Source organism: Sorex fumeus, unplaced genomic scaffold, assembly GCF_029834395.1.
Source record: "Sorex fumeus unplaced genomic scaffold, SorFum_2.1 ptg000028l, whole genome shotgun sequence".
NCBI lineage: Eukaryota > Metazoa > Chordata > Mammalia > Eulipotyphla > Soricidae > Sorex > Sorex fumeus.
In genome coordinates this window covers 5810756-5882844 of record NW_026606085.1, presented here as the reverse complement: position 1 = coordinate 5882844, position 72089 = coordinate 5810756, and the positions used below count along the sequence as shown (strand labels likewise).

Here is a 72089-nt window from a genome sequence, read left to right as displayed (position 1 = left end):
TAGAGGTTTTAGGGTTCTCTAAGTATAGTATCATATCATCTGCGAATAGTGAGAGCTTGATTTCTTCCTTCCCTACTTGGATGCCCTTAATATCTTTTTCTTGTCTAATCGCTATTGCAAGTACTTCCAGTACTATATTGAACAGTAGTGGAGAGAGTGGGCATCCTTGTCTGGTCCCTGATCTTAAGGGGAAGGCTCTTAGTTTTTCCCTTTTGAGGATGATGCTTGCTGTAGGCTTGTGGTAGATGGCTTTAACTATATTGAGGAAAGTTCCCTCTATCCCCAATTTGGCGAGGGTTTTATCATAAATGGGTGCTGGATCTTGTCAAATGCTTTCCCTGCATTTATTGATATGATCATATTATTTTTATCTTTTCTTTTGTTGATATGATGGATTATGTTGATTGATTTCCGAATGTTAAACCATCCTTGCATCCCTGGGATGAATCCCACTTGGTCATGGTGTATGATCTTTTTGATGAGTTGTTGAATTCTATTTGCTAGTATTTTGTTGAGAATCTTCGCATCCATGTTCATCAGGGATATAGGCCTGTAGTTTTCTTATTTTGTGATGTCTTTGTTTCCTTTTGGTATTAGGGAGATATGGGCTTCATAGAAACTATTTGGGAGGATTTCTGTTTTTTCAATTTTTTGGAAAATTGAGAAAAACTGGTAATAGGTCTTTAAATGTTTGGGAAAATTCGTTAGTGAATCCATCTGGACCTGGGCTTTTGTTTTTGGGAAGACTTGATTACAGTTTCAATTTCCTTGATGTTAATAGGTATATTCAGGTACTCTATATCTTCTTGATTCAGCTTCAGGAGATTATAGGAATCCAGGAATTTATCCATTTCTTCTAGGTTCTCTTGTTTCTTGTTTCATACAGACTTTCAAGTTAGCCTCTGATGATCTTTTGAATTTCTTTGGTTTCTGTTGTGATATTCCCATTCTCATTTCTTTTTCGGTTTATTAGGGTTCTCTCTCTCTGTTTCTTTGTGAGTGGGCTGGAGCGATAGCACAGCGGGTAGGGCGTTTGCCTTACACGCGGCCAACATGGCCGACCCGAGTTCGATTCCTCCGCCCCTCTCGGAGAGCCCGGCAAGCTACCGAGAGTATTCGATATGCCAGACACAGTAATAACAAAAGTCTCCAATGGAGACATTACTGGGCCTGCTCGAGCTAGTGGTTTATCTATCTTATTTATTTTCTCGAAGAACCAACTCTTAGTTTCATTGATCTTTTGGATTGTTTCTTTGGTTTCCATTTCGTTGATTTCTGCTCTAAGTTTTATGATCTCTTTCCTTCTGCCTACTTTGGGCTCCTTCTGTTGATCCTTTTCTTGGATCTTGAGCTGTTAAGTCATGTTGTTTATGTGCATCCTTTCTTCCATCTTGAGGTATGCTTGCAGAGCTATAAATTTTCCCCTTAATACAGCTTTCGCTGCATCCCATAAGTTCTGGTAGCTCGTGTCTTCATTCTCATTTGTTTCCAGGTATCTTTTGATTTCTTCCTTGACTTCCTTCCTGATCCATTCGTTGCTCAGCATTGAGTTGTTTAGTTTCCAGGTGTTTGATTTGGTTCTTCGTGTCTGTGTGTGATTTATTTCTATTCTCAGTGCATCGTGGCCTGAAAAGATTGTTGGTAATATTTCTATCTTCCTGATTCTAACTGAGCTATCTTTTGTGGCCTAGCACGTGGTCTATTTTGGAAAATGTTCCGTGCACGCTGGAGAAGAATGTGTATTCTTTCTTTTGGGGGTGTAAAGCCCTGTACAGGTCTATAAGTCCTTTTTCTTCTATTTCTTCTTTCAAAACCAATGTTTCCTTGCTGAATTTTGTTCTTGTTGATCTATCCAGAGGTGATAGGGCGATGTTGAAGTCTCCAGCTACTATTGTGCTGCTAGCAATGTCCTCCGTAAAATCTGTTAGCAGTTGTTTCAAGTATTTAGCTGTTCCCTTGTTAGGTGCGTGTATTTAGCTGTTCCCTCATTAGGTGCATATACATTTAAGAGTGTGATTTCTTCCTGTTGTACGTATCCCTTGATGAAGAGAAAGTGCCCTTCGCTGTCCCTTCTAATCTTTTTCAACGTGAAATTAATGTTGTCGGATACTAGTATGGCCACACCAGCTTTTTTGAGGGAGTTGTTTGCTTGCAGGATTGTTTTCTATCCTTTTACTTTGAGTCTGTTTTTTCTCTGATTGTTCAGATGAGTTTCTTGTAGACAGCAGAACGTTGGTTTCTGTTTCTGGATCCATTTTGCCACTCTGCGTCTCTTGATTGGTGCATTTAGGCCGTTGACATTAAGGGAAATTATTGTCATGAGATTTTGTGCCATGTTTCTGTAGGGGCTGGTCGTGTTTCTAAGTGTTTTCCTTCTTATCCTACAGAAGCCCCTTTAACCCTTCTTTTAGTTTTGGTTTTGAGTCTATGAAGTTCCTGAGCTGTTGTTTATCTACAAAATGGTGTATAGTTCCATCGAGTTTGAGTGAGAGTTTATCTGGATAAAGTATTCTTGGTGAGGCATTCATTTCATTGAGTTTTTTCACTATATCCCACCATTGCCTTCACACTTGGAGGGTTTTCTCTGATAGGTCTGCTGTAAATCTAAGGGGTGCTCCTTTGAACGTGATTTCCTTCTTTGACCTTGCTGCTTGTAGTAGTGTGTCTCTGTCCATAGCATCCATCGTTCTGACTATGATATGCCTTGGAGTGTTTTTATTAGGGTCTCTTTTTGCTGGCACCCTTCTGGCTCCTTGGATCTGTATGTCTGCATTCTTTAACTCTGGGAACTTTTCAGCAATGATTTCTTTGACAGTGGCTTTTTCATTGGGATTGCCTCCCTGCCCTTCTGGTACTCCAATGATTCTAATGTTGTTCCTCTTGGCGTCATCCCCTAGATCTCTGATTCTCCTAAGAGCCATTTTGAGATCTTTTTCCATTGCTTGTTTTTCCCTATGGGGTTTCTGTTGTTCATCTTCAAGCTCACTGATCCTCTCTTCAGCTGCACTTATCCTATTGCTAAGGGCACTTACTGAGTTTTTAATTACATCTACCGAGTCCTTTATCTGTGACACTTCTTTCTGTAGCTTTTTTGTTTCTGCTCTCATTTCTTCCTGTATTTTCTCGGCTAACCTTTCTATTGTTTCTTTCATTTCTTCTTTTAGTTTTCTGGCTATCTCTTCCATTGATTCTTTGAGTAGGTCGTTGAACATTCTCTGCATTTCGTCCCGGAGTTCTTTATCAGAGAGAGCATATTTGTATGCGACCCAGGTTGAGAGTTCGGGAATCTTTTCTTCGTCTTCACCTTGTACTGGAGATTTGCGTTGTTTCTTCATGTTGTTTTTTCTGTCTAGTGGTAAACCCCTGGAGTTCACCAGCACTGTTCACTCTTATTGTGGGAAAGGATTCTGGATAAGGCCGGTCGCTGGTGGACACCCTTCTCTCTTTCTAGGGTCTGAGGATCTTTTCTGGCATTTTTTCTCTGGCTTATGATGGGCATCTAGTGAAGGTTTGTTGGAGGTGTTCTATACAGCTTCTATTGTGTATCGGTCTTTTGTTAGAAGGCCACGCCCACTTGCAATGGAGACCACGCCCCTACAGTAATGATCACTCCCCCAGCCAGTCAAGATGCTAGTCCACAGACCTGTTGGGGGTGGGGGGGAGGGAGCGGCGATTACATGGACCTGCGCTCCCTGCGGAAGTGACTCAGGCTGCTCAATTTTCTATTGAGTCAGCATGAGATAGTTACAAAATTTTCATGTTTGAGTTTCAGTCATACAATGATCAAACACCCATCCCTCCACCAGTGCACATCTTCTACCACCAATATCCCCAGTATCCCCCACCCCCCGCCCCATTCCAATCCTGTCCCTGCCACTATGGCAGACAGTTTCTCCCATACTCTCTCTCTACTTCTGGGCATTATGGTTTGCAATACAGATACTGAGAGGCTATCACGTTTGGTCCTTTATCTACTTCTAGCACACATCTCCCATCCCGAGCAATCCCTCCAACCATCATGGACTTAGTGATCCCTTCTCTATCCCAACTCCCTTCTTCCCCAGCTCATGAGGTAGGCTTCCAACCATGGAGCAATATTCTTGGCCCTTGTGTCTACTGTCCTGGGGTGTCAGTCTCATACTGTGTTTGGCATATCGAATACTCTCGGTAGCTTGCCGGGCTCTCCGAGAGGGGCGGAGGAATCGAACTCAGGTCAGCCATGTTGGCCGCTTGTAAGGCGATCGCCCTACCCGCTGTGCTATCGCTATATTCCACAAATGAGTGTAGTCATTCTATGTCTGTTCCTCTCTTTCTGACTCATTTCACTTAGCATGGTACTCTTCATGACCATCCATTTATAAGCAAATTTCATGACTTCATCTTTCCTAACAGCTGCATAGTACTCCGTTGTGTAGATGTACAAAAGTTTCTTTAACCAGTCTTTTGTTCTCAGGCACTCAGGTTGTTTCCAGATTCTGGCCATTGTGAATAGTGATGCAATGAACATACAGGTGCAGATGTCATTTCTGCTATGCCTTTTTTGTACCCTTGAGATACATTCCCAGAAGTGGTATTGCAGGGTCATATGGAAGCTCAATTTCTTTTTTTTTTTTCCCCTTTATTTTATTTTATTTTTTTTAAAGTTGTAGATTTACAATTTTTTGTGCTTTGGTTTCAATTATACAATGATCAGATACCCATCCCTCCACCAGTGCCCATTTTCCACCACCATGGATAATATCCCTCCCACCCCCATCCCCCCATCCCCCCGTCTCTGTGGCAGGGCAATCCCCTGTGTTCTCTCTCTCCTTTTGGGTGTTGTGGTCTGCAAAAGAGGCATTGAGTGGCAAACATGTTCAGTCCATAGTCTACTTTCGACATGCATCTCCCCTCCTGGGAGGATCCTCCAAACATCCTTTATTTGGTGCTCCCTTCTCTATCTGAATAGCCCTTTCCTCTAGGATACCCGGCTGGCCTCTAAGTTATGGAGTAATCCTTCTGGTGCTGATCTCAGCTATTCTTGGGTATTAATCTCATACTTTGTTACTTTATATCCCCCAGATGAATGCAATCTTTCTATGTCTATCCCTCTCTTTCTGACTCATTTCGCTTAGCATGATACTTTCCATATTGTACCACTTGTATGTAAATTTCATGACTTCATCTTTTCTAAGAGCTACATAGTACTCCATTGTGTAGATGTACCAAAGTTTCTTTAACCAGTCATCTGTTCTTGGGCATTCAGGTTTCTTCCAGTTTCTGGCTATTGTAAAGAGGGCTGCAATGAACAAACAAGTGCAGATGTCACTTCGACTATACATTTTTGCCTCTCTGGGATATATTCCCAAGAGTGGTATTGCTGGGTCAAATGGAAGCTCAATTTCTAATTTTTTGAGAATCGTCCATACTGTTTTCCAGAAGGGCTGAACCAGTGGACATTCCCACCAACAGTGAAGGAGTGTCCCTTTCTCGCCACATCCACGCCAGCATCGGTTGCTTTTGTTCTTTTGAATTTGGGCCAGTCTCTGAGGTGTGAGATGGTATCTCATTGTGGTTTTGATCTGCATCTCCCTGATGATTAATGATGTAGAGCATTTTCTCATGTGCTTTTTTGCCATTCGGATTTCTTCTTTGAGAAAGTTTCTGTTCATTTCATTGCCCCATTTTTGGATGGGGTTGGATGTTTTCTTCTTGTGGAGTTTAACCAGTATTTTGTATATCCTGGATATCAACCCCTTGTCAGATGTGTATTCGGTGAATATCCTTTCCCATTCTGTAGACTGTCTTTGTATTTTGGTCACTGTTTCTTTGGAGGTGCAGAAGGGAAGCTCAATTTCTAGTCTTTGAAGGAATGTCCATATTTTTCTCCAGATAGGCTGGGTCAGTCAGCATTTCCACCAACAATAAGAGTCCCTTTTCCCCCACATCTGCACCATCACTGATTGGTCTTCTTCTTTTTGATGTGTGCCAGTCTCTGTGGTGTGAGATGATATCTCATTGTTGCTTTGATTTGTATCTCCCTGATGATTAGCGGTGTAGAGCATTTTTCCATTTGCCTTTTGGCCATTGTGTGTTTTTTTTTTGAGGAAGCTTCTGTTCATTTCTTCTCCCCAGTTTTTGATAGGGTTGGAGGTTTTTTCTTGTATAATTCTACTAGTGTCTTGTATATCCTGAATTTTAACCCCTTATCAGATGGGTATTAGGTAAATATTTTTTCCCAGGTAAATATTTTTTCCCATTCTGTGGGCTCTCTCTGTATTTTGGTCACTTTCTTTTGAGATGCAGAAGCTTCTTAGTTTAATATAGTCCCATTTGTTTATGTTTGTTTCCACTTGCTTGATCAATGGTGTTTCATCTTTAACGATGCTTTTAGAGTCAATGTTATGGAGGGTCCCGCCTACATTTTCCTTCATGTACTTTATGGATTCAGGTCTGATATTGAGGTCTTTAATCCACTTTGATCTGACTTTTGTTCCTGGTGTTAGAGATCAGAGTTCATTTTTTGCAGGTAGCTGTCCGGTTGTCCCAGCACCACTTGTTGAAGAGGTCTTCCTTATTCCACTTCACATTTCTTGATCCTTTATTAAAGATTAAGTGATCATATATTTGAGATTCTGTGAATATTCAACTCTGTTTCATTGGTCTCCAGTCTAGTACTGTGCTGTTTTGATTACTACTGCTTTGCAGTAAGGTTTGTGGTTGGGGAAGGTAATGCCATCCATCTTCTCTTCCCCCAAAATTGCTTTAGCTATTCATGGGGGTTTATTGTTCTGTATGAATTTCAGGAGTGTTTTGTCTATTTCTTTTTAAAATGTCATGGGTATCCTTATAGGGACTGTATTAAATCGGCATAGTGCTTTGGGGAGTGTTGGATTTTGATAATGTTAATCCTTCCTATCCATGAGCTGGGGATGTCTCCATTTCCTAGTGTACTTTTTTATTTCTTGAAGTAGTGTTTTGTAATTTTCTTTGTATAGGTAATTCAACTCTTTAGTTAAGCTGATTCTGAGGTACTTGATTTTCTGAGGCACTATTGTGAACAGGATTTTTTTTCGTATCACTTTCTTCTCTTTCATTATTTGTATATAGGAAAGTCATGGATTCTGGGTGTTGATTTTGTAGCCTGCCAATTTACTATACAAACGTATTGTTTCTAGGAGCTTTTTCTAGTCTTTAGGATGTTCTAAGTATAGTATCATTACACCAGCAAATTTTGATAGCTTGACCTCTTCCTTTCCTATATGTATGCCCCTGATATCTTTTTCTTGCCTAACTGCTATGGCAAGAACTTCCAGTACTATATTGAATAAGAGTTGCAAGAGTGGGCAACCTTGTCTTCTTGTCCCCGATCTTAGAGGGAAGTGTAAAAAACATTGAGGGGCGGCCGAGGGGAGCCCGAAGGATCTCCCCCTCTCCACCCACATTCAGGGTGGGCCCGGGCCGCTCCCGAAGCCAGGGCAGATGGCAGAGGAAGTGAGGGCCAAGCCGGTTGATATTAGCAGCAGTTTATTCCAAGGAAGTTTATCCCATAGAAGTAATTTATGTTATGGAGGGCCTAGGTTCTCTCAAGCACGTGTTCCCTCTTGCCTCTAGCCTCTCCGTGGTCCATCTTGCCTCTGCTCTCTCCTCTCTCTAGCTCTCTTGTCTCTCCAACTCCCCTGCATTCTGGCTGACACTGTACCCAGTCAGGTAGCAAAATCAACATGAGAAAGCCCTCCCTGAAGGTCCACCTAATAGGTATACTAAAGCCCTTTCTGACTGTTCCAGGCAAAGTACCTCCTTAAGGTGTTTTTCTCTTCCTCAGTCCAATAAACTATCAACTATCAACTATTCCTGAGGCTATGCAGGAAGAACAGAACAGTGTTATCCTACAGGAAAGGCTTTAAGTTTCTCCCATTGAGAATGATGCTTGCCATGAGCTTGTGGTAGTTGGCGTTCACTATATTTTGGAAAGCTCCTTCAATGCCCATTTTGCTGAGAGTTTTCATCATAAATGGGTGCTGGATCTTGTCAAGTACTTTCTTTGCATCTACTGATATGACCATATGGTTTTTTTTTGTTTGTTTTTGTTTTTTTTTTTATTAGTGAAAAACCATGAGGTACAGTTATAGGCTTACAAATTTTGTGCTTGGGTTTCAGTTATACAATGATCAAGTCCCCATCCCTCCACCAGTGCCCGTCATCCATCCCCATGGGTCCCAGCATCCCCCCCACCCTCATCCCCCTGACCACCATATGGTTTTTATCTTTTCTTTTAGTGTTGTGATGGATTATGTTGATTGACTTGCAAATGTTAAACCATCCTTGCATCCCTGGATGAATCCTAGTTGGTCATGGTGTGTGATCTTTTTGATGAGTCATTGGATTTTGTTTGCCAGGATTTTGTTGTGAATCTTTGTGTCTGTGTTCATCAGGGATATCAGCCTGTAATTCTCTAAGTATCTCTGTCAGCTTTTGGTATCAGTGTGATATTTGCTTCATAGAAACTGTTTGAAAGTGTTTTTGATTCTTCAATTTCCTGGAAAAACTTCAAAAGGATTGGGAGTAGATTTGTAAGAATTCACTAGTGAATCCATCTGGGCCAGGACTTTTACTTTGGGGGAGACCTTTTGTTACTGTTTCAATGTCCTCAATGGTGATAGGTCTGTTCAGGTACTCCAGGTCCTCTTGATTCAATCTTGGGAGGCTATAAGAATCCAGGAATTTATCCATTTCCTCAAGGTTTTCTTGTTTCATGGCATAAAGCTTCTCAAAGTAATCTCTGAGAATCCTTTGAATTTCTGCAGTTTCTGTTGTGATGGCACCCTTTTCATTTCTGATTCTGTTTATTAGGGTTTACTCTCTCCCTTTCTTTGTGAGTCTTGCTAGAGGTTTATTGATTTGTTTATTTTCTAGAACAAGCTCTTGGTTTCATTGATCTTTTGAATTGTTTTTTTGGGATTCCATCTCATTAATTTCTGCTCTAAGTTTTATTATTTCCTTCCTTTTGCCTGGGTTGGCCTCCTTTTGTTGGTCATTCTCCAAGCTCTTAAGCTGTGAGGTTAGGTTACTTATGTGGGCTCTCTTTTCCTTCCTGAGAAATGCTTATAGAGCTATAAACTTTCCTCTTAACAGAGTTTTTGCCTTGTTTCATAAGTTCTGGTAACTCGTGTCTTCATTCTCATTTGTTTCCAGGAATCTTTTGATTTCCTCTATGATTTCCTTTCTAAGCCATTCATTGTTCAGTAGTGAGCTGTTTAATTTCTAGGTGTTTGATTTGATTTTCTGTTTATGTTTGTGATTCACTTCTATTTTCAGCACATTATGGTCTGAGAAGATCGTTGGTACAATCTCTGTTGTCTTAATTTTATGGACGTATGTTTTGTGACCCTGCATGTGATCTGTCTTGGAGAATGTCCCATGCACACTTGAGAAGAATGTGTACTCAGCTTTTTGACGATGAAGTGCCTTGTATATATCTACTAAGCCTCTTTCTTCCATTTCTTCCCTCAGACAAAGTAAGTCCTTGCTAAGCTTGAGTCTGGTTGATCTATCGAGAGGTGATAAAGCGATGTTGAAATCTCCCACTAGAATTGTGTTGCTATTGATGTCTTTTTTCAAGTCTATGAGTAGTCATTTTAAGTATTTTGCTGGTCCCTCATTAGGTGCGTATACATTTATTTAGAAGTGTGAGTTCTTCCTGATGTTCAGATCCCTTGATCAATCAAGAAATGACCTTCACTATCTCTTCTGACCTTCTTCAGTCTGAAATCAATGTGGTCTGATACCAGAATGGCCACCCCAGTTTTTTGAGAGAGTTGTTTGTCTGTAGAATTGTTTTCCAGCCTTGACTTTGAGTCTGTGTTGTTCAGATGTGTTTCTTGCAGGCACCAGAATGTTGGGCTCGATTTTCAGATCCATGCTGCCACTCTGTTTCTTTTAATTGTTGCATTTACCCCATTGATGTTGAGATTATTGTTATGAGGCTTTGTCCCATCTTTCTGTCAAAGTTTTGTGTATTTGAGGGGCTTGTCTTGTCTTAAAGTAGCCCTTTTAGCCCTTTTAGTTGCTCTTGTAACCATGGTTTTTGAGTCTATGAAGTTCTTGAGTTGTAGTTTGTGAAACTGTATGTTGTTCCTTCTGATATGAATGTGACTCTAGCTGGATAGAGTATCTTTGGTGAAGCAATTATTTCACTGAGTTTTTTCACTATGTCCCACCAGTGTCTTTGGGCCCTGAGGATTTCATCAGGTAAGTCGGCTATAAATCTTAAAGAATCTCCTTTATAAGAAACTTTGGTACATTTACACAATGGAGTACTATGTAGTTGTTAGAAAAGACGAAGTCATGAAATTTACATACAAGTGGTACTACATGGAAAGTATCATGTTAAGCAAAATGACTCAGAATGAAAGGGATAGACATAGAAAGATTGCATTCATCTGGGGAACATAAAGTAACAAAATAGGAGACTAACACCCAAGAATGGTCGAGATTAGTACCAGTCACTTTTACTCCATGGCTTGGAGGCCAACCACACATACTAGGGGAAAAGGGAGCTCAGATAAAGAAAGGAACACCAAATAAAGGTGTTGGGAGGATCCTCCCAGGATGGGAGAAGCATGAGGAAAGTAGACTATAGACTAAACATGATTGTCACCCATTGCCTCTTTTGCAAACCACAACACCCAATAAGAGAGAGAGAACAAAAGGGAATGCCCTGCCACAGAGGCAGGGTGGGATGGGGGGATGGGGGTGGGAGGGATACTGGGATCCGTGGTGGTGGGAAATGGGCACTGGTGAAGGGATGGGTATTTGATCATTGTATAATGGAAACCCAAGCACAAAAATGTGTAAGTCTGCAACTGTACCTCATGATGTCTCACTATTAAAAATTTTTTAATAAAAAAAAAGAATCTCCTTTATAGGCGATTTCTTTCTTTGATCTTGCTGCTTTCAGAATTTTGTCTCTGTCTATGGTTTTCATCATCCTGATAAGGATGTGGTTTGTATTTTCATTTGGATTTCTTTTAGCTGGGACCGTTCAGGCTTCCTGAATCTGGTTGCATGTGCTTTTCAGCTCTGGGAATATCTTAGCAATGATGTCTTTGCCAGTTTCTTCTTCTTCTTCTTCTTCAGTGTTTTATTCCTGTCCCTCTGAGACTCCAGTGATTCTTATGTTATTATTTTTAACTTCATCCTAATTTTCTCTTGACATCTGTTGGTTCATTTTGAGGCTCTTTCCTATTTTCTGCTGTTGTCTGGAGATTCTCCGCACCTCATCTTAGAGCTCACTGATTCTGTTCTCAGCAGCTGCTACTCTGCTGCCAAGGCCTTCCACTGAGTTTTTCAATTCACCTACCAGGTTTTTCAGATCTGTCATTTCTGTTTGTAATTTTGTTTGCATTTTCCATATTTCTGCTCTCAAATCCTCTTGTATTTTATTGGCAGTGTGTTCCATTGTTTCTTTTAGTTACCTATGCATCCTCAGTAGCTCCCTTATAAATTCCTTGTGGGTGAGGTTGTCTAGCACACAATTACTGATCGAGTCTTCTGGGCTAGTTTCTTCACTAAGTTTGGTGGGCTTCTGCATTGCTTTAAAATTGTGACCTGTGTGGTTTACACTTTCATGCTCACTGTTACTGTTGTGTTTTTGGTGTAATATTAATTGAGGTGGAGCTAATGAATTATTGGCCTAATGTGTTTTTGGTGATCAGGCTGCCTTAGTGAAAGTTCCACATAAGAGGCTAATTTATGGTTCTTATTGGATGTAAAGGTGGAGAATAACTCCACATTAGCAGTCGCTGCTCTGGATGCCACCCCCACTGGGCCTGTACCTGGATTGGGGGAGATTAAGGAAGTCCTTAAAAGTTGGATCCTGGGCAGCAGCCCACCTGGGTTCCAGTCCCTCAGATATCTCACCCTTCATTCTTAATGTTAGTATCACCAGGGATTGCATTCATAAAAGTGTTTTCCATATTTATATCAAGTAAAGGTCAATTTCATAACACTTGGGCTCACAATTAGCCTGTTCCACCTTGAAGTGGTACATGGAAATTTTCTACATTTGCTTTTATTAGGGTATACCCTCTTCCATAGGGTTAAGATGCTGTGGTAGTCCTTGGATAATATACCTGTGCCTTGCGACTTAATGAGATGCTTTCTTGACTCATACCTCAAAGAACTTTAGAGGTCAACCTCCAGAGCCCTTTTCTTCCTTCAATAAAGAAAGAGGAAGAAGAAGGAAGGATTTATTTAAAAGGGTCTGCATTTCACAAAAGCAGAAAAAAATGTTTTGTAACACAGATGGCTTAACTTGCAAGAAAAGCTTAGTAAACCCTCAGACGGGACTTAATGTCTCCATGGTGGGATACAATTTTCACAAACTTTCTTTCACTGAAATATGTTTTGATCATTCCATTAGCCATTTAGTGTAAGAAGCAATATAAAATAAATTATTGTGGGGCTGCTACAGGGGCAGGTTTGAGGGGTGTTTGTGAAAATGGAGACAATGGTGGAAAAAAAGGTGACAGTGGGAGTGGGATTGGGGTTGGAATATTAAATGTATCAAATCATCATGAACACCTGTAAACCATTGTATTTAAATAAAGTGGGGAAAAAACTTTTCCAAAGCTGAAATAGAGGAACAGATATTTGAACATCCATGGGATTACAGAGAGTTCTAGGAACTTTGTCCTTTTAAAAATCACCTTAAGAAACTTTAGGGTACAAATAACCAACCAAATCTACCTCTGCTTTTAAGTAATTATAGATGTTTCACTTTAGAAGTCTGTGGGGTGAGGTGTTGGAGCACCTGCATGCTTTGCTCATGCAGGAAGTGCTAGACACTATCCATGCCACTGTGGGGGAAAAAAAAAACATCATCTAGGGCAGTTGATCTGAAGCTAGTACAGTCACTCAGAAAAGTCATTAAGGACTATATATTTCATCTCTTTACCCCTTCATCCTCATCTTGTAGGCCTCCCTATCATATTTGTCCACATAACAATTCATAAGAGGATGTTTGCTTATCTCCAGATTCTCTTGTCTGTGTTCCAGAAAGGAAGAGGACAAAGAAATAAATGAGAATGAGTGCCTATATCAGGAGAACAAAAACCTTGCTGGAAATCCTCAACCTTCTGTGGGCCACCCTGAATTGTAAGGGAGACTGGATAGTAGAGACATATTGCCCCCCCCACCACTCCAGCAAAAATCAGGATTCTGTTAGGAAGAAGAGGAAAGATATTGGAATGTCACCTAGGTCTGTCTCCTTTCAGAGCCTGTATTCCTTTCAGTGTTATAAGTCCACTTCCCCGTAGAAATGCCTTTCACAATATGACCTGGTGAATAAATCATTTGTTATCTGCATCTTTCAAAGAAACATGAGTCTTGATTCACCCACTCAGTCACTGGCAGAAATCTCACCAGAGTCCTGACTCCTCATTCGACTATATTAAATGCACCAGTGTGACCAAGCCTGCCTGGTATCATCCAAAAGGAGCATACCCACAAAGATAGGTTTCTGGGACCACGGTGACAATGATAGTGGGAAGTGGTCACTGTACACAAGAACTAGGCACTCAAGGAGGCAAAATGACATTCATGATACCCTTTCAGTAACAGTATTGCAAATCACAGTGCCTAAAGGGAAAAGAGAAAAGTACCCGCCATAGAGGCAGACTTAGGGAAAGGGGCGGTACAGGAGGGTAATGGGGCATTGGTAGAGAGAAGTGGACATGGGTGAAGGGATGAATAATCCAATATTGTACAACAGAAATTCAATCATGAACAAATTTGTTGTTGATTCAATAACATGGTGATTCAATTGTACTGCACTGCACAGAGAAAGGTTCTTGGGTTCCATTGGGATCTCTCAGGTGGATCCAGGAATTATTTCAGGCATTTTTAGAGCACTCAACTTGAAGGGAGTGAAGTGGATGTATGGTTGGCCCATAGGCAGTATTGTACTGGGCTATAGGCCAAGCTAGTGGTCAGTCATCTCAGACTTTATTTCCACCTGGCTAAAGACGTTGCCACTGTGCATGTCGCTGTGCTGCCCACCACCTGGGACAGGCTATCAGGTTCCAGAGCAGCTCTTCACCCCTTCAAGCACCTCTAAGTGCTGGCCCTTCAGCAACAAGTGCTGCTTCTGCTCCTGGACAGGCTTCAGCTGTTTCCCAGCATGTGCAACTGTCCGAGCTGCCTGTAAGACTGCCTTGTGGTGAGGACAGCAGTGTGGTGTGAACTAGGGGAAGGTCCACTGCTTCTGCTCTACTCACACCATCTTACCGACTCTTCTGTATTTTTAATGCAAGCTCCGAGAAATTCTGAAGCATCTACCTGAGCTCTTAGCAACTTTGTCACTCTCCAATCTTGCCCCACCCTCCCTTTCTCTGCTGAAAGCAATAAAGAGAAAGAGCTGCAGAGAGGTTCCTACACATGAAACACTTTACCTACTTAAACATCAAAGCAGTCTTAGGATGTAGCCAGTCTAACCACCTTCAATTTATAAAAACTAATGACTTGATGCCACAGAGCTAGTCGATGGCAGAGTTGGAACTTAGAACTAGACTGGTAAGACCAGAGTCCAAGATTTTAATCACAATTTTCTATGACTTGGTAAAGTGTTGGAGATGGCTTAGTGGCAAAAGTGCCTTCCTTGCAAACATGATACCTCAAGTTCACCCTCAGTACTGCCCACATATGCTGAGCAAATCACAGATAGGACTCCTGGCACCACAACAGACTATGGTATACAGCTACCCTCAATTGGAACTATAGCTAAAGACGGCGTTGAGGCAATGCCATCACTGTTAGGCACATGTCTGGGCACCACAGCAACAACCAATAACCACTACGATCAGAAAGTACAAGAACAACACAAACTAAAGAATGGTGTGGAAAGCACCATATCAAATGTGAAGCAACACCAAGCCATCAAAACAACAGCAAAACTAAGGGAAAATAAGTAAAGGTGGAGAAAAGAAAGCCCATTACATAGACAGTACAGGATGGTGGCCATCGGTGACATCCAACACCTACATTCCCTTTGTCACTTCCAAGGGGATGAGAACATCATTTGGGGTCTAAGAAGCCATTTTCTACCTTTCCATGGGGCTGGAAGAGCTTTGAGCTTCTGAAAGCAAGATAGGAAGAGAGTCCAGGATTTAACCAGCAGCTCAAAAGCTCCCTACCAGTGGGCACCAAATATGCTCAGAAAATATTCCTTTGGACCCTTGAGCAACTGGACTACAGAAAATTCTGAGGAACAAGTACTTCTGCAGAGCTGGCTTTGTGTAAGAGGAGTGTCTTGGAAAGGAACATGAGAAAAGGGGAAGACCAAAGGGGAAGACTATAAGGAGAAGACACTGGACTTGGCTAGTAAGAAGTACTGGCACCAAAAGAGCCTGCTAGCCAGAACCAGCCCCAGATCTTCTTTCTAAGGATACAGGGTTATCTCAGGCTGCTTTAATATTGATGACGGGGCATGGGGGGGGGGGGTTGCTAAGCGCAGTCATTGTAAGCATGAAGCAAGCAGAGAAAATGACTTAATGTTCTGCTTATGTGTCCAAGGGCTGATAACTCAATAATCATACCCCTTTCACAGAGTCTCACCTCCTGCCCCTCAGTACCATCCCCTTTAGACTGATTGCCACATTGCAACCAATTTGTATCTGAGTTCTGGAAGAGAGGGCCTCATGAGAATTTCAAATAAGCCCAGTCACAAGGCTCTCATCCTTAATGGGGTGGCTCCCCACCCCAAGGATTTTCCATGGAAGATCTTCCCAAGAATCCTTATACTATGACTTGACCATGTGACAGTGTCTTCCTTTCTCTCTGGAAGCAGGTGACATCAGAATACAGTACCTCTGTCCTTTGTTCATAAAAAGATATAGCAAAAATTTACACACTTTACCCAGAAAAGATAATATACTTCCAGGAATGAGAAGGTATAACTTCTGCTTCTGTTAAAACCTCTTTTCTTGGAGGTTGTGCTTGCTGACTTTATAGGATTCCACTGGAGAACAGGAGAAGCTTGACCTTGGTGAGAATTAAGAAATCTCTAAAGTTGCCTTAACTGAGGTTGAAGGATTGTGAATGTAAGAACCAAGATCCCTTCATTTCTAAGAAAAGTTGTGTAAGGAATCTGAGAGATTCCCCCCTCCAGGACAGCTGTGCACGTCCCTCAGAGCCTGGCTGTGTCTCTCCCTGTGAGGACTTACCCAGAACAATTTAAGGACACAACTGCTCTGATCTGACACCAAGGTGACACAGGGATGGGGCCATTCTCATGCCACAGAGTGGCAACAGTGTGCTCTAATCTTCCCAGAGCCAAGTGAAGGAGAAATATTACCTCAATTCAAAGCATCTGACCTGTGGGGTGAGTCCTTCAGCAGCCTGATGGTGCCTTCAGGCTTTGTACTTCCGAAGTCTTGGCAGTCATGTTCATACTCCTCACATCCACACCCCAAAGCTGCCACCCAGTTATAAAAGCTGCTACAGTTTTACATTCCAGACAAAAATATTGAATGCCCTGAACAAATACGATGACCTCTTAGCTGTATTGCAAACCATAATGTACAAAAGGGGAGAGAGAAAGAAGAAAAGTGCCTGCCATAGAGGCAGGCTGGGTGTGTGTGTGTGGGGGGGGGAATGGTGGGAGGGAAACGAGATATTGGTGGAAAATATACACTGCTAGAGGGATGGGTGTTGGATCATTGCATGACTGAAACCGAATCATGAACAGTTTTATAATGGTCTATCACGTATATTCGATTAAAACATTTTTAATTTTATTAAAAAATAAAATGCATCTGACCCTTTTCTACAAAGACAGAAAAATATAAAAACAAAAAAATACAAAAATATCATTTTTCTGCCTCCTTCTGTGTTTTTTCAGTTTTGTATATAAGTCAATCCCACCTCCCAAACTCTTCAGCATCTCTGGGGACAGTACAGAGCTCTCATAGTGGTATTCACATGGAATGAACTTTGTTAGTAATCCCCACTTTGAAGTTTAATCTGAGTAATCATCTTTTTTCTTCTGTATAATGAGAAACTTAGAACTACACTCTCAAATTGCTCTAGCCCTTAAAATTCTTTAGTATTGTATGATAAATGAGGAAGCAGCAGGTAATAGACACTTAGATATTTTAAACTACACAGTTTCCAGGGAGAAACAGAGGCATTATGAGGAAATACCCTGCCAGAGTTATTAGCAAGAGAAGATGTCAAATTTAGAGGATGGAATACCAAGCTTCATGGAGGTAAAAGAGGAGGATGCTGACAGAAATTCACAAAAAAAGGGGATAATTACAAAAAGGAAGGAAGTTTGGAGTAGAATCAGCAAGTGTTGAGAATAACAAACTAAAATAACTAAAATAGAAACATGCAACATTTTTAAATGTATTTTTAAATATTTCCAACATACCAAAAAGATGCATAATTATAGACTGTAATAAAAACAAATTTTTGACATCAGTAACCAGATTGCATGATGTCACTCGTGAACACCCAGTGCCCAATCTGAACTATTATTTATATAGTAATACCTCTTCCACCTGTATCAGGAGGTAGTAATCATTATCCTGACTTTGTTGTCTCACATTCCCATTAGTTTCTGGTTCTTTTACTAGATTATGTTTCCTTTAATAAAAGGAAATATTTCATCTTTTTGAAAAACTCAGATCTAAAACTTTTATATTTAAAATATTATATTTAAATTAATTTATATTTAAATAAATATATTTTATGTAAATTTAATGAAATTGTACATTTTATAATGTATTATAATATATTTATATTTATTATAATGTTGGGCCGGAGCGATAGCATAGCAAATAGGGCATTTCCCTTGCGTGTGATTCGATTCCTCCTCCCCTCTCAGACCCGCAAGCTACCGAGAGTATTCCGCCCACACAGCAAAGCCTGTCAAGCTACCTGTGACATATTCGATATACCCAAAACAGTAACAAATCTCAAAATGGAGACGTTACCGGTGCCCGCTCAAGAAAATCGATGAACAACGGGGGGACAGTGCTATTATAATGTTATAATAGTTTATTATATATTATAATATAATCAGCCGAAGACCTCCAGAACCAGCCACAACCATGCTGAGACCACTCTCCACACGCATGAAGGTACAGGCAGAGGAACAAAGGCATGCGGTCCCGGGGCTGAGATCTCCAAGCCTGCTCAGATCGGGGCTGAGCATCCTCCACCCAGATCCTCCATCTTGCAGTAGGCAGGGATCACACCCACCAACTGGCCCCCTGGCGCCGTGTAATCCCATCAACGGCCAAGACCCAGAGACTATAAAACCCAGCTCATTCTTACTTTGGACAAACTGGCAGGCTACTGAATGTAACCTGCTCACATGGCAGAGTCTGGCCATTGGGTACGCCAAACTCCCCGTGGCGTACCCAATATGCCAAATACCAGTAACAATGATGGGTCTCATTCTCCTAACCCTGAAAGAGCCTTGAATATGGCACTTTTTAAAAAAATCTCAGGACTAGGATGGAGGAGACGTTACTGGGGCCTGCTCGAGGCAATCGATGAACAACAGGATGGTAGTGATTGTGATATTATAATACATACTTGTCAAATGTTCTTTTTATAAATATATGAATTAAATTTATATTTTTAAATTTTTTTATTTGAACAGATAGTTCAAAGGATAAAAGTACATGCCTGCAACATACTGCAACATACTAGGTTTGCAGTTTGATCCCTAACAACTGATGAGCCCCCAAGTAGAGCTAGGTGTACCTCTAACATTCACTGGGTATTTCCCTGGTACTTCCAAGCACTACAGGGCCTAATAACTGAGATGCCAGGTTGCTTTCAAGCCTGTTGAACACTGCTTGAAAACCCCCTTTCAATTTAAAAAAAAGTTTCATGTTTGAAGACTGAGAAGTATGATTGTTTCCATATTTGTCTGAGGCAAAGCAAAGTGTCCTTGCTGAAGAAATCTCAAGCAAGGAAAATAATAAAATGAATATATATACCTTGGTTCATATCACGGGAAGTTTCTTCACAGTAATTTGGGTCTCTTCCAGGGAACAAAGTCACGGGCAGAAGGTCCCACAGGTAAACTAAATATTGGTTCCCTTCTTGGTTCAAGGAGATGACTGCACTCCTAGAACATAGAGGAAAAAAGGAAAGAGGTGCTTTTTGTCCATATCTTGCAGAGTCATTAGTTGAGACCAGTGGAGATACTATTCTCAGAAAAGCCAGACTTAGGAAATGAAACTTCCATAAACAGCAGGAATCACTTATCACCTCAGCAATAAGCCAAGAAGCAGACTGAGATTTGGGGCCAGGACTCCAAAATCAAGGGTGCCTTCTGACTGGTCAGTGAGAAAAGTACATTCAGGTTCTGGTTCTCTCTTTCCCTAGCAAATGCCAGTGAAGCTGTCAGCCTATAATCCTCAGAAAACTGAAAAAGTGGGATAACAGAATCATTCTTCCAAATGATCATGGGTTCATTGAAGCCACGGGTCTTGTACAATTTCATTATTGAACCCCCAACTTCCCCACACCACAGACATCTTTAGAAACCTGACTCCAGAAGAAACTTAAGCCCTAGGCAAACTAAGATGCATGTCTGTTGACTCTAAATATAATTTGAGGAGGGGAATGAAATTTTAAAATCTGACCTTTGAAATTCTTTGAAATTATTTGGCTATGGGTAACTAATTTAATTTGTAATTTGTTTTTCTTTTTTCTAAAAAAAATTTCATGCATAATGGAAGAATTCTTTAAAAATAAAAAAAATCGAATTTATGTGTTACTTTCAAATGTGTGAAATACCCTACAAATGCTAACGTTAAAAATTCATGAAGTTTGAATATTACATTTTTATGCATTTAAACATTTACACTCTATTTTGTGGTTTCCTCTTTATATTTTAGAGGCAATCATTTCCAGGCTAAAAACATTGTTGAGGCTCTTGAAGAGTTCAGACTCTGGGCCCTGTGCCCATAATGTTTGGAGGATAAGATACTCAGTTGGGAAGATTTTATAACTAATGCCTAATCTGTGAGCACCAGCTGTCCTAATTCCTAAACCCTTCATCACTGTGAATAGCATGGGCAGGGCCATAAAGACAACATCCCCTGACACTGTCATGAATGTTTGTTTCCTTTGCACAAGGGACTTTATGTTGCTCACTGCTGTATCACCAATCTAGAATAAGATAGGGTACATGGTCAGTGCTCAATGTAAGCATTTGCTAAATGCCTGGTCACCTCTGGAGAAGGGATAGGACAAATGGGCATGGACGGCCTCAATAGTAAATATTATCTATGTTATATAAATGATACAAAATGAGAGTATTTTCAGCATATCTTCGCAATTTATCACTTCATGCCCATCCAGAGTTTCGAACTCCATTGACGATCAAGAATCAGGGATGCTGTCTTGTTTGCCAAAGCGTCAAAAATCAGATGGGCTCGACACATGACGAGATTTAGAGATGACTGCTGGAGTAGAGCCATTACCGACTGGATTCCACGGGATGTCAAAAGACCACGTGGCCGCCCACCTACCAGATGGTCAGACTTCTTCGTCAAAATTATGAACAATCGATTTAAGGCTCTTCGTGTTCCTAGAACGAACTGACGCCATTGGGTTACACTAGCACGTGACAGGGACAAATGGAGACATTACTGGCGCCCACTCGAGCAAATCAACGATTAACGGGAAGTCAAGTGATAAAATGATGCCCATCTGAAAAGGGGGGAGGGAAGGAATTGGTACAAGAAAAAGAACAATAAGTAAGGTTTTGCAAGCAGCCAGCTGAAGTTCAATCCCCAGCACCATATATGGTCTCCTGAGTGATCCCTGAACACAGAGCCAGGAGTAAAACTTGAATACAGTTAGATGTGACCCAAATCCACTTCTCCCTTAAAAAAGGGAAAATCACTTGTCATCCCATTGATCATCGATTTGTCGAGTGGGCACCAGTGACATTTCCCTTCGTCCCTGCTGCATGCTAGTGTAGCTCAATGGCGTCTCCTCGCTACAGGAACACGAAGAGCTTCAGACCATTTGTTCAGGGTTTTGACAAAGTCTGACTATCTCGTAGGTGGGCAGCCATGCGTTCTTTTGACGTCCTGTGGAAAAGGGAAAACAAAAGATATTAATGAGCACATAGATAAGCTGAAAACCTTGGACATTGAAAATAGGAAAGTAAAGTTAAAAAGTTACTATGAAAACCAGTATAGTGGCTCCTTAAAAGATTGAAAATAGAAATACCATATGATTCAATAGTTCAACTTTTGGGTAAAGGTAAAGGTAAAGGTCCTCCCGTTGTTCATCAATTTGCTCAAGCAGACCCAGTAACGTCTCCATTGGAGACTTTGTTGTTACTGTGTCTGGCATATCGAATACGTCACGGGGAGCTTGCCAGGATCTGCCGTGCGGGCGAGATACTCTCGGTAGCTTGCCGGGCTCTCCGAGAGGGGTGGAGGAATCGAACTCGGGTCGGCCATGTTGGCCGCATGCAAGGCAAATGCCCTGCCATTGTGCTATCGCTCCACTTTTGGGTAAGTACCTAAAAGATTTGAAGGCAAGTCTTTGAGGATAGTTGTACAACTATGTTCATAGAAACATTATTCTAAAAAGCTAAAGGTTCAACACAGGGTTTTTTGCCCACAGGAAAATGGATAAGCAAAACTTGGTAACATTTAGTGATTCTTTATTTTTAATCAAGGACTGCATGTACAACAATGGTAGCAATGAACTATGCTATCTATACCTTGGTGATAGTGGAATGTACCATCTAGGTTTGTATGATTATATTCTGTGATGTTCACACAATCACAAAAATTGCCTAAAAATGTGTATCACAGAATGTATGCCCAACATTTAGCAACATACCACTATAATAGAGTATTAGCCTTAGGAAATTTCAGCATTCCCCTAAATGAAATGCTCCAGAACAAAAGCACCGATTTTTGATTCATTATCCTAAATAAAATAAGTGAAATACAGATGGATAAATATTGTGCTGTTCCACCTATTCCTAGAGTTAGTACCTAGAGGCACATTTCTGGCCATAGTACTTGTGCATTTTTTTATTCGTGCAAAAAACAAACAGGATATTACCATTTTGTGATGCTTATACATACTTGACTGGGATGTCAAAGTCCCAAAATCTCCTGTGGTTCCAGAAATTACAGTCAATATAGCTGCCAGACTCAATCAGCAAAGTTGTACTCAGCACATGTGGAACATTAAGATTTGAGCTCATAACTTGCAAGGTAGATGTTCTTAGCTACTGCACTATTCCTTCAATACTGCGAGTTTCCAAAGAAAGGTACAGTGGGGCCACGCAGGACTAGAGCACTCAGTGGCTGAGAACTGTTCTCCTAGTCAGTCTACAACAACAGACGGATGAAAGACCAGGGGAATGGAGAAACAGGAACTGGGCCCCAGGCTGACTGGTAGTTTATTTCTCTCTTCTCCCCAGCATAATCTGATCTTTCCCTTACTGCACAATCATAGTCGTAGTTTTGGTCATAGTCCCACTCATCATAGTTCCATCATCCTAGTCTCCTCGTGAACCTCAATGTCCTCTACCCCTCTTAACTCTTACAGCATAATTATATAGAAATCATGAAGGGTGTGTGGACACACAGGTGGGGTTGAATATTGTCATAACAACAAACAGAGGTAAAGCCACTCCTTCAGGGGAAGTTCTAGGAGATTAACTCAAGGACAAAATCTCATCTGAGGGTTCAGCTCTCATTACTAAGAGATCCACTCAAGGGCAGGATTCCATCCAGTGTGTGTTGTTTTCTCCTTTACTCAGCTAGTAATCCATTTAAACAATCATAGTAAATTTACTTCTTATAATGTTTCTAGTCATTTTGTACAAACACAGTAAGAGATATATTAAGTTTAAAGGTTGGTTCTTTCTGGGAACATCTCGCTATATATTCCAGACCAGAGTCCGCAGGCCAGGTTGGTTTTTCCTAACCCCAGTAGGGTCCTTACTCAGTTACTTCTTTTTTTGGTCATGACAGAGTTTGCTCCATGACCGTGTTCTTAACTTATCTACTTCTTATGGCACTTAGCTTGTCCCCTTCGATGCCAGGGTAGTTTACAACTTGTCCTGGGTCCATCCAGTCCTTTGTTGGGACTCTCCTTTTGGGGGTGTTAGGAAGTAAGGGCAATTGAGGCTTAAGTCAGGTAAATATGATGGATGCCCAGGAGTAAATATTAAGTAAAGTAAAGTAAAGGCCCTCCCGCTGATCATCTATTTGCTCGAGCGGGCCCAGTAACGTCTCCATTGGAGACTTTGTTGTTACTGTGTCTGGCATATCGAATACTCTGGGTAGCTTGCCGGGCTTATTTGGAGTTAATTAACTCCCATGTTACAAAAGCATAGCATCAACTGTCTTCTTGTGTATATACAAAATGCACATTGCTAAATAAGCCATGCATATGACATAGAGGAAAAAGAAAAGGAATATTGGATTATTAGTGCTTGATGGAACTGGGTATGCCTCAGGGGCACTGTTGTGGGAATAACTCAATAAACCTAAGGTCCCTGAGAGAAGAGCAAGGACAAACCAGTGTTATCCAACAAGTACAAAGATGGCGAATTATATATTATATAGATTTCACCACAATAAAAAAATGTGGTATATCATCCCCTAACTAAACCCCCCAAATCAGGATACTCCTGGTAAAAATTGGGGTATTTTAGATAACAGGTTCGGCAAATATGCACCCAGGAAAAGAAACAGGCAAAAACAGAACAGAAAAATTTCATGGCTTTATTCACTTTAAGGTGTCTGCTTATTATCTATGTGAAATGTCCCAAAATCTTGTCTTAATGTTAAATTTTTGTGTGTCAATGGAATATTACTTGCTCATAAGAAAATACAAAATCATGCAATTTGCTGCTAAGTAGATGGAAGTGGAGAATATTATGCTGAGTGAAATTAGTCGAAGAGAGATATCAACACAGAATGATCTCTCTCATATGCAATATATAAAAAAAAGCATAGAGAGGGGAATAGCAAATGCCCAGAGGCAATATAGATGATGAACAGGAGAACTGGTGTTCAGAAGGTGGGGGGGGTGGGGCCATGTGGGGTTGAGGGGTGAATAGAAAGAGAATGCTACAATGCGACAATGGTGGAGGGAAGTGGTCAACCACCTGGAGCAGGTGGGGTTGATAAAAGGAAGTGAAGTGTTATGCATGAAACCTGATCAGTACTGTAAACCACAGTGCCAAAAATTTATTTTTAAGTATGCCTGTCATAAAGACAGGCTGGTGGGTAGACGGGAAACAGGGAACACAAGAATGCAAGTGGACATTGGTGAAGAGATTGGTGTTGGAACGTTATGTTGAAACCCAATCAAGAATAATTTTGTAATTTACTGTGACTAAATAAAACTTTTTTTAAAAAATGTGTTTGTCTACTACCTGTGCTTAATGTATCTGCCAACTTAGACAATGGCTAAACTGTTGGGAACCAAGGTTGGGGATCAATATTGTTGTGAATAAATAAAGTTGGTCTGTGATTTCATTCATGACTTACTCAGGTGACCCTTAAGTTTGGACAGTCCTTGTGTGTTTATTTGCCTCATTTTCTGTAACAAGTCCCTCTGGACTGGGGTGGTGGTGGAGTGGATTATTATAAAACCAGTTTGGTGGCTGTTATAAAAAATAAACCTCCCCAAAATTCTGAAAGTAAATCGGTTGAAATACACTTATAAATTTGTGGAAGACTTAAAAAACACATCACTCCCTTTAATAATTTGAAAGATCCACAGAATTAACTAGGTAATTATTTTAATTTTTGTGATAAAAGAAACTATAAAAAGATTGAAAGACAAACAATAGGTTGGGAAAACATTTTCATATATGTTTAACAGTATTGATTATACTTGTTTGGGAGGAAGGAAGTATAAATAAAAGGAATCAAGCAAAATAAAGAGGAAGAGGCTTCAGAGTGCTGACATTTTTCTAACCACAAAAGTATCTGAGCTAAGAACACAATACTGTCACTGTCATCACTGTCATCCCGTTGTTCATCAGTTTACTCAAGCGGGCACCAGTAATGTCTATTCCTCCCAGACTTGAGATTTTAGCAGCCTCTTTGCACTAGTCTTTTCCCAACTATTGGAGGCTCTTTCAGGGGCAGGGGAATGAGACCTGTTGTCGTTACTAGTTTTGGCATATCGAATACACCACGGGGAGCTTGCCAGGCTCTGCTCGTGCAGGCAGGATACTCTTAGTAGTTTGCCGGACTCTCTGAGAGGCATATATTTATATTTCTCTCTATGGTTTGTTGCCTACTGTCAATCCCATCAAATATGGTGTAGCAATTATGTAAAATGGGTAGAAAGTGTCCTATAATGTGCCTGGAGCGTGGTGGTGGTTGGGTAATGGAGGTCGGCTGCTGGGGCCGGATCCCAAGGGCCTCATTTTATACTCCTGTCTGGGAGGATCAGTCCTGAGTCCTGGAAGGTGGCTGATGAGATTATCTGGTGCCAGGAGGGTGTGGCTTATGGGTGTGATCCCTGGGTAACCGGAGACTGGGGGAAGTAGGCAGAGGATCTCTGTTCCGGGTCCTGTTGAGTCCAGATTCCAAGGTCACAAAGTTCCTCATTGCCTGGGTTCTGTGGGACTTCATTTATGTGTGAGACTCAGCCCAAGCATCCCGAAAGTGGCCTGGAGCATGGCGGCAGTTGGGTAGTGGAGGTCAGCTGCCAGGACTGGGTCCCTTGGGGTGGGGAGGGCTCTCTCCCGCCCCCCTCTGGGGTGCCTCAAGTGAAAACAGCCTGGTGAGGAGTCTGGTGGTATGGCCATGGGGGCCTCATTTTATATACATTATACACACTTTTGGCATATCGAATACTTCTTTTGTTTTCTGCGCATTTATCCAAGCAAATGCTCAGAAAACAACAACAAAAATAAGATCTCACTGCAAATTAGATCACAGGACCCCAGCTCAAATCACTGATACCATAAACCACACACAAATAAGTTAAAAGTAACTAAAAGGGGATTGGCAAGACACTGCAATTTTGAAGAATGAACTCTTAAAGAGATACATGCAGTTTGTTGCTAAAAGAGGCTGCACAGTCTGAGAACTCAAAATATTCTTGGGGATAATAGGTTTGCACCGTCTTTCAATGGTATGGTCATGAGGTAAAAAGAAATATTGACTTCCCTATTCTGCTATCTCTACTGTTAGGAAGTCCTCAAAGTAGAAGAAAAAGCTTACCGTGCTAGTGATTTGGGTGTATAACTTGATCAGCTTGCCCTTCAAGCCTTCCCTGCTCCTTAAAACATTTTACACAGGTACAAATGTATTCAGATAAGAATGAGAGAACACTGAAACTGTAGGATTAATACCTGGAATATACAAAGAGCTCCAAAAAAAATGCAAAACAATTCAAATTTTCATGTGTATAAATATGGACAAGAAACAGAAGAAAGGTATATAAATAACCTTTTTATATGTAAATATATAAAATGTATATATTATATACATACTTCATTAATAACTAGGAAGATTTTTTAAAAATATTTATTTATTGAATCACTGTGGGAAAAGTTACAAAGCTTTCAGGTTTAAGTCTTGGTCATGCAATGATCAAACACATTTCCCTGCACCAGTACTTATTTTTCACCACCAAGAACGCCATATACCCCCCTCCCACCCCTCCCAATGCCTGTGAGGCAGGTGATTTCTACTTAACACTCTATCTACTTTGATTACATTCATTATTTTGACAAAAGATGCACCATTATTGTTTAGAGTTTACACCCAACAATCAGAAGTGCTGAAAAGGTATTGTGAAATAATTTGTTTTCTATAGTTAGCTATGAGAACCATATGATGTCGCGTGGCTGCAATAGTGGCTGCACAATTTTGGATTTCTGATATTTTACTTATTAATCCTGGAGGTATTTCTGCCAAGAGCCAGATAATTACAAGATTGGTTTCTGTGACTCTGGAGCCATGGCCGTGCCAGAGAGCTGCTCGTGGGGGGCAACTCATGACCTCGGTAGGGCGTGAAGGACAAGCTGGGAATGCCCCCCTTCCCATGAGGTTTCAGTTGCTCATACCTGGCTTTCCAAAAAGCTTCGAGGAGGCCATCATCTTGCTGCCCAGGGGGAAAAAGGAGGAAGGGAGTGACACCCCTTCTCTCCCGGGCAGGCATGGTACCATGGATTAACAAGTAGTCCGTTAATTTTTCTGCCACAAGCTGCTGGGCTCTGCATTAAGTCTTTGTGCTTCTGGAGCCATTGGCCATGCCAGAGAACTGCTCAGCAGATTAATTTTAAATAACAATAAAGTATCTCCAGTTATTATGTCCAAAGCTTCAAGATTGGTAATATACATTGTTGATGAAGATGCAGGAAAATAAAGACTCCATATTTTTTGGTCAGAACTTTATAAAGTTTTTGGAGACTTAAATATGAGTTATGCAAGTCATAGCACCAAGGCTTTATTTTGGCAGCTTTCAGGGGTAAGAAAACAGAAGCATCACTTTCATTGGGTATCTTACTAATTGCTTTATTTTACATTTAATTCAAGTCCATCTTAACTTTAAATTTGTATAGTTTTGAATAACTAGTAGGTCAAAACTGAAATCAAAAGAAAGTTTTTAAATATTTCAAAACACATGGGCTGGAGCAATAGCACAGCAGGTAGGCCATTTGCCTTACACACGGCCAACACAGCTGACCCGAGTTTGATTCCTCCGCCCCTCTCATAGAGCCTGGCAAGCTACCGAAAGTATCTTGCCCTCATGGCAAAACCTGGCAAGCTACCCGTGACATATTCGATATGCCAAACACAGTAACAAGTCTCACAATGTTACTGGGCTTGCTCAAGCAAAATCGATGAACAACGGGAGGACAGTGACAGTGACTAAATAAATAAATACACAGCAAACCAACATTTATGGGATGCAGCAAAACGCAGCTTTAAGAAGAAAATTTTATAATAGTAAAGGCCTATATTTAAAAACAGTAAAGATCTCTAACAACCTAGCCTCAAGAAGCTAGGGATAAACTACATACCAAGTTTAGAAGAAACCCAAATCCAGGAGGCCCAAGGGGTACCAAGCTAAAAAAAAATCCAAATAAAAATACCCCAAGACACATCCTACTCAGAATGATAAAAACCATAGCTAGAGATAGAATATTGAAAGCAGCAAAGAAGGAAATTGTTTATAAAGAAGCATCCTTAAGATTCACAGAAGACTTATCAGATGAAACCCTCCAGACCCGAAGACAGTGGTGGAATGTAGTGAAAAAGCTCAATAAAATAAACATCTCACCAAGAATACTTTACTCAGCCAAAGTTAAAAGGAAGAAAATAATAAATAGAAAAGCATAAGTGCACAATAGGAAAAACTGATTTGAAAAACTAGCTATTTAAAAAAAATTAAATCAGCAAACCCAGCAGACTAATTAGGAAAAAAGAAGTGATGATCCCAAATCAAAAATGAGAACAGACACCACAATAAATAATCTCAGAGAAGAAAAAGGTAATCCAGGGTGGGCATAGTAGGGAGGGTGTTTGCCTTGCATGCGGCCAATTTGGGTTTAATCCCCAGCACTTCACATATGCCCCTGAGCCTGCCAAGAGTGATTCCTGAGTGCAGAGCCAGAAATAAGCACTGCCTGGTGTGGCTCAGAAATACCCCAACAAACAGAAAAAATATATATAAAAAGAAAAGAAAAGAAAAAAGGAGGATCACAAAAGACTGTCATGAATATGTGAGTGAACTCGCTAATCAGAAGAAATGGGTACAGTCCTAGAAACATAGATTGTACCAAGACTGAACCAAGTTCAGTAGAAAAATTGTTCCAGTAGTTCCAGTAGAAAAATTGAACACGTAAGTAAAAAATAATGAAATAAAATTAGATTTAAAAAATCCCCAACACAGAAAAGACCAGGACTAGATGGTTTCACTGCTGAATTCTACCAGTCAATTTAAAAAATACTATTTCTTCTTAAGTGATTCCCAAAGTTATAAAAAGAGGGAACACTTCCCGATTCACTTTACATGACCAGCTTCATTATCCTCATAGCAAAGTCAAATAAAGACTCCCAAGAAAAAGAAAACTACATCTGTAATGGATGCAACACTTTTCAGTTAAAATACTAGCAAAATCAAGTTAAACAACAAACCAAAACTATATAGCATAACACATCATATATCACACACATATCACACATATTTGTGTGATTTATCTTGAGTACAGAATGTTGGTTTTATATATACATATCAACATAATATTAAAAGAATAAAATAAAAAGTTTCCTCTTTAAAAAGAAATTTTAAATCATTTTAAAAATTTTTATTTTACTTTTATAAACTTGTTCGGGACTGGAGCGATAACACAGCGGGTAGGGCGTTTGCCCTGCACCCAGCCAACATGGACGACCCGAGTTCGATTCCTCCACCCCTCTCGGAGAGCCTGGCAAGCTACCGAGAGTATCTCGCCCACACGGCAAAACCTGGCAAGCTACCCGTGACGTATTTGATATGCCAAACACAGTAACAATAAAGTCTAACAATGGAGACGTTACTGGTGCCTGCTCGAGCAAATTGATGAACAACAGGAGAACAGTGCTACAGTGCTAAACTTGTTCACAGTAATTTATTACATTTAATATTTGAACACCAATCCCACTACCATTATACTTTCCCACTACCTTATTTTCCACCCTGACTCCCAAACCCTGCCCCCAAAGTTGAACTGAAATAATTTATTTTGTATTGCTTGTTATGCTGGAGCAATAGCACAGTGGCAGGGCGTTTGCCTTACAAGCGGCCAACATGGCCAACCCAAGTTCGATTCCTCCGCCCCTCTTGGAGAGTCCAGCAAGCTACCGACAGTATCTCGCCTGCACGGCAGAGCCTGGCTAGCTACCCATGACGTATTCGATATGCCAAACACAGTAATAACAAGTCTCATGATGGAGACGTTACTGGGCCCGCTCGAGCAAATCGATGAACAACGGGAGGACCGTGACCGTGACCGTGACCTGTTATGAATAATCCACTAAAAATGATCCCAAAAAGTTTCCTTAGAAGAAAGTGTGTGAAGATTGTTGTATTTCACCCTGGAGCTATTAAGCCCTTGTATAAGAGATTCGTAACATGCTGTTAAAGGTTGAGCCGTGTGTGTGTGTGTGTGTGTGTGTGTGTGTGTTTCCCTCTGAGATTGGTTACCTTCTACTTTAAATCCCATCAAATGTGGTATGCTATTGCAGCACTGTTTACAGTAGCCAGAATCTGGAAATAGCACGAGTGCCTGAGAACAGTCACAGTCACAGTCACGGTCCTCCCGTTGTTCATTGATTTTCTCGAGCGGGCCTGAGAACAGATGACTGGCTAAAGAAACTGGCACATCTACACAATGGAATACTATGCAGCTGTAAGGAAAGATGAAGTCATGAAATTTGCTTATAAGTGGATGATTATGGAGAGTATCATGCTAAGTGAAATGAATCAGAAAGAGAGGGACATATATAGAATGGCTACACTCGTTCGTGTAATATAAAATAACATAATCCCCAGCACTTCAGACTGACATCTGAGGACAGTAGACAGACACAAGGGGCAGGAAGATTGTTCCATAGCTGGAAGCCTGCCTCATGAGCTGGGGAAGTGGGCAGCTGGGATAGAGAAGGAATCACTAAGTCAATGATGGTTGGAAGGATCACTTGGGATGGGATTTGTGTGCTGAAAGAACCAAACATGACGGCCTCTCAGTAACTGTATTATGAAAACCATAATGCCCCAAACTAGAGAGAGAGCAAGAAGAAAATTGTATGCCACAGAGGCAGGGGGTTGGGAAAGAGTAGGGGTGGTGGGATGGATACTGGGGACATATGTAGTGGAAAAGGGACACTGGTGGGGGGGGGATGAGTGTTCGATCATTGTATGACTGAAACTCAATCATGAAAGCTTTGTAATTGTATATCCTGGTGATTCAATTTTTTTAAAATGGGAAAAAAGAATGTTTAAAGTGGTAAAAGAAAAATGTGGTATGCTACTCTTGGTATATCAGTGGTATAAAGTATCACATATCACACGGCCATGAATGCAGCCAATTGCTCCAGGAATTCTAAAATTTAAAATACGGTTATACAGTAGATTCACTCATGGGTGAGGCTCGTCCAAGCCTGTGAGGAGCGGCTATGAGCATGGTGGCAATTGAGTTGTGGAGGTTTTTGGCTACCTGGACTCTGTTGGGGAAAAAAGGGGAACTCACCCCCCTCGCTCTGGGTTGCCCATTATGAGACTGCCTGGCATGGGGTCTGGAGGCATCCCTGAGGCTTGTTCTGTGTTGCTCTCCTCCAAGAGTTTAATTTCTGAGTCTCTGGATCATGGTCATTAATAAGGTTATAGAGTGCCAGCGGATAAAAAGAAAATTTTTAATTCTTTTAAAAACAGGATAAAAAGGAAAAAAGAGAAAAAATCTCCATTACGATCTCAACAAATGCAGAGAAAACATTTGACAAAGTTCAACATAGAGTAGAAAACTCTCAACAAAAGAGGTATAAAAGAAAAACCCTCCAATTTAACAAATAGCACTTATGAAAATCCTATAACTGCTGTCATCATCAAAGAGAGAAACTGAAAGGTCTTTCTTTAAGATGGCAGCACCAGAAAAAAATGGCTCACTCTCAACATTTGTTCTTCAACGCTGGAAGTATTAGCCAGAGCAATTGTAAAATAAGAAATCAAGGAAGAAAAGTATCTCTGCTTGCTCTGGTAACATGATTATATATACCATGTGTATATGGTATATATAATATATATGTATACCATATATATGGTAGCACTGTAGCTCTGTAGCACTGTCCTCCGGTTGTTCATCGATTTGCTCTAGCAGACATCAGTAACGTCTCGCAACAAATTGTGAGACTTGCTATTATTTTTGCTTATCGAATACATCACGGGGAGCTTGCCAGGCTTTGCCATGTGGGCAAGATACTCTTGGTAGCTTACCGGGCTCTCCGAGAGGGGTGGAGGATTCGAACCCGGGTCAGCCACGTGCAAGGCAAACACCTTATCCACTGTGCTATCACCCCAGCCCCCATATATATGAGATATATATATTAGGTGTGTGTGTATATTTATATATATACATATATATAAAGACTCATTCTCCAGAAGAAATGACCCCACAGACACAGACAACGTTGTGTCAAAAAAAGCAAGACAACTAGGTGCTTCTAGAAACCTCCTCCGCAAGGCTTGGCAAGACACAGCCCCCTCTCGGGGAATCTGCCAGGACGTCTGAAAGCTGACTGCCAGGTGTAGTGACCAGAGGAAAAGAAGCGTTACCGGCAAGACGTTTGCAGGCGTTTTTGGTGTTTTCTCACCGTCTCCCTGCTGTTTCTGCAGCTTGTGGGCGCTTTGGGTGGACACAACCACCTCTGGATGGAAGAATGTTCTAGCTGGAGTGGGGAACATCCTGCTTCCGGACGAGTTAGAAGGGGCCAAGCCCTGGGGGGCCTCCTGAGGCTGGCTCGTGGCAGGGGTGGGGTGGGTGGACGCCGTGGACAGAAAGAAGGTGGTGGCCACGGTGCGGGAGTGGGCTGTGGGCCGCGCAGAGAGGACGCTGCGGCCAAGGGCCAGCAGGGGGCGCTGGCGGACCACCAATGTCGCAGGACGGGTTTGCAGGCTGGGGGTCGCGCCGTCGGCTCCTCCCACCCCCGCCTGCGGCTCCCCCCACGGAAGGCGAAGGACGCAGCGGGTGGCAGCGGGCGCAGCAGCCGTTAAGGCCCCGCGGGGACCCCGGGCTTCCGTTTCACCCGCAGGGGCGGCACGTTTGGACTCCGGGACTCGGGCGGACCAGCGTCTGAATCTGCACGGTGCCCTGACCGGCTCGGGGGGCAGCCACCACAGAGCAAACATGTGCAGGGAGTGAGGCTGAGGATACCACGTTTTAGCACTTTTTTCACGTGTTCATATTTTGCAAACCTCAAAAACTGGCATTAAATCTATTCCGGAAGACCCTTTCCTTGTTCCTTCGCCATCGTGGGCTCAGGCTGCGTATTTACTGATACACACGAACCTGTTCTGCGCACCCCAGACTCCTCATCCCCGCCCGGCCCACCAATTGGTGTCCAGCTTCCAGACTCCATCCCTTCTGCTTCTCTCTTACCTCCTCCCCCACTTCAACTAAGCTACCACGCCCAGCCCCAGCATCCCCCCTCCCTCATCAGGATCCCCTCTACCAAACCCTCTTTCTCAGACCCTGCTTACCCCATCGCCACCCCTGCATCCTCATCTAATTAGGCCCAAAACTCTTCCCAGAGTCTCCAAGGTGATAAATAGGAGGTCCCAGCAAGAGTGGGGCAGGGGGCAGGGGTCAGAGGGCAAAGCCTGGGTTCCATGTGTGGTCTGTAGAAACAGGTGACTCGTGTAGTGTTGCTAGGTCACCAGATCTCCAGCATCAACCCAACATATCCACCCCGGCTGCTGAACCCAGCCTTCAACCATATTTCCTCAAGTATCTCAGAGATCTACCCTTGGAGGGAACTTAAAAAGTAGGAGAAAGGGACAGTTGGAGTCTAGACACGACCCCGAGCACCTGTGGTTCTACTACCACCCACTTTCCCACTGAAGTTCCAGCTGATCAGCTGGTAGTTCACCACCACCATGAGTCTGGGCATCATGGAGGAAGAAGATCTGGCCGAGTACTTCCGGATGCAGTATGGAGAGCGGCTGCTACAACTGCTGCAGTGAGTGTCTAAGGGCTTGGAAGCTCCCTCTGTGCCTAGGTCATCTCTACCCACCCCAGGCCTCACGTTTCACCCTGTATGCTCCTGCTGCCCCACTACCCCAAGTAACCTGGACATCCAGTCCTCACTCCCTCACACATCTTGCCCCCAGTTTTTGACATGGGCTATTCGCTCAACACACCATTACTCTCATTCAGGAAGGCAGGTAAGCTTTGTAGATCTCTTGGGTGTGTCTTTATGAGTTACCCCTAGTCCTAGACTGCCCCAAGTGCACAGAACCCACAGGCCCCTCTGCTCATGTCCCGGACAGGAAATTCCCCAACATAGAGGAGCAGTCGGACTCTCCATCAATTCAGCTCCTGGAGAAGAAAAAGGAGGCCAAGATTATGCACCATGCTATGGAACAGAAGAAGGAGGTAGGGAATAGAGGCTAGATCACAGGGCACAACGGGGTTCAGAGGAAACCTAAGGACAAACTCTGTTTTGTGGGTAGAAGTGTCTAGAACCAGCAGCCTGGGTGGTGGTTCCATGTTTCTCTGTGGAGATAGAAATGATTTGAGTCTTGAGGTACCAGTGTCCTAGGATGCTCTAGTCAGAACTAAGCCTGGTGGAAAGTGGGGAGTCTAGAAGGAGAGGCTCAGGGATAAGGGATGCTGGCTTCCGTGGTATCCATTTTAGCCCTCCTGACCTCTCTATTAATACACCCAAGACATTTCAACGCAAAATGGAAACGCTGAACCTGCGCTGGGAGGAACTGGGCATCAAGGAGGCCCAGCTGAAGGCCCATATTCAGAAATTTGAGCAGTTCATCCAGGTACGCAGTGTGAATGCATAATAAATAAATGATCAATGAATGGATGCCATGGTCAGGAATAGGCATTTGGATATGAAAAGTGCTTAATCAGTCACGTTTTATTGTCCCTAGCTCACTTTACTCCTCCATCTTTGCACTAAAGGACCAGGCATCAATACCCATCTCAAGACGACATCCCTCAGCTAGAGCAGGAGTAGAGATCAATTTTTTTTCTGCAAAAGGCTATTTAGCTATAACATTATTCATGGGCCATACAATACAGACAGATGAGACACAGGCAACTGATGAAAGCATATATGCCTGCCTGTCATGTACTAGAACCAGATTACATGACTTCACAGGCCTTACATATCCAAGTCTGGAAGTTCTTTATCTCTGCCTTAGTGAGACTGTGTGAACATTTAAAATCCAGATTTCTCCAGAAATCTTATGGTGCCAAGAGCCTATGCACCTGGTACAGATTCAGAGGTTCATCACTGGACTCTGTTTTAGAAGACTCTTGTCTCTTTCATCATTGTGTGTGTGTGTGTGTATGTGTGTGTGTGTTTTAAGCCAGGTGGAAAAGGATTAAATGGACATATCCCCCCAAAAATGTCTGACCCTTCTTCCTTGCTAGAGAAGAAAAGGTGGTTGGTAAAGTAGAATATTTGGGGGTGAGGGATCCCCAAGTATCCAGGAGAAAGCCAGCAGCACTAGGTCCTGGAAAGCAAGTTACAAATGTAGGGCCCAGAGCTCTTCTCACTCCTTGCAGGCGGCCAGGTCCAGGCATCTGATTTTTAAAGGATCATCTGAAGACTGTAATACTCCATTGGGAGTCAAAAACCTCTAGTTTGGGGAGCCCTGTCCTCTCCTGGATTTATGGGGCAGAATGTAAATACCCCACATTCTTTCACCACACATGTGCACATCCTGAGTGGTGCCACAGAAATGCATCATGAGAGGTGCGTTTTCCCCTAATCTGGAAGGGACTTTGGAGAAAGTAGGGCTAGACTGATGATGAGCCTCGTGCCTTATTTTCTGGGTCCTAAATTGCCTTCAATATCTCTTCCTGCCCCAGCCCTTTCCACACCATCCTTGTTCCTCCTCCCTCCCTTGTCCTATCTCCCTTTGTAAAATGGCAGGTACTGCACTGGGATAAATTGAGATACCAATTAACAGATTGGTGGTGGTGGTGGCGGGGGGAGTCAGCCCTCCAATCTGAATCTAGAACTCTGCCCAGTGACAAATGGCAACCAAGAAAGAGAAGAAGCAGAAACTGTCAGAAAGATTTGTGCTTTCACAAGGCTGAGTTCTCTGCAGATACCATATTCAACACAGGATAGATCTTCCCAACCCTTCACCTCAAGGTCCCAAATCCCACTGAGTGAGAATGTTTCCCAAATTGTCATCATAGATCAGAAACCTCTTTACTTGGGTAGACTTCTTTCCTGGCAGTCCCTTCAGACCCCTTGACCCCTGAAATCCCCTCAGTCAGCTCTGAATAACCCTGTTCATCTTGTCCCCACTTCTCTCCCACCCAAGTGGCTTAGCCATCCTTGCCCAATGGGAGGATAGTCCAAGCTCAGCAGACAGTGACTTAGTGAGGCCACCAGCCACCAGGGTTCTGGCAAGGTCATGGCCAGTGTCTGACCTGCACCAACTGCCTGATCCCAGGAAAATGACCAGAAACGAATCCGTGCCCTGAAGAAAGCCAACAAGGAGCGTGAGCTCAAGAGGCAGCATATGCGTGAGTTGGCCAAGGCCAAACAGGAGATGGCAACCCTGCGACAAGAGCACCAGCGACTCAGCAGCCGGCTGCAGGAATACTCTATCTTCAATAAGTACCTGGAGAAGGTGGTAGAAAACTCTGAGGTGAGGGGACAGCTGGGTTGGATCTCTTTTTCCCAGGGTGTCTGAGACTTTGTGAGTGAGGGGCACTGCAGGCATGGTCACTCCTACTCTGAAGAAATACTGCCAGTCCTGGGATGCAGCTCAAAAAGACGTGTGGAATCTGGTGGTCTATCTTTAGTGAGACAGTCACTGAAAGGTCTCTCAATGGGTTCTCTGTGTGCGCGTGCACGCACGTGTGCACACATGTGTGTACGTGTGTATGTGTGGTGTGGTGTGTAGGATGAGGCTTCTTTTTGGATCACTGGTATAAAGTTTTTCCTGCCTCAAGATGTGTCCTATATCTCTCCCTGCATTCCCTCTTCCCTGGTGCTTTTTCCTACTCAGGAATCAATTGGGATGAAGAAGGGAGAAATATGGTAAAATCACCCAACCTACTGTTGAGCTTGATTGCTCATTGGGACTGGGTGACACACATGGTAACTTCCCTCAGCCCTGCCAGCTTCCAGAGAAAATCTTTGAAAATACCCTCTAGAGGGGATCACTAAGTAAATGATGATTGGAGGAATTGTTCGGGAAGGAAGATGTGTGCTGAAAGTAGATAAAGGAACAAACATGATAATCTCTCAGTATCTGTATTGCAGACCATAATGCCCAAAAGTAATGAGAGAGTATGGGGAAATTGTCTGCCACAGAGGCGTGAGGAGGGCTGGAAAAAGGGGGGCGGGTAATACTGGGGACATCGGTTGTGGAGAATGTGCACTGGTGGAGAGGTAGATATTTGATCATGGTATGACTGAAACTTAAACATGAAAGTGTTGTAACTGTATTTCACGGTGATTCAATAAAAAAGAAAAAGAAGAAGAAGAAAGAAAATGCCCTCTAGAGAGGAGGAGAGGTCAGTGAGATCAGGTCGACTGCTCAGGGTGTCACAGATTGTCAGTGGCCAGAGCCCTTGCCTCTTACACCAACTCACAATGATTTTCTTGAGTAGCTGAAGGAGTATCTCCATCCTATGCTCCCACACATCCTGCAATAGTTTACATTCTACATAGTTCCCCTTCAAATTTATTTTGTCTCTTGTTTCTGGGAACATCCCCTCCTGCTCCTGCTTTATTCCTCCCTCTGCCCCCTCCCACTCGGGCTCTTCTGAAGGGTTCTCTTCCTGGATCCCAAACTTTCCTCATTCATAGGGTCTTATCCCCAGGCTCCTCTTTTCTTCTTGAGCAATTCAAGGGTGAATTGGAAACCTGCCACCATTAGTCTACCCACCATTCTTCCATTCTCCCATGGGACAGCAGCAGGGAGAGACCCTCACCAGAGAAGAGGCAGCCATGATGAATCAGGGTCCTGTGAGGGATCTGAGGAGACACAAAATGTCCAGCTTTTTAGAGTTCCAGCACTTTCCATTGATCTAGCTTATTTGTTCCCTAGTACCAAATGTGTGTAATTGCCTCCATTTGAATCATTGGTTTTATTTTGGTGGGGGAATTCTACTACATTAAAGGAGCATATAAAGATATCTTCAGAGTTAATTAAATGTGTTTCTTAATATTGAGGGTACCAATATGTCCCTGTCCCTTATTTGCTTTGATAGTCTGCTCCACTTTCAATTCATCTGCTTCCTGCAGCGCGTCCCACCCCAGGGCAGCCTGACACTGCTGTGCCTGGTGTTGGTATGTAGAAAGGCCTATATCCCCCATTCCATGGCCTCCTGAATACTGGGGCCTCATCCTCTCCCTCCCCAAACCATCAATCAGCAGATGTACTCTTCTGCCTCAGAAGTATTTCTGGAATCCAGCCTTTGCCCCTTCCTCACACAGAATGCCAGTGCGCTTTTGGAGTTTAGATTAGCATGACTCCTTGACTTCAGCCCACATGACATTCTACAGCCAAGTAAGATCACTTTTTTCTCTTTTTTCTTCCTTTCTTTCTTATTTGTTTCTTTAATACTATTTTAACCATACTGAAAAAATTTACAGAGAAATATAGATTAGCACCACATACTCACTATAAACTTTGTTAAATCTTATGATGTCCTGGTGTTTGCTCTTAATTCTTTGTTCCGAATAAAACACTGCCACTAAGTGAAGCCCCTTGTGTTCCCCCTACATGCTCTTCTCTTCTTTGGATATTCCCACAGCATCCTGATATTTTGTTTCTCATGATCAAGTCTGGCAGCTACCCACTATGTATTCGATATGCCAAACACAGTAACAACAAGTCTCACAATGGAGACGTTACTGGGCCTGCTCAAGCCAATTGATGAACAATGGGAAGACAGTGCTACAGTGATATGATAATGCTTATTTTTTATTATTTTGAAAATACATTACATATCCACGAGTACATCATGACTTGCTCTTTCTAATCAGTTGAATATTTTTAAACCTTTTTTTTGTGGGGTATAAGGGTGGCTCAGTGTTAAAGCACCTGCTTTAAATACACAAGACTGAAAGTTTAGTTTCTGACAGTGTCTCACATACTGTGTGATCCCAGCAACACTGCCAGTTGTAATCGCTGGTAACACAGCAATGTGTGAAATCTGGTGCAATACAACCAAGGGTATCACAGCAGCAGCAACAAAAGGTGTTGGAATAGGATAAATCTTCTCATTGTGGAAAACTTTGAACATACAAAAATAGAACAGTCTAATGAACGTCCTTTACTCATCATCTAATTCCAACAATTATCCAGCATTTTATATTTTAGCCACATTTTCCCACCACTGCCATTTTGAAGCAAATTATATATATATAACAAATACATATACAAATATATAAGTATATATACACATATATACACAAATACAATATACAAAATATACAATATGTATACAAAAACAAATACATATACAAATGCACAAATACATATATATGTATATGTATATGTATTTTTTTTTGGTCCAAAACTGGCAGTGCTCAGGCCTTACTCTGGTGGGTACAGGGGACCATATGGAGTGCCAGGGATCAGACACAGGTTAGCTGTGTGTAAGGCAGTTCTGCAGCCTAGCAAATTGTAACTTTTTAATCCTTAAGTATATTTTTTCTTTTTTTTAATTAATCACCATGAGATACAGTTACAGAATTACAAACTTTCATGATTATGTTTCAGTCATACAATGATGGAGTGCCCATCCCTCCACCAGTGCCCATTCTCCATCACCAATGTTCCCAATATCTCTCCCGCCACCCCCACCCCTTACCACCCCCTGCTTCTGTGACAGGCACATTCCCTCTTACTCTCTTCTCCCTTTGGGTGTTATAGTTTGCAAGACAGGTACTTAGCGGCCATCATGTTTGGCCCATAGTCTACTTTCAGCATGTATCTCCCATCCCAGGAAAGCCCTCCAACCATCATTTACTTGGTGGTCCCTTCTCTATCCCAGCTGCTCTTTCCTCCAGCACTTGAAATCAGCTTCCAAGACGTGGAGTGATCCTCCTGGCTCTTATCTCTACTATCCTCAGGTGTTAGTCTCATATTATGATACTTTATATTCCACAAATGAGTGCAGTCATTCTATGTCTGTCCTTTTTTTTCTGACTAGTTTCACTTAACATGATACTCTCCATGTCCATCCATTTATATGCACATTCTATTATTTAATCTTTTCTAATAGCTGCATAGTATTCCATTGTGTAGAAATATCAAAATTTCTTTAACCAGTCATCTGTTCTCGGGCACTCAGCCTTTTTCCAGATTCTGGCTATTGTAAATAAGGTAAAGGTAAGGTAAAGGCCCTCCCGTTGATCGTCAATTTGCTCGAGCGGGCCCAGTAACGTCTCCATTGGAGACTTTTGTTGTTACTGTGTCTGGCATATCGAATACTCTCGGTAGCTTGCCTGGCTCTCTGAGAGGGGCGGAGGAATCGAACTCGGGTCGGCCATGTTGGCCGCTTGTAAGGCGAATGCCCTACCCGCTGTGCTATCGCTCCAGCCCTAGTGCTTCATTAAACATGCAAATGCAGATATCATTTCTACTGTACTTTTTTTGCATCTCTGGGATATCTTCCCAGAAGTGGTATTACTGGGTCAAATGAGAGCTCAATTTCTAGTTTTTTGAAAAGAATCCATATTGTTTTCAAGAAAGGCCAGAGCAGACAGCATTCCCACCAGCAGCAGTGAAGGAGAGTCCCTTTCTCCCCACATCCATGCCAACACCGGTTGCTTTTGTTCTTTTGGATGTGAGTCAGTCTCTTTGGTGTGAGATGATCTCATAATTGTTTTGATCTGCATATCCCTGATGATTAGTGATGACAGGCATTTTTTATGTTCCTTTTGGCCATTCAGATTTCTTCTTTGAGCAAGTTTCTGTACATTTCATTGCCCCATTTTCTGATGGGATTGGATGTTTTCTTGTTGTAGAGTTCAATCAGTACCTTGTATAACCTTGATATTAACCACTTATCAGAAGAGTATTGGGTGAATATCCTTTTCCATTGTGTAGACTGTCTTTGTATTCTGGTCACTTTTTCTTTTGAGGTGCAGAAGCTTCTTAGTTTAAGATAGTCCCATTTATTTATCTGTTTCCACTTGCTTGGTCAGTGGCATTTCATCCTTGAAAATACCTTTAGCTTCAACGTCGTGGAAACCTTTTCTTTAGTGTATCTTATGGATTCTAGTCTGATGTTGAGGTCTTTAATCCATTTTGATCTGACTTTTGTGCATGGTGTTAGACAGAGGTTTGAGTTCATTTTTTTGCACGTAGCTGTCCAGTTGTCCCAGCAGCACTTGTTGAAGAGGTTTTCCTTGCTCCACTTCACATTTCTTACTTCCTTATCAAAGATTATATGCTCATATATTTGGGTGTGTGTGTAAGGATATTCAACCCTCTTCCATTGGTCTGCAGGTCTGTCTTTGTTCCAATACCATGCTCTTTTAGTATTCACCACTTTGTAGTACAGTTTGAGGTTAGGGAAGGTGATGCCTCCCATCTTTTTTACCCCAAGCCCAAGCATTAGCTATTCGTGAAGGCTTGTTCCATATAAATTTCAGGAGTGTTTGATCACTTTCTTTGAAGAATGTCATGGGTATCCTTATAGGGATTGCATTGAATCTGTATAATGCTTTGGGGAGTATTGCCACTTTGACAATGTTAATTCTCCCAGAACCCGGCAAGCTACCGAGAGTATTTGATATGCCAGACACAGTAACAATAAAGTCTCCAATGGAGACGTTACTGGGCCCGCTCGAGCAAATCGACGATCAACGGGAGGGCCTTTACCTTTACCTTTACCTTTACCTAATTCTTCCAGAACATGAGCAGGGGGTGTATTTCCATTTCCTTGAATCCTCTTTTATTTCTTGAAGTACCGTTTTGTAGTTTTCTTTGTACAGGTTCTTTACCTCCTTAGGTAAACTGATTCCAAGGTACTTGATTTTCTGAGGCACGACTATAAACAGAATTGTTTTTTCATATCACTTTTTTCTCTTTCATTATTTGCATATAGGAAAGTCTTGGACTCTTTGGTAATGATTGTATAACCTGCGACTTTACTATACAATCTATTATTTCTAGGAGATTCTTGGTAGAGGCTTTAGGGTTCTCTAAGTGTAGTATCATGTCATCTGCAAATAGTGAGAACTTGATTTCCTCCTTTCCTATCTGGATGTCCTTAATATATTTTTCTTGCCTAATGGCTATGGCAAGAACTTCCAGTACTAGTTTGAACAGAAGTGGCAAGAGTGGGCATCCTTGTCTTGTCCCTGATCTTAGAGGGAAGACTTTTAGTTTTCCCCATTGAGGATAATGCTTGTTGTGGGCTTGTGGTAAATGGCTTTGACCATATTGAGGAAAGTTCCTTTGATTCCCATCTTACTGAGAGTTTTCATCATAAATGAGTGCTAGATTTTGTCAAATGCTTTCTCTGTATCTATTGATATAATCATATGGTTTTATCTTTTCTTTTATTGATGTGATGGATTATGTTGGACTTGCGAATGTTAAACTATCCATGCATCCCCAGGATAAATGGACTTGGTCGTGGTGTATGATCTTTTTGATGAGTCGTTGGATTCTATTTGCTAACATTTTGTTGAGGATCTTTGCATCCATCGACCTGTAATTTTCTTTTCTTTTTTTTTGTGGTGTCTCTGTCTGGTTTTGGTATTAGGGTGATATGTACCCCATGGAAACTGTTTGGGAGTGTTTCTGTTTCTTCAATTTCCTGGAAAAGCTTGTAAAAGACTGACAATAGGTCCTCTTTAAACGTCTTGAAGAATTCGTTAGTGAATCCATTGGACCTGGGCTTTTGTTTTGGGGAATAATTTTATTACTGTTTCAATTTCCTTGGTAGTGATAAATCTATTCAGGTATTCCAAATCTTCTTGGCTCAGCCTTGGGAAATTATAGGAATTCAGGAATTTATTCATTTTTTCTAGGTTCTCATGGAATACAGGCTTTCAAAGTAATCTTTGATGATATTTTTCATTTCTTTGGTTTCTGTTGTGATGTCCCCCTTTTCATTTCTCGTTCAGCTTGTTAGTGTTTTCTCTCTCTTTCTTTTTGAGTCTTATTAGTGGTTTATCGATTTTTTTTCTGAAAGAACCAGCTCATGGTTTTATTGATCTTTCAGATTATTTTTAGGTTTCCATGTCGTTAATTTCTGCTCTAAGTTTTTATTATTTCTTTCCACCTGTCTGGTTTGGTTTCCTTTTGTTAGTCATTTTCTAAGATTTTAAGCTGTGATGTCAAGTCATTTATGTAGGCCCTTTCTTCCTTCCTGAGAAATGCTTGCAGAGCTATAAAATTTCCCCTTAACACTGCTTTAGCTGTGTCCCACAAGTTCTGGCAGCTCATGTCTTCATTCTCATTTATTTCCAGGAATCTTTTGATTTCTTCCTTGATTTCCTCTCTGACCAACTCGTAATTCAACATTGAGTTGTTTAATTTCCAGGTGTTTGATTTGATTCTTCATTTCTGTGTGTGATTAACTTCTCTCTTCAGTGCATCGTAGTCTTTAAAGATAGCTGATACAATTTCTATCTATCTGATTCTATTGCGGTATGTTTTGTGGCTCGCATGTGGTCTATCTTGGAAAATGTTTCATATGCACTGGAAAAGAATGTGTATTCAGTTTGGGGGGGATGAAAAGCCCTATATACCTGTATTAGCCCTCTCTTCCATTTCTTCCTTCAAACGAGTACTTCTTGGCTGAGTTTTAGTCTTGTTGATACATCAAGAGGTGATAGGGTGGTGTTGAGTCTCCAACTACTATTTTGTTGCTACCAATATCCTCCTTTAAGTCTACTAGCAGTTGTTTTAAGTATTTTGCTGGCCTCTCTTTCGTTGAATATGTGTTTAAGAGTGTGATATTTTCCCCTGATGTACATATCCTTTGATTATTAAAAAATGGGGGGCTGGAGCAATAGTACAGCAGGTAAGGCGTTTGCCTTGCACGCAGCTGACCTAGGTTCGATTCCCAGAATCCCATATGGTCCCCTGAGCACCGCCAGGAGTAATTCCTGAGTGCATGAACCAGGAGTAACTCCTGTGACCCAAAAAGCAAAAAAAAAAAATTCCTGAGTGCATGATTATTAAAAAAGGCCTTTGCTGTCCCTTCTCATTTTTTCGGCTTGAAATCTATGTTTTTGGATACTAGTTTGGCTATCCTGGCCATTTTGAGTGAGTTGTTGGCCTGAAAGTATTGTTTTCCATTCTTTGACTTTTAGTCTGTGTTTGCTCTGACTGTTCAGATGTGTTTCTTGTAGGCAGCAGAATGTTATGTTCAGTTTTTTAATCCACTTTGCCACTCTGTGTCTCTTGATTGGTGCATTTAGATTATTGACATTTGAGAGAGATTATTGTCATTGGGTTTTATGCCATCTTTCTGTAGAGGTTTGTTGTGCTTGTTTCCTATCTTACAGTAGCCCCTTTGGTCCTTCTCTTAAGGTTGGTTTTTGAGTCTATGAAGTTCCTGAGCTGTTGTTTATCCATGAAACAGTGCATCATGAGTTTGAGTGAGAGTTTAGCCAGATAAAGTATTCTTGTTGAGGCATTCATTTTCATTGAGTTTTTTTTCATTATATCCCACCATTGTCTTCAGGCTCAGATGGTTTCCTCTGATAAGTCTGCTGTAAATCTAAAGGATGCTCCTTTGTATGTGATTTCCTTCTTTGACCTTGCTGCTTGCAGTATTGTGTCTCTCTCTGTGATACCCATCATTCTGATTATGATATGTCTTGAAATCTTTTTTAATAGGGTTTCTTTTAGCTGGTACCCTTCAGGCTTCTTGGATCTGGATGCCTGCATTCTCCATCTCTGCGAACTTCTCAGCAATGATACTGTTAACTGTTGGTACTTCATTGGGTTTGCTGCCCTGTCCTACTGGTACCTCAATGATTCTTATGCTGTCCTCTTTAATTCATCCCCTTGCCTCTTATTCTCCTGAGTGTTATTTTGAGGTCTTTTTCCATTATATGTTGTTTCCTGTATGCTATCTGAAGCTCATCTTCAAGCTCACTGATTCTGTCTTTGGCTGTTGTCATTCTACTATTGAGCGATCACACTGAGTTTTTAATTTCGTCTACTGAATCCTTTATTAGTGACACTTCTGTTTGTAGCTTTATTTCTGCTCTCATTTCTTCCTGTAATTTGTTGGTTGTCTATTCCACTGTTTCTTCCATGTCCTCCTTTAATTTACTGAATTCCTGTTCCACCATTTCTTTGAGCTCATTAAACATCCTCAACATTTCATCTTTAAATTCTTTATTGGAGAGATTGTACTTGTGGGTATTCCCTGTTGAGGCTTCAGGACTCTTCTTTATCCACTCCACATAGCAGGATCTGCACTGTTTCTTCATGTTACTGTGGTAGTATGGACGTGGGTCCCTCCAGTTCACTATCAGTGACCCCCTCTTGCTGCAAGGGAGGATTCTAGATTCCAGATGGACTTGATCAATGGTGGTCTCCTTTTTACCCTTTAAGAATACTACCTCAAATCCAGGTCAACCACATGCAAGGCAAGCACCCTATCAGCTGTACTATCTCCCTGGCCCCTGCATGTATTCTGATTGATGTTATAATAATCCATCTTCAGACAGTGGAAACCTCTTCTATTTTGCATCCTGAGTCCTGTTTACATCAGTGTTAGTGTTTAGAAAGTTGCTCCTGGTATCTCTGATATGATTCATTCACTTGAACTGCTTATTATTTAAAGATCATATGAACTTTTGAAATCCAGACATGATTAAAATATTTGTTGCTTAAAATTCTTTAATGATTGAAGTCCACATTCCTTCATAAAGATTTTCTGGGTTCTTTCCTTTCCCCACATCTTTTTTTTCCCTCCCCATCTTGATCTCACTTACACTAAACCTTCTTGAGCATCCTGATCATGTCATCATATTTACCCAGGATAACCTTGCTCCTAACCCTACCTGCATTGCTTGGCTATCTCTTACTTACTTCCTGTTCTCATTTCAGCCATCCTTTTCCCTTGGAAACCTTTTTTGGCTGTTCTAACTCATCACATGTGGAGATGAGAGGTATATTTGGGAAAGGTGAGCAGAAAAAATAGTAGCAGAAAAAATAATAGGAATCTATTCTATCACTGAGAATGACATGAAATAGAGAAAAATATTAGATAGAGTTTTCTAGGTTGGGGGGTGTTTGGAGGGACATTTTGATAAGGCTCTGGGAAGGTGAATTGGCGTCCTTTGTTCCTGGTACTCACAGAGCCTTCCAAGGAGTGAGGGTCGAAAGACTTTTGTTCACTTACAAGGCCTATAAATTAAGACCAGAGGGGTTCAGTTCTGGCACCAGCTAGTAGAGGCAGTTGAGTCCTTCAGGGAGCCCCAGCTTTCTCCTCAGCAAACTCTAAACAAATGCCGAAGAGCACCAGGTTAAAGTTATTCCTCCCTACCTCCATCCAGTTCCACCCCTAGTTGGAGATAGGGCTTATCACAGTGCTGTGAGGATTTACTTGTCTGTCTGCTTTTCCTCCACACCACCCTGAGTTGTAAGCTTTAACAAAACAGGGTCTGGTTTCTATCTCATTCTATGGCCCTAGCATTCAGTGCAGTTCCTGGTTTATGAGTGGTTCTTGGTACATTCTTGTTGAATAGCATAATTATTGTCTTGGAAAACATATTTTCAAAATCTCTCTCTCTCTCTCATACACACACACACACACACACACACACACACACACACACACACACCATCATTTTTCAACTCTAGAACTACCCTAGAGATCATATGCCAAATTCATATGACAAGCATGACAAGCAGTTAATCAGACCTACTGATTTTCTGGGGGTGGAATTTGTAGGATGTCCTTCTTAAAATTCACTATTTGGACATATGTTTGAACAAGAACCCTAGATTCAGTTGCACAAGGCATCACAGCCTATACCAACCCAGGGGGGCAAGCAGTGGGACTCTAAAATTCAGGGCCTACCTGCTCAGCAAGAGTATCCAAGACAGTGACAGGCTTGCAAAGTAGCTTTGTGGGGACTCCAGGTGGCAGCAGGAAGTAACCTTAACTCCCCACTGCAGTTTGAAGAGATCCAAGAGGTGATTGCACGTTACAAGACGTTGGTGAGCATGCACCATGACCTCATGCAGTCTGCACAGGAGGGCCAGGAGAACATTGAACATGCCAAGGCAAGACTGGCACGCTACATGGAAGAGAAGGATGATGAGATCCTGCAGCACAACAATGAGCTGGCACGCCTGCAAATGCGATTCGACCGTGCCCGCAGTGATGTCATCATCTGGGTGAGGGACCAGGGGTTTCTGGGCCTTGATGAGTGAAGAACACACACACACACACACACACACACACACACACACACACACCTACACACACTAAAAAAAACCACATTCCCTCATATAAACCCTGCCTCGTTCCCTTGTTTCCTTTCCAGGAATCCCGCTGGGCACATATCCAGAACACAGCAGCCAAGAAGACTCTTCTGCTCGGCACCATTAAGATGGCAACACTAAACCTTTTCCAGATCGTGAGCAAGCAGCTGAAGGAGACCACCTCTGTGTCCTTGGAGGACACACACAAACAGCTGGACATGGTAGGAGATGGGGCAGGTGCCAGAGACTGCACCCTAGTGGCCAAGAGGATTCTAGATATAATCAGTGTCAGACAGAGCCCCTATCCCAGGTCTCTGACTCAGTAGGTCTGAGATAAGCCCCTGTGAACTTCCATGGTTAGTAAATTCCCAGGTGGTGGTGGTGGTAAGAGTGCTGAGCTTTTAAAACTTTGTCTTATCATCTGCAATTGTATGTTCGTTGCAGCACTCTTTACAATAGCTAGAATCTGGAAAAAACCTGAGTGCCCGAGAACAGATGACTGGTTAAAGAAACTTTGGTACATTTACACAATGGAGTACTATGTAGCTGTTAGAAAAGACAAAGTCATGAAATTTACATACAAGTGGTACTACATGGAAAGTATCATGTTAAGCGAAATAAGTCAGAAAGAGAGGGATAGACATAGAAAGATTGCATTCATCTGGGGAACATAAAGTAATAAAATAGGAGACTAACACCCAAGAAAGGCCAAGATTAGTACCAGGAATTTTACTCTATGGCTTAGAGGCCAACCACACATGCTAGGGGAAAAGGGAGCTCAGATAGAGAAGGGAACACCAAATAAAGGTGTTGGGAGGATCCTCCCAGGATGGGAGAAGCATGCTGAAAGTAGACTATAGACCAAACATGATTGTCACCCATTGCCTATTTTGCAAACCACAACACCCAATAAGAGAGAGAGAGAACAAAAGGGAATGCCTTGCCACAGAGGCAGGGTGGGCTGGGGGGGATGGGGGGTGGGAGGGATACTGGGATCCGTGGTGGTGGGAAATGGGCACTGGTGGAGGGATGGGTATTTGATCATTGCATAATTGAAGCCCAAGCACAAAAATTTGTAAGTCTACAACTGTACCTCATGATGTCTCACTAATAAAAATTTTTAAAAAATTAGAACAGAACAAAAAACCTTTGTCTTAGAACTAAAACCCTGTTGGTCCTAACCAACAGGATTAGTTGCTACAGAAGTAGCAGGTATCTACAATGAAATTCATTATTTGTGAAAAATAGTCTTATTAAGTTCTAGTGAACTACTAGAGGTCTGTGCCTGAGTTATCTCTGAGAAAAGAGAAGTTGGGAGAAAGGAGATCAGCAAGTTTAGGGCATCATTGAGTGTGTAAACACACAAAAAATAAAAAGGCCGGCGGTCAGGCTGTTTCCCCATTCCATGGAGGTCGATGGCGATGGTCAGGCGAAGGAAGGAAACGAGAGCCAGGCTGGTTGGTCTTAGCAGCGATTTATTACATGGAAGAGATGTATGTCATGGAGGCCTCAGGAATCCTCAAGCACGTGCGCCTTTGTTCTCTCAGCTTCTGTCCTTAGCCCCATCTTCCCAGGTTCTCTGATGCAAGTGTCCCCCCAGAGAGCCCTGAAATCTCCCTTATATAGATCATAGTACCTCTAAAGGGCGCAATATAGTGATGTCATCAAAAGGAGTTACAGAAAAACACTGAGGCAAAGCATACATTGTTCCTTTACATCTGCAGGCCAGTAATCCTGGCCTCACCTTTTTACAAGCTACAAGCACTTAGATTAGCACAACAAAGACCAGTCTGCTAGAGCTGGGAATCTACATCTCCAAAATCAGCCAGCCTGGAGCCAGGCATCTACATCCCAAAGACCAGGCCTGGTTTAGCACCTGGGATCTGTATACCTAAACCTAGCTAGGTTCCTGTGAGATAAGAGAAACTACCTCAATATACTGAAGTCATTTACTGAAGGCAGTTTGAAGGGGAGAAAGCAGTCTCATCCAAGCTAGTCAGGACACACAGGAAACTGCTTCTAGGACGTGTTTCTCCTCTCCTTGTCCAACCAACATATAAGCATACATAATATTAATCGTTTTGTATGGACACAGTAAGAAATACTTTGAGCTTATAGAATTGCTCTCCTAGGGCCATCTAGATCTCAGACTGCAGTGCTCAGGCCAGATACCTTTCCTATTCCTAGCAGCAGGGCCCTAGTCTCGTCGTTACTTTTGGATCATGACATCATTTGCCTATGATCAACCTCTTAACTTATAGTTAAGAATCGTGGCACCTTGGCCTGGCCCATCGCGATGCCAGGGTAGCACATAACTTACCAGCTTGCCCTGGTTCCATCCAGTCCCACGTCGGGACCCTACTCTTGGGGTGCTAGGAAGTGAGGGCAACTGAGGCTTAAGTTGAGAAGGCAGATGCCCAGGAGTGAATAATATTCTAAGCCAATCAATTCCTAAATTACCGAGCATATTAATTAATTGTCTTCCTGTATCTATACAAAAGAACATTGCATTAAAGTAAACTGCTCAAAAGACGTAAGGAGAGGAGAAAGGCAATATTAACTTACAATACAGCTTCAGTGTCTAAGAAGGATGAGACCTTACAAATTGGTTGGGGAAGAGAGCATAGAAGTGGTTACAGACAGACAAAGTAATGGGAATGACTCGGGAGCACTGTGATGGGTGTAACCTGATAAACCTAAGCTCTGTGTACTCCAACAATTGAGGTCATATTAGAACCAACTAGAACTTTTCTCTTTGAATTGAAAGGAAATTGAAAAGGAAATAACATTTTCACTGTGTGCTTCAAAACTGGGCTGGAGCAATAGCACAGCGGGTAGGGCATTTGCCTTGCACGCGGCCAACCCAGGTTCAATTCCTCCGCCCCTCTTGGAGAGCCCGGCAAGCTACCGAGAGTATCTGCCCGCACGGCAGAGCCTGGCAAGCTCCCCGTGGTGTATTTGGTATGCCAAAAGCAGTAACAACAAGTCTCACAATGGAAACGTTACTGGTGCTCTCTCGAGCAAATCGATGAACAATGGGAGGGCAGTGCTACAGTGCTTCAAAACTACTTAATGTCTTGTCCATATGCCACCTAAAATCATCTCACTTCTGAACAAAGGCATACACTTTTCATAAAGGTAAAGGTAAAGGCCCTCCCGTTGTTCGTCTATTTGCTCGAGCGGGCCCAGTAACGTCTCCATTGGAGACTTTGTTGTTACTGTGTCTGGCATATCGAATACTCTCGGTAGCTTGCCGGGCTCTCCGAGAGGGGCGGAGGAATCGAACTCGGGTCGGCCATGTTGGCTGCGTGCAAGGCAAACGCCCTTGGGTAAAACAGTATTAATGACTGAAAGGAATCTTGAAAGAGATGGGACTGTTGGTGTAGTTTCATCCCAAGGAATTTTCTTGGGAATAAGAATATTTAGAACTAGATTGATCTTCAAAGTCACACAAGCAAACCTTTTCTCTCTCTCTCTCTCTCTCTCTCTCTCTCTCTCTCTCTCTTTTAGATTCAGCAATTTATCCAAGACCTGTCAGACATCTGGACAGAGGTAAAAAAGAAGGAGCAACTGCAAGCTCGGATTTAAGGAGTCCCAAGTTTATAGAATGTTCTGAGACAGAGTCTCAAAGAGGATATATTTCTGGTGATCTTGAAATCCAGACATCCCAGTCCAGCCCTCTGTACCTTTCTGTTAGTGAACAGCCTATTTTACTCTTGGACTTTTGTATACCCCAGCATTGAAAACATTAACTTCTATAACAAGTTTGATTATAAATTTTTACTCTCTCCTTGGTGGTTTGTCATGGGAAAGAGGGTACTTCAAAGAGAGAACCTCCAAAAGCAGATACTCTCAAAACTGGCTACTTAAACTTCCCAAGGACCAGAAGCCAAAGTGTATACCAAACCCTGGAGTAAATAACAAAGGATCCTTCTTTCCTCCAGCACTTAAATTTTTTTAAGTTGATGTTTCTAATTGTGGCGCAAAAATTCATTGGAAACTCTGAAGGAAGCCTCCCACCTTAAGAAGTGAGTCAGGAACTTTCCTGACCTAGGAGGCTACCCCTCACCTCCTACTTCCTTTGGAGCCTAAAACATGCAATATGGAATTATAAAGGATAATATAAAAATCATAAGCATACTGCCAAAGCACAACCTTCGGAGCAGCTCCTCCTTCGACTGAAATGACAGGCTTAAATAGCAAAACTAAACTTGAGTAGAGATCAATGAAAGCTACTTAAGACGACAATCTTAGTTACATATTTCTAAATCATCAATGGTATAAATTTAGTCAGAGAGTAGGGGGTAACAAAGACAATATAGCAGTAATAGAATATATTACTTCTGTATCCTGGTGAAACTCTGTGAGGCACCTTTTCTGAAACACTAGCTCTAGATGCCAGAACCTGGATTGCCACTGAATTAGCCAGCTCATATCCTGCACTTCCTCTGAATCCAGGCCTGCTTCGCAGAAGACAGAGAACTGATGTTTTCCTCTCCAAAGAAGGAGCAGTCCTGAAAAGACTCCCTTTTAATCCTGTGTTCCTGAAGCACCCAACTGGATCCCCGCCCCTACCTACGGGTGGGGGGGGGGGGGGTGCGGTACTGCTGTATTTTCCCCTTATGAAATCTTTTTTCAAAAATTTTTAAATTGAATCACTGTGATATAGACCCTTACAAAGCTGTTCATGATTGGATTTCAGTTATACAGGATTCCAACACCCAACACCCATCCCTCTAGCAGTGTACATTTCCCAGCACTAGTGTTCCCTCCCATCACCCCTCCCCACCCCATCCCCTGCCTGCCTCTATGGCAGGCACTTCTCTCTCTCCCTCTCTCTCTCTTTCTCTCTCTCTCTCTCTCTCCTTTTGGGCATTGTGGTTTGCAATACTGATACTGAAAAGTTATCAAGAATATCCCTTTCCTAGTTTTAACCCTCAGATCTTGTACAGCGTGATCATTCCCAGCTATTATTGTCATACTGGTCTCTTCTCTATCTTACCTACCCTCAGCCCCCCACACACTTGTGGTTTATTCCAACCATTGACCAGTCCTCCTAATTCCTGTTTTCCCTGGCCATGGATATTAGTCTCCTACTACATATATTTAAATACCACAAGTGAATGCAATCATTCTATATCTGTCCCTCTCCTTCTGACTCATTTCACTCAGCATGATACTCTCCATGTCCGTACATTTATAGGCAAATTTTATGACTTCATTTTTCCTGACAGCTGCATAGTATTCCTTTTTGTAGATGTGCCATTTATTTATTTGTCTGTTCTTGGGCACTCAGGTTGTTCCCAGATTCTGGCTATGGTGAATAGTGCTTTAAAGAACATAGGAATGCAGATGGTTTTTCTGCTGTGTGTTTTTGGGGCCCCAGGGTGTATTCCCAGACATGTTTAGACACTTCTGGAATCTTGTGAGCAGCAGTAACCACTCACCTTGTACCGTATTACATCTGTGGTTCTCAGCACCTGGGAGGAGATCAGGAGCACCCAAGAACTTATAATAAATATGAACTCTTATTAAATTCAAATCACAGACATTAAAATCAAATTCAAGTTGGTAGGAGGGTGAGACAAGCATCCTGCATCTAACACACCTTCCAAGTAATTCAGATGCACTCAGATTTAAGAAGCACTATTCTATAGCCAAACATTTATAAGGATCCGGACTTCTTTTTCCTCCTACCATGTGTGTATTTCACAGTCTGTATCAGTCATCATGCAACCACTAGACAGAATCATCAGAAGACAGAATTGCATAGACTGAGCTTTGCACAACCTTTGACTCCATAGGGCAGGAACTGACTTCTCTGTAAAGTTTGTGATAATGGGGTCTTCCTATCTGAGAGTGAAATTTGACATCCACGGGGGAGGTTGGTGGGTGGGAAATAATGGATGTAAAGTAGAGAAGATCAAAACTTTCAAAAATCATATGAACACTAGAGTTGATAAGAATCGACAGACAACCATGTTGTTTCTTGTTCCTTCTAAGCCCAATGATGTGGAATCCTGCACAAGTTAGGATCCTTTATTAATGGATCTGCACACACCTCACCCAGAAATTGGAGGGGCTGACAGGGGATCCTGGGAAAGAAAACTATTGCATCTACATCAGCTGCTCTTCACATGTATTGAGTGTGACTGAGCCACAACAGTGTAACTGAACCACTGCCTTATTTCTATGAAGCTCCACTCCACAGAAACACCCAAGAAAAGGGATTCCGGGAGATTTATTTTAGCCTCACTCGATGGTCATGTCCAGGCTCTGCACTATTATCTCTGCTGTACAGATAAGGAAAAGAGGAGAGGAATGGTATTGTTAGCTCCTACCAAAGGACAGCTCTCTTTGGAGAGGGCTAGGGGACAGAGATCATCTTGCCAAGGACATAGAGGAGTTCCACAGTGCTGCTCAGAGAGCAGTGACTAGTGTTTCTCACTAAAAGATGTTAGAATACTCCAGAATCTATCAGTGAAATATTTGCCTCAAAATTAGCTTTCCTAATTTTTGAACTTGGGTAGAGAATAGAGGGGACACCCCCAGCACATACATCCTACATTGTTTTCTGTTGTATTTGTGAAGTAGTCTTGTGAAGTTCATTCTGAAAAGACTACATACTCTCTGAAGTGCCAGTGGCCTCCAGGCCCCACTTCAAGTTCATGCCAAAGAATCAGAAGCCGCCTTTCCCTGTCTCCTTCCTGACTCTGCAGCATTGGAGAATTTCTTGCTGAGTCAGAGGAATTGTGAAGAGACACAGAGAATTCCAGTGATCACATACCAGCTAATCTTCTTATACAGATGTTTACACACGTGTGTATAACTCATTCTAGTATTACTGTGTTTTTTAGATTTCAAAATAGGCCCATCCCTGAGGCAGAAGAAATTCTGTGGACTTAGGCAGATTCCTTGATTATAAGCAAAGCCACAAATCCACAAAATCATTCCTAAACCCACAGAAAATGGTCAAGCAAATCTAGAAGGTTCAGAGATTCTCATGAGTTTGAGTTGGAGGACTTCCAACTGGTAGTGGGTCTGAGAAGCTGTCAGACTTTTACTCCCTGCCCCAGTCCAAGAACTCAGCAACAACCCACCCCCATCCCACCTCACCAATCTTGCTACAGTTCCACACTGGACATGAACATAAAGAAGCTCAAGACCATCCAATCAAGCAAAATCTGATTTTATGCATTCGGGAGTACAGAATTCTCAACCACTAACGCCCAAAACCTGGAGTTTATGGCTTCTGACTCTGGAGTAGTTGCAGAGACCGTGTTTCTGTGGAATGAGCTATGGACCCTTCATGTCAGATCCTTCCCTCTCACAACTGAACCTTCAAAACCCCTTTCTCAAACTCAACATCTGTGTCTATATGCAGGGCCAGCAAGCTCCTCTTATGCTGGGACTTTCAGTTCAGCATTGTCTACTGGAGAGCTGTGTATGCAACACTAGGTGTTCGGGTAGGAGGAGTTTCTTTCAGAGGTCTTCTCCTTCTGTATTTCTTTTTCTCTAAGTACATGCGTCTCCTGAGAGCCATGGCAATATCAGAGTATAGACTTCATCTCAGTTTTTATTAACCGGCATTGGCCTGACTTTGTTAGTATATATTACTCTAATTTGTTGTTGTTTGTGCCACCAGAACCACACCTAATGGTTCTGAGGATCCCTGTGGTACCCAGGTATCAGACTCAGTGCCTCACATTGGCAAGGTATGTGCTCTGCCATTTAAACCACAACCCAGGCTCTGTAACTTTTCAGTTTTTGAAATGTAGACGTTTCCCAAAATAGACCACTGAATCAGAATTAAGAAGAGTAGACTCAGAGGCATCAGAATGTTATACCACCCTCTGGGATGGGGAGAACAGCATTTTTAGAAATTTAATCAGGAAATAAGCTAAATATGGAAACATGCAGTAGAATGAAAGCCAGCTGTGTAGTAATGTGAATTTATGTTTGTTTTCAGTCTGTGTAACTAATTACCACAAACCTAAAGTCCTAAACCACCAGCCATTTATTATCTCACAGTAGGAGGTCAGGATCTATGTGGCCTTAACTGAATCTCCAAGCAAGGCTGAAATGAAGATGTTGGTCAGATCAAGCTCTTATTCAGAGTGTCTAGGAAAAAAATCTGCTTTCAAGCTCATTCCATTTGTAAGCAGAATCCAGTTTCTTGCAGTTGTGTGTGTGAGCAACCATTTCATTGCTGGATGCCAGCCAGGGGCTGCCCTTCTGCCTTCTTAATTCCTTATAATGTGCTATTTTCCACCTCCAAGTCAGACATGAGGTCTGTTGATGGACATGTGGGTTGTGTCTACTTGGGGGCTATTATGAATAATGTTGTACGAACACTCTTGTACAACTCTATCTGTGGACATAGGTTTTTATTTCTCTTGGGTATGTAGATATAGAAATGGAATTACTGGATCGTATTCTAATTCTGCTTAACCTCTTGAGAAACTGCCAAACTGTTCTGAATTACTGCATTTCCCCCCTCCCCCACTTCATTTAAAGGCCATGGTTTACAAAGATTTGTCATAAGCTTTCAGTGCTCCAACACCAATCCCACCTTCTCTCCACCATTATCTCCATTTTCCCAGCCACACCTCAAGCCTGCCCACATAGCAGTCCTACATTAATGTATTTTATATTGCTTGTTACCATTAAATGGTTAATGAAATGATCAAAAAATATTTCCATAGATGAAAATTTGTGAAAATTGTTGTATCTCACCGTGAGAATACTAAGTCCTTGTCTGAGAGTTTATCAAGCCATTTTTTCAAGTTAGGTTTTCTATGTTAATGTTTTTATTAGTTGAGATTGGTTGGCTTCTATGTTACATTCCCATCCAATCTGTTGTGCTACTACTGGATGGAAGTGTTATAGATTTTGGAGATGTCATATAGCTACACATACAGCCATACGCTCCAGAAAATCCAGAATATTTAATTGGAAAGTCCAGCTTAAGGCATAGCAGTGACTATGGGGTGTGGGAGAAGCAGCCAGAGCTTTTGAACTACTGTATTTTGGAGAACATTAATTTTAGAGATTACTGGCCAGTTTGGGGATGGGGGGAAGACCAGTCTAACAAGATAAAGGAAAAAGTCAGGATTTAATGAAACAATGGCTGGGAAATTCAACATGGATGAATACAATATCTATTTGTTGAATGCACCAAGAGGAGGAGGCTGTTCCAAGGATTGATACCAACTAACCACTTACCCCTATAACACACTTAACAGGTCCTACTTGATTAAACCCCTCTCCTTTGTCTTCTGCTATCAAACCTGGGCTTCAGGACCCTTTGTTGATCAACAAATCATAATGTTTTCAGTACCTTCTACGTGCCAAACACTGAGCAAAGTAAAGGGGATATGGCAAACAAATGGTGTGGTTCCTACCTCCTTACAGTCTCTTGACAAAGAAATCTTAAACCATATTTAAAACTAAATGAGTAGGGGCTGGAGCTATAGCACAGTGGGCAGGACATTTGCCTTGCACGTGGCCAACCCAGGTTTGATTCCCAGCTTCCCATATGGTCTCTGAGCACTGCTAGGGGTAATTCCTGAGTGCAGAGCCAGGAGTAACCCCTGTGCATCGCCGAGTATGACCCAAAAAGAAAAAAAAAGAAGAAAGAAAGAAAGAAAGAAAGAAAGAAAGAAAGAAAGAAAGAAAAGAAAACTAAATGACTAAAGATCTAGATGATTATCACCGCATAGGGTGTCGAGAAGTGGTTGATGCTATAGGATCATACAGAGGAATGGAGGGGGGATGCGGAAACTACTGCTCTTTCTAAGGAGACAATGCTATGTTTGGAAAAGATATGAAGTGGAAAAAGGAGGAGAGAGAAGGGGAAGAAAGACTGTTCTGGAACAAAATGGTGAGATCCTGACGGCAGGTACTGCTGGGATGTAGAGCAGGAAACAGGACTAGATATAGGGACTTTGGGAAGGTTTTCTATGGTCTTTCACTTTATTCTACAGGGACTGAGAATAGGGGCAAACAGTACAGTGTTGCACATGGTCAACCCAGGTTCAATCCCTGGAACCACATATGGTCCTCAAGACCGGTAAGGAGTGATCCCTGAGCACAGTGCCAAAAGTAGACCCTGAACACTGCCAGGTATGGCCCCCAAACAAAACAAAACAAATAATAGGGACTGAGAATTTTATGAAGAAAACAAATAGCTGGTAGAGCACTTGGCTTGACACCACATACCCACGTTTCACCTCTGGGACCACATATAGTTCCATGAGCCCTGAGTGCAGAGCCAGAAGCAAGTTCTGAGCACCACTAGATGTAGCCCCCAAACCCAAAATGAATAAATAAGACACCAAAAATTGAACTGTAAGGGCAAGTGTATTTTTGGGTTACATTGGTAAATTTAGCACAGAATCTAGTATTTGGAGAGTGAAGTTGTGGGGTTGAGAAAAGCAATAAATCTTTAAATGTGGAAATCAGAATAAAACACAGTTCACAAATCTATCCTGTCCTGAGTGCATTGGTGAGCTCTACCCTGGGACGAAGGTAGGGTTTAACCCTCAGACAGAGCACCTCCCTCTATTGGATGGAGGTAAGGAGCCCGACTCAGGACAGTGGTGTGCAACTCTTGTCTCCGCAGAAGTCAAACCTGCACTTCTGTCAGTTACCCTCACTGTATGTCTACTGTACTGTGAAGAGGAAGAACATGATGATTTTTGTCTTCAAGAAAGATGACTCCCGGAGCTGGAGTGATAGTACAGCAGGTAGGGCGTTTGCCTTGCATGCGGCCGACCCAGATTCGATTACCAGCATCCCATATAGTCCCCCGTGCACCGCCAGGAGTAATTCCTGAGTGCAGAGCCAGGAGTAACTCCTGAGCATTGCCGGGTGTGACCCCCCCCACCCCCCAAAAAAAAAAAAACAAAAAGAAAAAGAAAAGAAAAAGACTCTAGAACTGGAGAGATAATACAGGAAAGGGTTGCCTTGTACAGGGCTGCCTCTAGTCACCTATGGCCTCCCGAGCACAAAGCCAGGAGTAAGCCTTGAGCACAGCCAGATGTGACCCAACTGCAATACCGCCACCAAAAGAAGAAAGTGACTCTAATCCCTGAGTGGAGAACAAATGGATGTAGTGGGAGGGCAAGAAAGGTAGATGCCAGAGTAAATGCAGGAAGACCATTAAGCAAAGGATCATTTTTTAGAAACAATTTTTATTGAGGTACCAATATTTACAATACTGCTAATTCTACTATTCTCAGGTGCTTCATTCCAATATCACACCCATCACCCAGAGTGCCTTCTTCCTTCCACCTGTGTCCCAATGACCCCTCCCAGCTCTACACATAAAATCTTTAGTTATGATGATTTGAACTATTTATTTTTCCCTTTTTATGCTTCGTTTTATCTTATATTTGAGATAAATCTCTCTCTTTCTTTATTTTAAAGGTGATGACACCCATTCATATAGTAAATAAAGCTAATGTCCTAGAATTCCACAAAAGTATAAATCAATAATAAATTGATAAAGTGAAATTAGATAAAGTAAAATTAATAAAGTAAAAAAATTTTGAAAACTTTATCTTTTTAAAAGGTATATAAATTCAAAATTAATATAAATAATTTTATGTTAAAATATTTTAAAATTTACATGAAATAGATAAATTCTACAAATACAAATTTTAGTAAGTGTGAAGAGAGTTCAGAAAAATACAAAGGGAGAATCCAATAAACCTATAGAAGTATGAAAATGTGTTTTACTCTTAACAGGGGAAGAAAAGTGCCAGTCATAGAGGCAGATTGGGGACAGGAGGGAAACTGGGGACATTGATGGTGGGAAATGTACACTAGTGAAGGAATGGGTGTTCGAACATTATTATATGACTGAAACCCAAACATGAACACGGTCACTCTGAACCTGGACTAAGAGCTAGAAGGAGATAAAGTAACATGCTAATGTCAGTAACTTCACTTAATCACTTAACTTCCCGTTAGTCGTCGATTTGCTCGAGCGGGCGCCAGTAACGTCTCCATTCGTCCCTGTCGCGTGCTAGTGTAGCCCAATGGCATCTGTTCGCTCCGGGAACATGAAGGGCCTCAAACCGATCGTTCATGATCTTGACGAAGAAGTCTGACCATCTGGTAGGTGGGCGGCCACGCGGTCTTTTGACATCCCGTGGAATCCAATCAGTAACAGCTCTAGTCCAACGGTCGTCTTTAAATCTCATTACGTGACCAGCCCATCTGATTTTCGACACCTTGGCAAATGAGACAGCGTCCCTGATTCTTGATCGTCGACGGATGTCAGAACTCCGGATTCGTTCTCTCATTTGAGTGAAGCGTGATATTCCAAGCATAGCTCTTTCTATTCTTCTTTGGGAGACCTGAATAGCGTTCTCATCTTGTTTGCGTAGGGCCCAGGTCTCTGAGGCATATGTTAATGCAGGAAGAACAGTGGAATCAAAGAGATGTGCCCGGAGCCAGAGGTTCTTCGTCCTCTTAGCTATTTCTTCGACGTTCTTGAATGCGTTCCAAGCCGCTCTCTTCCTCCTGCGCAGCTCGGGTGCCAGGTCATTTGTCATGTTGACCTCTCGACCTAGGTAGACATAGCTGTTGCATTCAGAGATGGTCGTTCCATTGAGAGCGAATGGGGCGTCAGGAACAAGGCTGTTTCTCATAAACATTGTCTTCGTAAGATTCAGCTGTAGTCCTACCTTTCCACGCTCACGGTCAAAGTCGGCCAGCATTTGTGCCGCTTGGCTGATGTTTGGTGTTATTAAAACAATGTCATCAGCAAAGCGGAGGTGGTGTAATTGCCGACCATCTATCATCACTCCCATTCCTTCCCATTCCAGTCGTCGCATGATGTTCTCGAGGGTGGCACTGAAGAGTTTCGGTGAAATAGTATCACCCTGCCGCACCCCTCTCTTGACATCAACGATCACTTCTTTGTAGAATGGTGAGATCCTGGTAGTGAATCCGCAATAGAGCTCACGGAGGATCCTGATGTATTGGGCTTGAATGCCCTGATTGGCTAGGGCTTCAATGACCGCTTCCGTCTCAACAGAATCAAAGGCCTTCTTTAAATCAATGAACGTTAAGCAGAGCGGCATCTTGAACTCCCGAGAAACCTCAATGAGCTTGGTTATCGTGTGGATATGGTCGATGGTGCTGAATCCTTTGCGGAACCCTGCTTGCTCGCATGGTTGTCCTTCATCTAATGTTCTGCCAATCCTATTCAGGATGACTCGAGTGAACAACTTGTAGATGACAGACAATAGGCAGATCGGGCGATAGTTGCCAATGTCATGGATGTCTCCCTTCTTGAACAGTAGTACGGTCCTGCTGGTTTTCCATTGGGACGGAACTTTGCATTCAGACAGGTAGCGAGTGAAGAGCCGAGCCAGTGTATTGATGAGTACTGACGGCAGGTTCTTCAGGTGTTCAGGTCTGACCTTGTCTGGGCCGGGTGCTGTTTGTTTCTTTACCAACGAAATGGCGTGTCGGATTTCAGAGGGGAGAACGTTGGGAACAACATACCCATCCTGTGGAATTTGGTATGTTGGCAAGTGGACATGGCTATCGAAGAGATTTGAGTAGAAGTCATGGATAATCTTCTCCATTGCCATTCTGGAGGATGTGATGGATCCATCAGGACGTCGGAGGGCAGTCATCTTGCTCTTATAGTTGGCGAAGGACAGGCGGGCCTTACGAATACTTTTCCCGGCTTCTGCCGCATCTACCAGTACTTCTGCTCTTCTCTCTTTGAGGTCTTCCTTGATCGCATCTCTGCACTGCTTTGCAAGCTCGGACGTTAGCTTGCGGTTGCCTGAGGCATGCGCCAAACCACGCTGGCGAATTAGCTCAAGAGTTTTCGAAGATAGGTGACTTTTTGTGGCTATCTCTCTCTTGGCGTTCCTCGCACATTCACGGAGGTGCTGAACCAGTCGATCGTATTCCTCGTCAATGTTGTCAACAATGGCATCTTCCCATGTTGCCGCAATAGTACCAAAGAGTTCCCAGTTGGTGGTCATTCTGGGAGTTCTCTTTTTGAACTTTGCAGCCCTTTCTCCCCGCTCTGTGAAGTAGAATTTTGCACGAAGGAGACGGTGGTCCGATCCCGTTCGAAATTTTGGGACAACAGCGACATCAGTCAGGCAAAACCGTCGATTGAATATGATGTGGTCTATTTCGTTGTGGAATCGTCCACTGGGAGACTCCCATGTCCATCGTTTAGATTCTGCCTTCTGGAACTGTGAGTTACCATGGATGGTCTTGGTCGACATGATGAACTCTGACAGTCTCTCACCCTGTTCGTTCCATTCTAGGCCATGGGTCCCGATGTGAAGTTCTTCAGCTGATCTTCTCGGTCCTATCTTGGCATTAAAATCACCCACAATGATCTTGTAGAAGGTGTGGTCTTCTTTATAGAACTTCTCTAGCTCCATGTAGAACTTCTCGATTTCTCTTTCATCATAATGAGATGTTGGTGCGTAGACAAGGAAGATAGAAACTGCAGGCAGTGAGCCACATCTATTCAAATGTAAACGTCCGATTCGGGTTGTTAGGCATTCGAATGAATCAATGCTCTTGGCCAAGTTTGTGTTGACAAGGACACCGACGCCTCCAACACCTCTTTTATCACATGTTCCGAGGAACAATTCTTCTCCAGTGTCGAAAACGGCATGGTGAGATTCGTGCCTTCTTGTCTCGGTCAGACCAATGATGTCGTACTTGATCATTCGCGCTTGTACCATCAGGTCCTCGATGGATGCATCTGATGCTAGCGTACGTGCATTGAAAGTACAGACGATCATTTTTGTCTTCCTTCGTTGTGGCAGCCTAGGTCGGCCTTGAGATTTTGTCGGCCTCTCCTTTCTCATCCTTCTCAGTGCTGCCATGTCGGTGAAGCCTTCAGGGCCAGGTGAATGAGACCAGTTGTAGTTACTGGTTTTGGCATATCGAATACACAGCGGATAGCTTGCCAGGCTCTTCCGTGCGGGCAGAATACTCTCGGTAGCTTGCCAGTCTTTCCGAGAGGGATAGAGGCTTTTGGGGTGACCTCTAATCACCCTTGTAGGTGTTACCATATTTGAACCCTATCAAATATGTCAGTAACAGTATAGTTAAATCATGCTGCCTAAAAGGGGGGGAAATAAATAAATAAATAAATAAATAGTGCCTGTCATAAAGGCAGAGTGGGGCAGGAGGGAAGCTGGGGTCATTGGTGGAGGGAAGTAGACAGTGGTGAAAGGATTAGTGTTGAAAACTTGTATGTCTGAAACTCAGTCATGAATAACTTTCTAGCTCTGTAATTTATGATTATTCAATTAAAAACAAAACAAAAACCTCCTCAGGGCTAGAGCTAGAAAAATTGTGCAGTGGGCAGGATGCTTACTTTGCATGTGGCTGAGCTGGGTTCAATATCAGCACCCCATTTGGTCCCCTGATCCCTGCCAGGAGTGATCTCAGAGTGCAGAGCCAGGAGTAAGCCCTGAGCACCCGAGATGTGACCTAAAAACCAAATAAATAAATAGCCCTCCTCTGCAGAGATGCAAAATGATGAAGAAAAAAGGAAAAATTGTGTAAGCCCCTGGTGAATCTAAATAACCTTAGAAGGGGCCTCTAGAGGCATTGACAGAAATGCAGTACTTTTTTTCTTTTTGTTTAAAATTTATTTTTTATTGAACCACAGTGAGATACACAGTTACAAAGTTGTTCATGATTGGGTTTCAGTCATATGATGTTCCAACACCCTTTGCTTCACCAGTGTACATTTCCCACCACCAATGTCCCCAGTTTCTTTCCCCTATCCCTTGTCCAGCCTGCCCTTATGGTAGGCACTTCTCTCTCTCTCTCTCTCTCTCTCTCTCTCTCTCTCTCTCTCTCTCTCTCTCTCTCTCTCTCTCTCTCCTCTCTATTTCTCTCTCCTTTTGGGCATTCTGGTTTGCAATACAGGCACTGAAAGGTTATCATGTGTGTCCCTTTACCTCCTTTCAGCATGCAGTTCTTGTGCAAAGTGTTTATTTCCGACTATCATTTGTCATAGAGCTCTCTTCTCTATTCTAACTGCTCTCCCCTGCCCTGCAATTTGTGGCAAGTTTCCAACCATGGACCAGTTCTCCTGGCCCGTGTTTCTATTGTCCTACCCAAGCCTCTGTTAGACTTTTACAAATTTCTCTGACAAACTGCAGCTTCTGCAGTGGCCCAAGTGAAGTTAGACTTAGTGAAACAGACCCAAGTGGAATACTGTGATTGAATTGGGGTTCTGAGGGTCCTCAGATCTCTCCCAGGAACCCTGAGACTCTTTAGAATCTAATTTGAAATTTTTGGCTGATTTTGGTATAAAATGCAGGCATGAAAGCACCCAAAAGAATTGCAGAGTGAATCATAAGAATATCTGGCAGATCTGCCCTCTGCCCTCTGGATGTCATTGACTTCTCGACTGAGAAAACAGTGCTCTCTTTTTGTTGTTGTTGTTTTTATTTGGAAAATGTTTTAGTTGAATCACCATGAGATATATAATTGAATCACCATGAGATATACAGTTGAATCACCATGAGATATAAAGTCGCTAACAACTGAGTTTCAGTCATACAATGTTCCAACACCCATCCCTTCATCAGTGCATATTTCCCACCACTAATGTCCCCAGTTTTCTACCTTCCCACCCCCCCTGCACTGCCCCCACAGCCTACCTCTATGGAAGACACTTTCTCTCTCTGTCTTTGTCTCTCTGTCTCTCTCTTTCCTTTTAGGCACTATGATCTTCAATACTACTACTGAAAAGTATCATACATATCACTTTACCTCCTTTCAGCACTCAGTTTTTGTCCAGAGTGATCATTCCCAACTATCATTGTCATAGTGCTCCCTTCTTTGTCCTAATTATACTCCCCCTCCCGCTTCATGACAAGCTTCCAACTGTGGACCAGTCTTCCAGACCTTTAGTTCTGATCTTCTTGAGGATCAACCTCATCAATGGACAAATGTAATTGAGCTTATCTCTCAAAGACATGAAGTGCTGGTAGGATTGTCATACTCATCTCAGAGAACTATTTGAAGGTACATGGCTGTCCACAGGTCAACACAAAAGTGTATAAATTGTATACTATTTTGGTCTTTGAAGGAGCAACCATTCCAGGCTGAAAACTCTTGTGCTAGGGGCTATAAACCACATTTAATCCACCAAGCTTCACAGAGATTTCCTAATGCCCAGTCCTACATACATTGTAGGTCGCCTTGACCACATTGGATCTGGTCTCTTGGAGTATTTCCTAGGTTACTGGAATTTCCACTGCTCGCTCAACACTAGAGAGTAAGTTCTCAATCTCACAGTTTAATATGTAGGGGAATTCTGCCTGTTCTTATAAAATAAATACATTTGATGGGCCATGCTGTGGCATATCTCATAAGGGTGTTTCCAACCCCAGGAGACTTTGCAAGATAAAAATGAAGGTAATTTCCTCATACCTAGTGATAAATAGTCCAGTATCTTTGCAGCTCACAATCCTCATTCCAAAGGATGCTCAAAAAGGAATTTAACCATGACAAAGATATAACCACAAACACTGTGATTGAACCATTAATACAAAACATCATATCCTCTTGATATCTACAAACAACCAAGGATCACAGCTACAGATTTAAATGAAGGCCCATGTTCTGAGAATGAGGTGGGACAGTGCTAGACAACAAAGCAGGCAGTGTGTGACTCTTCATCTTGTCCAACTTCCACGTGAAAGAAAATAGCCAAAACATAGGTTTGTCCATCAAATCTTGACTCATTATGTGTCACAGAAGCATGGAGTCTGAAAGGAACTGGATGCATTCCAGAGTGGAGAGATCAATCTCATAAACATATCATCTTTGGATGTCTCTCTAGTGCAGGATACAATTAACTGCTGAAGGCTATATCTATTCTGCTGTTTCAGGATTTTGCCTGGAGTGAGGGATACAGCACATTGAGGTTCCAACAGTGCTGTCTTGGGAGGCAGCAGCACCCTGCAGAAGACTGAATCTTGCAACTTGCGTCTGGACATCCAAGGAGAGATCTCCACCCTTGCTTGCAACCAGCTCCCAGCTCTTTCCTACAGGATTTTTTCTTTTCAACTGAGGCAAAATTAGTCTGTACATATTTTAGGGATACAGTTTCACACATCTTCAAAGAGTAAGAAGTCACCACTAAAAGCAGCAATATCCTTTTATCACTGGCCACTGGATATCCTTTCCCCTATAATCCTCCCGTCTACCAGAAGTAACTTCAGCTCTGCATTGATTCTAGAGGTTTGTTTTCTTTTGGCTTAATCTGTTGCTTTGCTTTGTTTCCTTATCTTGCTCTGTTTCACATATCTTACATGTAAATGAGTTCATCCAGTGTTTGTATTTTTTCCTTCTGACTTGTTTCTTTTAGTATAACATTCTTCAGGTCTCTCCATGTTGTAGCAAAAATCCAAGATTTCAGACTTTCTTAAAGCAAAATAGCATTTCATTACACCACCTTTCCTCTGTTCATTCATTTCTTATTGGGCATTTTAGTTTTCCTGGATGTGCCAGAAATTGAACCCAGGGTCTCAGACATACAAGACAAGTACTCTACTGCTGAACTACATCTCTGGACCCTCAAAGATTAAGCCCCATATTTTTATACAGGCCCTTCCAGTAGTGATTGGGGACCTAAATCCACCCCCATTTATACTCTAACTGGAAGTTCTGACCATTCAGTTCTTTAGCCTCGTGATGTAGTACTGTCCGGGCATAGCAGTGCCCAGCAGCACAGGGCACAGATCTGAGGAATAAACTTGAGGCTTCAAGCATGCAAGGCATGATCCATATACACACTGTATATTTATACCACCTATCATTATTTAATTTTTCATTAGTTCAACCAGAATAATTATAAGTTCCATCAGGATAGTTTTTACCTTATTCATAGACATACCTTTGTTGTCCAGAACAGTGCCTTGTGCATAGTAGATATTCTTCAAATACTTGTGATATTCTTCAAATATTAAAGACTGTGAGAGTGGTTACAAAGTTTCCGATTTAAGTCTCAGTCTGATGAAACACCTGACCCTTCACCAGTGCACCAGTGCACATTTTCTACCACCAAAAACTCCAATATCCCCCACATCCCACACCTTCCCCGGACCTGTGTGGCAGATGATTTTCATGTTACTCTCTCTCTACTTTGATTACATTCAATATTTCGACACCAAACCCACCGTTATTATTTGGGATTTTACCCCAACACTCAGATCTGCCGAAAAGGCAACATTAGGCAATTTATTTTCTATTGCTGATTATGGAATTGCATATGATTTTGGAATTCTGAAGTTTTAATAATTAAATCTGGAGGGATTTCTGTCAAAAGCCACTGTGTTCCAAGCTTTGTTTCTGAGACACTGGGATCAGTGGCCGATAAGCAGCTTGATCAGCAGCCAGAGGTCTCATTCGTGGGCAGCAACTCAGGGTCTCATGGGGCGGGAGAAGGGCCGCCTCCGCCTCTATCCCATGAGGCCCTGCCATTTCTCATCACTGTGGGCCCCTCCCTGACTGTCCCTAGGCCTCTGGAAGATGGAGGTGGCGGCGGCCGAGCCACCAGGGGAAACAGGCCAAACATGAAGCCCATTCCCACCTGTGGTGGTCTGGTGCCAGAAAACTAATGCATAGTCCGGACGCATTTCTGCCAAAAGCTGCATGTTTGATATTCAGCAATACAATGATCGATCAGCCATCCCTCTACCAGTGCAAACTTTCCACCACCAATATCCCCATTGTCACTGTCCTCCCATTGTTCATCAATTTGCTCGAGCGGGCCCAGTAACGTCTCCATTGTGACAATTGTTACTGTGTTTGGCATATCGAATATGTCACGGGTAGCTTGCCAGGCTTTGCCGTGTGGGCGAGATATCCCCTCCTTTTCCATTTCAGTCCTTACCTCTACGGCAGACAAATGTTCAGATACTCTATAGTTTTGGGCATTATATTTTTCTTGGATATTCCCACCACCATTCAAGCCTGCCTTCTAGGGGCAGATGCTAGATCATCTATTTTCCATTGCTCTCTTTGTATATCAGGAAAGGTCAGTGGCAGTGTGGTTTGGAGAAATAGTCCCGGTCCCCACATATCAGAGCCATGCTTGTAGAAGCTCATGGTCACAGGGATTCCATCTGGAGAAGCCGGAGGAGACTGCACCTGCTCCATCTGGGGCACCCCAGTGATATCGACTCCGAGCGTTCTCTGGTGTTGTGCCCGCTGGCCAGGATTCTTCATTGCTGAGTGCAGCAAGATGGCGCTTGGGGTATATTTGTATATATTCTTTACTGGAAGGACCTGTGTGATCTTTTAACACTGTTAAAAGATTGAGCCCGTTTAACATTGCAGGCTGAATTAATACATAAATAAACTAAAAAATAAAATAGGAGTAGTGGTAGTCTCTGAGTAATGCCTATACTCCAGGAATTCTCCTTCTCCTCACTCATGACCATGGCATCTCCTTGTCCCTCTGCAGAGTGCATGCTCACAGCCCTAGAGTTTGGGCTCTAATAGTTCAGATGTCACTTTCCCCTTGGGTCCTATTATGGCTGCCTATTCTAAAATTGCAATCCCTAACCTGGAACACCCATGCACTACAAAATTTCTCCACAGATATATCATCTTCTAGCATACATTATGTTTCTCTCCCCTCCTAGAATAAAATCTCTGTGATAGTAGCCGTTACATCTACGGTATTCACTGCAGTATCCCCTCTCCCTAGAATGGTGTCTCATTGTCTTGGTACAAACGCCAAAGAATATTTGTAGATTGGATGAATGAGTAAATCAATGAGTAAGCTGAAAGAAATGCACTCTCGTGAGCAAAGGAGATTTTAAAGGAGGTTAGTGACAGAGGAACCCCCTGGTAGAGATGTCTGCCACATTTTGGGGGAGATACAGATAAGATGAAAGAAAGAGACTGAAGGATAGTAGTGTATGTGTGTGTGTGTGTGTGTGTGTGTGTGTGTGTGTGTGTGTTATCTTGCCCTTGCAAACTCTTTATGTGTCACATCCTGTATTTTCCTTATCTCAAAACATTTTCTAGATTTTTCGTTTGGAAGGCATTAATAATACTAATAATTGTTGGCATGTTGTAGTGAATGCTTATTATGTGAGCGGCACGTATGAGTGTGTATAATTGTGTGTGTTTTGTGATGTGGAAAACCAAACCCAGTCACATCCCTCACCCACTTTATGCATCACTTTTGAAAGGATTTTGAATGTTTTATTCCAGTCACAAATTAAGTTTTCTTCAGCTACATATATTGCATTTAAACTTTTATTGTGTTTCATTTCCTTTTATGTACTTTAATGGTCTAATTTAATAAACAGAACTTTTGAAAAACTTTTTAAAAACTTGAGGATACTGGTGGTGGGAAATGGGCACTGGTGGAGGGATGGGTATTTGATCATTGTATAATTGAAACCCAAGCACAAAAATTTGTAAGTCTACAACTGTACCTCATGGTGTCTCACTAATAAAAATTTAAAAAAAAAACCTTGAAAGTTTTTTAAAAAAAAACTTGAAATTTTTAAACTTAAAATATTAATTCAATAAATTAACTTATTATTATAGTGAACTTTTAATACATGTTCCAACAGTATATGTATTGTTTAACTATTTCAGTTTAAAATTATTAATTTTCTATTGGAATGTCAAGATTTTCACTATAACTAGGTTAAATTTTTATACACTATGACAGCCAAGTAAGTATACATACATTTGCATAAAAACATCAAAAACAGGGTCAAGAGAGAGTATAGCAGTTAGGATGCAAGCAAGGCATGCACCTGAGCCCAGTCCAATTCCTAGCACCACATGATACCTCAGGCACTGCAGGAGTGGCCCATGTATTCCCAGGACTCTGGGGCTCTAACAGCCCTGTTTCCTTGTACCTTTTTGCTGAACAAATAGTCTGATAGGACAAGAATTGCTGGTGAAATCACCAGACCTCTTGGGAACCATTCGAGAAGCCCGTAAGTATAAATAAAGAAGTTTTATAAATAAATATATTAATACCATGACTTGGATTGCATTAAACTTTCTGTGCTTAAATTACATCTTCTAAATATTCTCATTCACCAAAGAATCTATAACATTGTTTCACATCATTTTTGGGCAACTCAACAGAATCCACTCTAATCTGTAATTCCTTGGTCATCCCCATAATTCAAAAACAGGGCCACGTTGCCTAACATACAACTTTCAGTTGTATGTTACATACCTACTTAATAACTATGCTACTTTATTTATTTTTCAAGTTTTGTGTATTTTTAAGTAGCCAAATTGTTTTTAATCTAATATTAAAGATCTTTGAACTGGATGGAATTTTGAATTCTTTCATATTCTTGGGCCACTGATATCTTAACAAACTATGCCTTAGGAATCATCTGTTTTACATCTACAATAATGTAAACTTCAGGTACTCATCAACAACGGAAGTGCACTTGAGGGTCATCAGCTCCTTTCATGCGATGTCACACCCTGCCTGTACTTCTACAACCTTTGAGGTCATGCACTCTGAAGGCAGGAAATAGGGAGGCCTCTTCGAGGAGTCCTATATTAGATTCTCCTCTTAGAGATCTTAGGGTCACACACATGGGACCAGAAGACATGAAAGCAGCAGAAATATTGCTGATGTAGGTCTCCAGAAGAAGCATGGGGTGTCTGCACATTTCTTTCTATATGTATTGAAGTTAAAAAAAAATGCCAAGTTTAGGTTGGTAAGCTGGTGAGTGGCTTTATTCCCATTTTTCATTCACTCAATAAATATTTATTAGCTACATTATGGGTAAGGTCATTGTCTCAAGGATTCTACCAGACCTATCTCAAGGATTAATATAGTCTAAATTTTTGGAGAAGATAAAGTACAGTGTGGGGGAGGGGTCAAAGAAGAAGAGAGAGAGATTAGCTAGCTGGTGGAAGGTAATCAGAAAATTGCAAAGGAGGTGATATTTGACCTTCAATTGTCTTCTTGGTATCTACCATATGCTGCAGTGTTGGGAGAGGGATTGGGTATGAAGAAGCAAAAATCTAACAAGGTAATTTCAAGTTGTGAGAAGTAAATGATTATTGAGTGCTTACAAAGTGCTCTTCTAAGTGCTTTGCGTAGATTGATTAATTTAATTCTCCCATCCCTTCTGTTTTATTGTAACCATTAATGTCCTCATATTATAGGTGAAGAAATTGTTTCAGTTACTAATTTCTGTGGACTGGAGTGATAGCACAGCGGGGAGGGTGTTTGCTTTGTCTGCCGCCGACATGGCCGACCCGAGTTCGATTCCTCCACCCCTCTCGGAGAGCCCGGCAAGCTACTGAGAGTATATTACCCACACAGAAAAGCCTGGCAAGTTACCCGTAACATACTCGATATGCCAAAAACAGTAACAAGTCTCACAATATTTGTTAAGCTCCTTTCATGCAATGTCACACCCTGCCTGTACTTCTACAACCTTTGAGGTCATGCACTCTGAAGGAAGGAAATAGGGAGGCCTCTTCGAGGAGTCCTATATTAGATTCAAATCGATTAACAACAGGAGGACAGTGACAGTGACTAATTTCTGTATAGAAATTCACCCCAAAATTTAATGACTTAAAGTAATTATAATTTTTGCTATCATACCTTGGATGAGGAATTAGGTGGGATTCAGTGAGGACAGTTAATCTCTGCACCAGAATGTTAGCCATAAATTTGGAGAAAACTGAAAGATCAAGATGAACCTTCTCACATGAGTGGGGTCTCAGGGCAAATTGTCTGTTGGGGCTCTAGAGTTGTCCAAGATACTGGGAGTTCTTTATATAAATGTTGATTCCCCAAATGCAAACACACAAGGTACAAACAATAGAATTTTATGTCTAACATAGTTAGCTGTCCAGTGAATGTCACAGAGCCAATTCAAGGGAAATTAATTGACCTTGGTAGAAATGACAAAGTCACTGTGCAAAGCATATAAGATGAGAGGAATTGTGACCATCTTTGGAAACAATCTTATGTAGGTGCTAAATTTAAATAATGTTCTTGAGGCCATAAAGCAAACAATAAGGTTGTAGGGGTCAAAAGGTATTTCAGAGAAAATAATGTATGTGAGTGAAGGCATGAAAACCTGGGGTCTAACTGTTCAGTTGGCTGAAAAAGTAGCAGTCAGGGCTGGGAGATCATTCAAAAGGCTGGAATGTATGCAAGAGCCCTGGATTTGCACCACATGGCCACCTGAATACTTTTTGGAGTGATCCCCCCTAAGCAATGTACTAGAATTGCCACCACCACCACCCCTGTACAACTGGGTGTGGTCCAACCAAATAGAGGTAGACAAAATGAGATAAAACAGGTAAGGCGGGTTCAGACTGTGGATGACCTTGCACACCAAGTCGTGCAATTTGAACTTAATTATGAAGGCAATAGCTTGCTAACTTGAAAGGTTTAAAGCAGGAAAGTGGCTATAGCAGAACTATTTTAGGAAAATTCCATCAGCTCAAGGTATGCTGAATGAATGCACAATAAACAAGAAGACTCCTACAGGAGAGATGAATACCAGGTAGAATATAAGAGACTAGCAAGCATATAAGAAACTAGGTAGCATCCAGGGATGAATTAGACACAATCTGGTATTTTACATATAAATCTGGCTTTGAGAAGTTAATACTCTATGATCTCTTAGCAGAGAAAATGACAAAGGAGGAGAACCCAAAGGGAAAAATAGGTGGAAGGTGGGACACAGGTTGGAGTTCATGTCTTGTTTGTTGATTGGTTGGGAGTGGGGTGGGGGGGTGGGCATACCTAGCAGTGCTTAGAGCTTACTCCTGACTCAGAGATCAATCCTGATGGCTTTCAGGATACTATAAGGAGCATCAGGGATTGAACCTGAGTCAGTCATGTGCAAGGCAAGTAC

The 72089-nt window shown here is 42.1% G+C and overlaps 1 protein-coding gene across 2 annotated transcripts; it reads left to right on the top strand.

Annotated features, from left to right (window-relative positions):
- Positions 1 to 33651: 33651 nt before the first annotated feature.
- Positions 33652 to 50769, top strand: CCDC42 (coiled-coil domain containing 42). Of its 2 annotated transcripts, XM_056115201.1 has the most exons (7): positions 33652 to 33734; positions 34045 to 34150; positions 34444 to 34548; positions 36202 to 36399; positions 46873 to 47094; positions 47244 to 47402; positions 50692 to 50769. In XM_056115201.1, the coding sequence occupies exons 1-7, from the start codon at positions 33652 to 33654 to the stop codon at positions 50767 to 50769; spliced, it is 951 nt and encodes a 316-aa protein (XP_055971176.1). The 2 variants fall into 2 exon arrangements, with proteins under 2 accessions (XP_055971176.1, XP_055971177.1); XM_056115202.1 differs by lacking the exon at positions 46873 to 47094.
- The last annotated feature ends 21320 nt before the right edge of the window (positions 50770 to 72089 follow it).

Excerpts from the sequence above, each read along its gene's own strand:
- CCDC42 (XM_056115201.1), top strand. The coding sequence starts at position 33,652 with ATGAGTCTGGGCATCATGGAGGAAGAAGATCTGGCCGAGTACTTCCGG. Across the intron at positions 47,095-47,243 it reads GCAGTGATGTCATCATCTGG|GAATCCCGCTGGGCACATAT; the intron begins GTGAGGGACCAG and ends TTTCCTTTCCAG. Across the intron at positions 47,403-50,691 it reads CACACAAACAGCTGGACATG|ATTCAGCAATTTATCCAAGA; the intron begins GTAGGAGATGGG and ends TCTCTCTTTTAG.